A 72,089-nucleotide genomic window follows, 5' to 3' on the forward strand; every position below is an offset into this window, starting at 1 on the left:
GGCTGTAGCCTCAGTAGCAGCCCCTATCCGAAAGGAATGGGTCCCGAACTCGCCGGGGTTCAAGCCCGTGGCCGAAATCGACATCGCAAGCACCCTCTGGAACTGAAACCTCGTCAGTGGGGTGGCGTCAGCATGTCGCAACAAGGTCCCCCCCATGCTGCCACCCTCTGCGCTAAGTATTCCTCTACGCACACCACAGGGCACATGGAAGAACCTGGGATCCTCTGAATGATTACGCAGTCCCCGATTGCACCCTGATCGGATTTGGACCTAACAAACGAGACCGTCATCGTCTCCCCCCTGACCTGAATGTGCTCCCGGCACAGTTCCCCCATTGTATCCTGCTTGTTCTTCGCCACTAATTCGCTTACCCGCATAGCCCCATGGAATGCTAGTGCAAATGCGGCTCGGAACAACACTGCTTCGTACTGGGATGAACACGTTGCCGGGAGTACGGACCATAACAGGGTCAGCCTATCCAAACCTATCGGGTGCCTCTCATCTACTCTGCGACCCTCAAGGCGTTGCCACCCACGTAGCGCTTTCTGCACAACGAAAGACGCTGTCGGGTCCTGGATCCCATGAGCCTTTGCCATAAAGGAAATGGCGGCCCGATGCCTCTGGGCCGTAGCTACTGATTTGCCTGCCTGACGTAAAGAGAGCAGAAATTTCACTACAAACTCTTCCTGACCCCAAAGTTCCCCCCTAGCAGTACCCAAAAAGGCCCAATAGGAACGGAACGCCCCTTCATATGCCTTCCTCGTCCTGGGTGCTAAACTCTCTCCCACGAGGTTTTGTAGTTCGGGGCACCGAGAGACCAGAGAGCTTCGGGAAAGGGTGCCGCCACCGGGTCTGCTGTGGGCAGAAAACCCCAGAAGGCCTGCATACGGAAACGAGAAAGCGCATCAGCCGCTTGGTTCATGACCCCCGGCACATGTCTTGCCCTAAACAGCACATTCAGTTGCATGCATAACAACACAATTTCCTTGAGCAGTCTCAGAATCAATTTGCATCGAGCTGCCTGACTATTGATACACTCAACCACGGTCATGTTATCAGACCAGAACACCACAGAGTGATCACGGAACCCCTCGGGCCAAGTTTTCAGTGCCACCAAAATAGGGAAAAGTTCGAGAAAAGCAATGTTACTTGTCAACCCGCACTCGTGCCACCATGACGGCCATTTTTGAGCCGACCATTGTGCGCCAAATATGGCACCAAAACCTATACTCCCCGCCGAATCTGTCCACAGCCCCAGCTCCTCGGAGGACACCACCGGCCTGTTCCAGACAACTCGACCATTGAAATCCGCCAGGAATGCCAACCAAATGCGCATGTCCTGGCGAACCTCTGCCGAGAGCCTCGTGCGATGATGACCTTCCTTCAGGCCGACCATGGCTTGTGCAATCGAGCGGGAAAAGGGGCGCGCCATTGGCATTACTCTCAGGGCAAAATTCAACTGACCCACCACCTGTTGCAATTGATGCAGGTTTACTTTTGTTGCACGAATACATGTCTCAAGGGATAACCTGAATTTTAACACTTTGTCCTTGGGTAATCGAAAACAACCTTCTACCGAGTCGAGCTCGATCCCCAGAAACTCGAGCAAGGTCGAGGGACCCACAGTCTTACCTGGTGCCAATGGCACACCGAATTGATTCATTAAGACACGAAATTCATGTAAAGCCTGTCCACACTCAGGATCCCCGGCTGCCCCCAAAAACAGAAAGTCATCGAGATAGTGCATAACATGTTGAAAACCTGTCTTCCTTGTGAATACCCATTGCAGAAAACAACTGAACTTCTCGAAATAGGCACAGGAAATCGAGCACCCCATTGGCATACATCTATCCATGTAATAGCGACCCTGAAACTGAAAACCAAGGAGACGCTGATCGTCTGGGTGTACCGGGAGCAACCGGAACGCTGACTCGATATCCGATTTTGCCATCAGCGTCCCGGGCCCCAGGCGATTCAACATGGCAACGGCCTCATCGAAAGATGCGTACCGCACCGAACACACTTCCGGGTCTATCGCGTCATTCACGGAAAGACCACGTGGGGCTGACAAGTTATGTATCAGCCGAAACTCACCCGGGTCCTTCTTGGGGACCACCCCTAGAGGGGAACAAACAAAGTTAGCAACCGGTGGCAAATCGAATGGACCGGCGACGCGACCTCGAGTCACCTCTTTCCCAATCTTTACCTGTACCACCGCCGTGTGCTGCAAGACCGACAGTTGATTCTTACAATTTGCTACACCTTGAAAATCCCCCACTGGGATGCGGAAACCATATGAAAACCCGTTTCGTAACACCCCAGCGGAAGCATGATCCGGGTATTCGTTGAGCCAAGGAATCATTGCCATGGTATCAATCGGGGTAGGTAAAGGCGCCCCTCGGACTATATCAGACCTGTTTGGCGCCTCCCTTACCACCGTTATCACCCGTTTTGGCTCTGCACATGGACTCAGGATGGGATGGCTGCCCACACCCCCCACACTCATGTCTGAATTTGCATGACCCCCGGGGCCTCGTACATTTCCCTCTGTTAAAATTCCAACAGATCCCCCTTTTACCTGTGTTGCCACTCGGCTTCGAGTGGTACTCGTTACCTGCACCTGTCCGAAAGGGTGTCCCAGAGTTTTGGCGGGAAGATTCCCCCCCGTTACTCCCTAACAATGGTACCTTCAACATTCCTGTACTCTCCATTTTTTGCCATGACACGGAGTCGTAACAATCCCAAGTCAAAAATGGGTCGTGTTCCTTAGCTTTTCTAAAAAGATTGTCATAGCAGAACCACTGATTGCCCCCATATGCTACGGAATACTCCATGATACGTGATTGATAAATTGGCAACTCGGTCAACAACTCGGGCCTGCGCTCGCCCATGATGGAGGTAAAAATGCCCCACGCTCTGCCCCAAGTACCAATGTTTTCGTCAACCTTAAAGGCGGCCATTTTTGCGCGCCAAACACTCGGATGCATGAGCTCCTTTTGGCTCTTTACATGCTCCATCTCGTAATGATCGGTAAGCAAAGAAAAAATGTTCACATACTTATTCGCCCAAATCTTTTCCTTAACTTCCAGTGGAACATGCTGAACCACCTTTTCCCTTCGTGAAGGTACAGACCCCTCCCCCGCAATCGGCAATGGCCGCTTACCTGAACCAGACGCTGCATCTGCCACCGAACCTGGGCCTGATGCGTTAATAGAAGATGGTGCCTTCGCAGCCTCCCTAGATTCCCGCAGTTGCCTCATTACTGCGCGGGCGTCATCAGCCGTGGCGCCCTCGCTATCTTTTCCCAACCACGCTGCCAATTGTGCCGCTAACTCGGGAGGCATATCCTCCCCGTTCACGGGGGTGACCACCACGGGGATCGGATTCCCTCCTTTCGGCACCGGGGTTGGCTCCTCAAGTGGGGTATCGGGAACCGGGGTTTCCCCCCCGAGTGCCCCCCTTCTGGACCTCTTGCCTCTCCCACCGGGGACTGATCCCGGCAAAGGCCGTTTCGGTCCTCCCTCCCCGTCCTTAGCCGCCATCTGCTTCTTCAAATCGGCTACCTCCTTCATGAGCATGCGGAGCATCTGATCGGTACTGACCCGCTTCCCGACTTTCTTGGGCATTCTCAGACGGAATACCTGTAAGACAAAAAGAAAGATTACAACGCTCAAAATTGGCTCTTCGTTCCGTCTCGAGCTCACGTGCAGCGGGGAGGTGCAGCTTCAGAGCACAGGAACAAGAGGATGCTTTCTTGGCTTTTGCTCCTTTTATCCGTCTTCAGGGCGGGCGTAAACCCGCCCCCGCCTGCCTCCGAGGGCGTGGCCGGCCGCGTCAGTGTCTAGGACAACCCACTCTAGGGCGGGAAAAAGGCGCGCCCCGGCTACGCCGCTTCGGGCATACCAGCCGAGACTCGCCTCCCGCCCAAGATGGCTTCCCGGGGGGGTCGTGGTACTCCACCATACGTTCGGGGGGACCGAATGGTCGCCCCTTTCCAGAATCACTGCACATCTCAGAGTTCATCACCTGATTTGGGACGAGTGTACACATCTGCCATAACACAAAAGAGCAGGAAACACTCAATCACAGCCACAACACAGATATTAGCAGGCTATGCATGAAAAGACTGCAGCTGTCACAGGGAGGGAACTGTAAGTGTACAGTCGAGCAATCCAAGTGGATAAAAAGGCACACATAACAGCTTCTCTACAGAGTAGAACATGGGTTATATCAGTTTCACAGAGAATATATGCAACAAGCTGAGTGTATTCACATGGGAGTGCCTGTGAAGCTTGGAATTGGGTACTCATTATCATAGAAACCCAAGCCGCCACATCTGTGACTGCAGTGGTTGCGTTGCTTTAAGTAAGATTGCGCAGCAATAGTAGTAAGTGCTTGCAAGATTGAAAGGGTTGCTGTGTTTCAAGCATTCCATCCACCTCTCTTTTTTGTATTCCTCAATGTGGTGCCCTTATTGGCGAATGGTTTGCCCAGATATGGGTCCTGTGCTTTCTCTGGAAGAGTGTGGGACAAAGACTGATTTGCATACGGCTGGACCTAATCAGAGATGCTAGGATGGACAAAAAATAAATGATGGCCTGGGATGCAGCCCCGAGCAATTACCAGGGGCTAAGATTAATCAAGCATTCCATCCATCTCCTTTTAAATTCCTCAGTGCGATGCCCTAAGAGGCCAAGCATGTTCTCAGACATGGGTCCCATGCTCACTGTGCCACAGGAACCAAATGACACTTGATTAATAAGACCCAAATAGTCCGAAACCGGTCGTGGGTTGCTTGTGTACTTGTTTGGACATTACCTGATTTTGCCGTTCAGGCTGGACAGTTCCTATTGGAGCAGAAACAAGGCTGATTTGCAGATGGCTTAGTCTAAACTGGCATGGGGCAAAAAAAATATTTACTGAGATGCGGCCCGAGTAATTACCGGTGGCAAAGATTAAATCAAGCATTCAATCCATCACTTTTTAAAATTCTTCTGTGTTATGTTAAGGAGGCTCAGATGTGCTGTAGAAGCATAATCTTAACTGACAGGGAAAGCAAGGCATAATACATTTTAAGAGTGCAACTGGGGGCCATTGCAATCACCGCACAAGAGCTAGTCGATAATCCAAGTGCCACTTAAAGAGTGTATAAAATAAGCTAATGGCAAGCAGTAGTAGATGGAGGGAGAATGGGGTGTTCACAGAAGTGGCTGGTATAGGTGGAGAGGGCTTCAGTGCGCATGACAGTTTGGCCGGTCTCAGATGGCCGGCTAAACTGTCATGCTCACTGATAGCAGTGCCCACCACTCCCTTCAGTGCCTTTCATCCCCTAGCCTCACCCCCAAGACTCGGCCTGGAAACAAAATAAAACAATACTGAACCAGGGTTTATAGACATTTCTTTTTCTTTTCTTAACGCTGCAGGCAGGAGGGCGACTCGCCTCTGCCAAAGGGGAGTAGCCGCCACTGGATGTTCAGTGATGCTTATTAAAGTGACTTTTTACAATAATACATGGTGAGGTAGGATTTATACAGCATATTCTTCAGCAACTGTTTTCTTTGTGCAACTTAATCCCAGAAATGACTATTGAACATCAGCGCAGTTGTGATTGGAGAAAAGCAAGGTCTTAATTATTTTTTCGCATCTTGTCATAGTATGTAGTCATGACAAGCCTAGGAAACTATGGCACATCAACATTAACTGGCACTATTTTCTGAGCCTTCCATCTCCAAGTTGATATTCTTTGCCTTGGGGGGTTAGAGTGACCTAGCATAAAAAAATCCTGAATAGTTTAGTACTAGGTGCAAATTGATGGTCTCTCAGGGGAAGATTTCTCTCTCTTTTCTTTATCTCCTATTCTGTCTTTCTCATTTTTTCTACCTACCCCTCTATAATTTTTCTTTCTGCTATTGACATACGGATTGTGAAAAAGAAATAGAATTATGTTTATGTTAATGTGCTAGTGCTCATTCATGGCTGGGGAAAAATAGACCACTCTGTTTGTAACCTTAAGAAAACATTTAATACTTTTCACAAATTTCCCTGCGGATACTCTGCAACTCCAAAAGGCAAATTCCCAAGACAAACCTTGTGTGCCCAATGTGTGTAATTTTACAAATTGCCTCGCTCGGAAAGGTGCATCAAAATTCTTCAACCTCCTAAGTACTGTGCCTAGAGAAAGAAGGCCATCAGGAATTCAGTATTTTTGTAAAATAATAAGGTACAAGTAGTCTGTGGCAAGGAGCAACAGCAAAGTAAACTGTTAGTATGAAATGAAATAAAACTACGCATTACTGTACCAGAAATATAATGGGGAAATACAGAATGCTGTGCCACAGACATGTGCAAGTTAAACAGCTAGGTGGCCTGTGCCTTGCCTAGAGCTGCCTGATTGTTATATGTCAACGGAAACCCATTATTCCTTTCAGACTGTGTAAATATTAATGGGGTCAGAAGTGTTACTCCGATTGGTTACTGTAGAATCAAACGAAGAACACTACTCCCAGGTTGCACTGATTATTTTAAATTTAGTAGGCAGATCCCTTGCAGCTCAGAGTACATGATGAGCAGCCCCCTCACCTAACTGCCTCAACAGAACCTACACATTTCAGGGTGGCTATTTACAAGGTGAGCTTAACCAAGGCTGCCACTTACCAACCCACCAAACCACCAACCTTCCAAGGGAACTGTGACATATGTATATTAATTGAGTCATGTGACTGTGTAAGGTATTAAAAAACTTGAGCTTGTACTAACTCTTTATTTGTTTATTCTAAAATTGGGTACTTGTCCTCACCTAACAATTGTTGTGTACTTGCACACCGTACTAAGCATGATTTTAAAATATATTTCATATATTTTCCCTAAATAATTTGCTAATTTGTTTTAAGCACACATTTGTAAGCCCTGGCTTTGGTAACCGCTACATTTCTGAAATTCTAGTTATAACAAAGAACTCATGTTTTCCAAAAATGGAATTGAAAGTACGGGAGGCTGCCACCCAATCATTTTGTGAATAGTAAAGATGAAAAATAAATTAAGTGAAAAACAGAACAAAGGATACACTGAAAATAATTTTGTGGAATGGCCAATGTCGTAAATTTTAAAGAAACACAGGGGTGCTCATTTACACCCCTTGCTAAATAGAGAGGTAAATCCCAATAGTAGAAACTGGCCATGTGGACATTTCCATCCCGATTTAGCATTATTGGATTAAAGAGAGGCATGATGTTTGGTTTAACAAATGATTTTGCACATGTATATCTATGAATTCAGCCCCAGCATTTAGCTGTTGTAATGTGGTATAGTTTGCTGTGATGTGGTTTTACCAGATGCCTTACTTATATTTCCCATGCCGCGGATATATTTTGAAGTACCAAATGAAGTAAATGTTTTTTTAGGTCTCGCTGAGTCAGCGCGCTTGCGCTGCTCGGAGAGACATTTGGTAGCGGCTTTTGGAAGTGCTCCCAAAGCAGCAACCATGTTGCTAGAACGCGCACAAGCACGCACGCTGCTGCGTGCACATCCTTTGCGTGTTTTAGTGCGTCACCGCGATCACTTTCGCTTTTCAAGCGATCGTGATCGCGATGACTTTTGTTTTTTTTTTTCGAGCGCGGCCGCTCACTTCTAAACTGTTGGCTTCTTGTAAATTAAACCTTTCTCATATCACCTCATTTGTGCGGTCCTTTCTTGAGGCATCTAAAAATATCTCCACAACTGCCCATAGCTGGCGAACTCTCCGGCCCACTCAGCTTTCAGGCTTCAACGAGAGAGAGTAGGGGTAAAACATATTGGGCTGTTTCTTCTCTGTGTGGGATTTAAAAGCTCCCTTGGTAAATTGCTTGTGTTTTTGCGATGACTTTCTTTTTTTTGTTTTTTTTACGAGGGTGGCCGGATTAATGGCATTGCAAATATTTTTTTTCATGGGTACTGCTCTTTATTATGGTGCCGCTTAATTTAATATTCACAGGAGCAGCACATGATCACGGCACCCGTATCGACTTTTTCCAGACATAGTGTGTTTCATGTAAATAAACGTGGCGTCCTGCCTTCTGGGAGGCTTGGCTTACAGGAGAGTTGAGGTCACCCCGACGCTCGTTACTGGTTTTATTTTGGATCGCCATCATCGTCATGCACGCCTTTCTATACAAGTGATTGTGCAAAGACAAATTTTAAAAGCGGAGTCCACCCGCACCCCCGTAAATCGGCACCTACTCTTGTTTCTTTCTATATGCAATTCAGATCTGTCCTGCTAAGCTCAGAAACAAGATATCAGAGCACGTGTTGGCTTGAGAATACAGGGACTGTGGATACCGCAACATTTACTGAAGCAGGTCTGGTGAGCACATAGGAAGGAGAGAGGAGTACTAGGTCACAGGACAGAGGATATGAGCCCTTGCACTTGCCTTTCGAAGAGGCTCACTGGTGTGAGCACACTGAAACGGCTCTTGGGAGCCCGGACAACCTTGTGTTTGAGATCCCAACTGTGAACAAATCTGAAACACAAGAGCTATCCTTCTGAAGAAGCTCTTCAAGAGCATGGAACTCCGGCCCTCGGATCTCAGAGTCACACAGCGCCATGAAGCCATACTTTTGTGGAAGCGCTTCAAGAGCACAGAGCTCTCGCCTTCCAGCCTCGGAGCCACACAGCACTGTGAAGCCATCCTTATGAAGAAGCGCTTCAAGAGCATGGAGCTCCCGCCCTCCGGCCTCATAGTCACACAGCACTGTGAAGTCATCCTGAGGAAGAAGCGCTTCAAGAACACGGAGCTCCAGGCATCGGAGTCACACAGCGATGTGAAGCCATCCTTCTGAAGTAATGCTTCAAGAGCACGGAGCTCCCACCTTCCAGCCTCTGAGCCACATATCTCCGTGAAGCTATCCTTATGAAGAAGCGCTTCAAGAGCATGCAGCTCCCACCCTCTGGCCTCGGAGTCACACTGCGCAGTGAAGCCATCCTGACGAAGAAGCTCTTCAAGAACACGGAGATGCCTCCCTCTGGCCTTGGAGTCACACAGCGCAGTGAAGCAATCCTTACGAAAAAGATCTTCAATAGCACAGAGCTCCAGGCCACGGAGTCACACAGCACCGTGAAGCCATCCTTCTGAAGTAGCGCTTTAAGAGCACAGAGCTCCCGTCCTCCGGCCTACCAGTCACACAGAGCCATGAAGCCATCCTTCTCTGGAAGCGCTTCAGGAGCATAGACAGGAGATCCATCTAGAAATATAAGAGTTATCTATGCCCCCCGGGGAATCCACTCTGGCTCTAGGAAGACTTGGGTGTAATTCTTTCTACTCACCAACCGGCAACTCTCAAATTCCACTTATAAGTCACTGGAACTACACTTGCGCCCAGATACCCTCGCAGGAAATAAGCCCCGTTCTATAAATCCTCGTTGATTGGTTGGCTTACCACGGCCCTCACCGCTACCCTGACGCTGCCGACCCTGGGCTGTATAGCGCCTTGCCGATGCTAAAGGACGGACATCGATGCACAAGTGGTGTTTGCTTCTCCAGTTCTCTTTTGTCCACCTTTTCCTATTTGCAGTTTCCCTTGTTACACATGTCGATTCGATTAGATAAGCTTTATTCGGTTCGTAAAAAACAACCATAAAAGCACATACAGAAATAAAAACATCAACGTACAAAAACAAAGGGAAATACATTACAGTACATTTGATAGTGAGAATCCGGCCAAATATATGTACAGTTAGAACATCATGCTTTTCCTTGCATCAATTGATTTAAGAATTGAGGTTGCAGAAAAAAAACATATATCTGGTTGTTGCATTGTGAAAATCAACCTCTTAGCAGCATCTGTAGTAAAAGTGCTATATTTTAAAAACAAGGGTTTTAAAAATGGTATACCGAAATTCATATATAAATCACAAATCAGGAGAAAGTGCAAGGTGCTTTGTTTGGTATGACCATCACATGGGCAAGGGAAAACTGGGTACTGTTTCACTTGTGGAAATGCTACTAAATGATGGGCCAGCCCGAATCTCAATCTGGTAAGTGCATATCTATGTGAAATTCTGGTTACCTGGCTCAAATAAGTTTGGGGACCCTCCAGGACTGAGTAACGGTTATAAAATTGGCAAGTTGTTAAATGCTCAGAGTTGTTAAGGCGCTTCCTTTTCCTATGAAGCAAGTACAGATTCCTCATTTCTGTTTACGACAATTCAGCTACAGCATTAGGGTCATCCAAAATATTTAAATTAAAACCTTCGTTAAAACTATGTATAATATATTTGAGAGCCAGGTTATCTTAGACCAATAGTCCAGGCGGAGGCAGTCTTTAAATATTATTCTGTTAAAAGCAGTCTCCTCCTTACACCACATTGATCTCCAAAGCAGTAGCGGCCTACATGCTATTAGATCCGACAGGTGGCTGATACCAACTTTCCTGTGGATTCATTCTGTTGACGCTGAGGACGGTAAACAGAGCAAATTTTTGAGGAACATATTTTCCACAATTTGTAAATTACTATTAAAGCAATGACCCCCAATCACCCGCTCCATATAGTGTAATTGAGGTACTTCTTGATAAATAAATATATGTCATCAAGGGCACTTTTGGCCTTCTTTGCCCTGACATTCAGCATCTCTTGTGACCTTGTACTGTCCCCAGCAAAGGTTATCCCTAAGTAACAGAATTTTTCCACCGTCTAGATTTTCTGTCCTTCTATAAAGAAGGGATTAATCTTTTTCCGGCTCTGACACAAACCATGGCATATGTTTTACTCTTGTTAACTTGCAACTTCCTCCCCGCTATAAAGTAAACATACGTATCTATAAGCCGCTGAAGGCCGATTGGGGTCCTGGATAAAAGCACAGCGTCATCCCCATAAAGCAGGTAATGCTTTGTAAACATCAATTGGGACCAGATCCGGGCCCGGGGCCTTCCCTCCCTTGCTGCTTTTGATGCCTTGTTCTACCTCTTCTAAGGTTATATTTAGTGGTACGATAGGCCAGATACAGGAGTTGTTAAGATTATTACTAGTAATATTACATGTTTTAAAAATACTAGAAAAGTGGGCAACCCATGACTTGCTATTTACATTAGACGACAGTTCAGGCACCGCTTCATCCTTTAAAAAGGGAGAGTTAACTGTAGCCCAAAATAATTGGCAATCTGAGGTGTCCGCGGCCTGGGTAAGTTTATTCCTGGCCTCCTGTTGCAACTCTATCTTCCTCAATTTAAGTATGACTTTATAGTCTAATCTCAATTTCTTTACAAGCATCAGATCCCTAGGCCTACAGGCCAATGCTTGCTTTAACTGGGTAAGTGAGTGCGCTCAGGCATGGTTAAACCAACCCTCATGCAGGGAAAATTCCTTGTTGGAGGCCATGGTCAGAATTGAATCAATGGTGTTATTTATTTTACAAAAATTCATTCAAATCTATGCAGGCTCGCTGTTGGTATCAAAGTTCTCGTTAATCTCTACATAGCTATCAGTAACAATGTGCTTCAACACTCTGTCCGGGTTCACCCCTTTCCATTTGATTCTTATACCGTTGGGTCTACACGGTGCGATATTACCCACAATTACTGGTATGTTTGCAGACATAATTTCCCAAATACCTACTCTCATTCTAATACAGTTGTGACGTACACACGTCATTTACATCCATCCAAAGTATCCTCTGGGGTTGTAAAGTGTGTTGACACCCTTAGTCCTAGTGCATGCCTTGTAAAACAGCTAAAGAAATACAGATCTCTAATCGGTTTAAGTTTTGGAAAGTTAGGAAAGAAAAAAAAGATCATGTAAAATATTTATTTATGTAAAGTCTCTTTGATGTTTGTGCGTCAGATGTGTCACCTGTGTGGCTGCAGCCCTCGTGTGTTTTGCAGTTGTCCCAACAACGCCCGCCCTGCCTCCCTCCCTCCAGTTGTCCGTGCCTTCTGTACCCCCCACGCCCCTCGTTGTCGAGCATTCTTTAGCGCCCCGCCCTCCCTCCCCTTGTCTGTGCCTTCTTACCTCCCTTCTCCGCCCCCTCCCATTGTTTGTGATGCTTACCATTTGCAATATGCAATAGGTCTCGCTTTTAATTTGAGTTTGAGCTATTGGCATTTTAAATGACAATGCATTTTATTTATGTTTTGTTGTTTAAAACATAAGTAAAACGCAGTGCCATTTACACAGCCAATAGCTTAAACTCGCGTAAATGCGAGACCTATTGCATTGCAAATGCTTGTATATATACATGCGTCAAAAACCTTTCCTTACTTTAGCAATTACATTTCCCTCGCTGATGCACCAGGCATGAGCCTCCCCAAGTTGATGTTTTAAAATGTGTTCAGTTTACACCCTGAGAAATGAAAGTTCTTCGTGTTAGAATTAGTTTATCATACCAGGCTGACCGGCATCTGACCCTCTTCCAGGCTGATTATCCGGTTTAGCACTTCCACGGTTATCTCGTGGGGCTGCAGCTTTAGTTCCAGGGCCTTTGGGTTTTGGTGACGCATACAGAATGCAATTCATAGTGTATTAGAAGCCTCAGTGACATTTGAGGGAAACTTCAATCTTAGAAAATTGAACAACTTGCACAGATTAATAAACACATATATCCTGCTTGTGGCTACATTTCATAAAGACAAAAAATGGACACAAACAAGCTCATTAGGAGGCGCGAACGCATACGGACATCAGTGACGGCTCGGCGCTCTTTAGGATACCACAATATAAGAATAAATAAGCGTTTACCAAACAATAAAGTGCAGCGTCTTATTGGCTACCAGCTTCATTATATACTTCAGGGCTCATTTGATTATCGTGGAGAATGTGTTGCTTTAAACAGGGACGCCACTTTTTTCCTGATAGCCTATTTTTCCACAAAACAGTCCTTCGTAGATTCAGAGACTAATACTTATTACACATTGCCATGGAAGCAATCATGTGAAAAGGAATGGATACACAAATAGAATACACACATTTGGTTAAAATACCCCTCACACACCAAAAGGGCCCTTGGTGTCATGCTTCATCATCGGGGTCTTCCCGCCCGGCTGCCGGACGGGGCAGTGCTGAGACAAGCGACTACGCTGGAGCACCTTTTTAAATTGTGGGTGCTATGTGAGTGAATGGAGTGAGTGTCAGTGGGGTCAGGGGTGATAGACAAGTGATGTTAAAAAATACCTGGCCTAGTGATACAAAAACTATTTAATAAACACTGGCTGGTATTGTTAAAAAAGGTGGTGTCGGAAAGGGTAAGCGGGTTAATGGGCTTACTTTCCAGTGTGGGTCGACATGTTTTGGGGCGACATGCCCCTTCGTCAGGACCGGGGTAAGAGATCCCCCTGACACTCACTAGTGTGTCGCCACTATGGGTCTATTTACAAAAAAAGTGAAAAAAAGGGATCAATGTGTATGTATATATATTTTATATGTTAATACACATCCCTTGCTATGTAGTAAGATACTCATGTAGTATACCTGAAAAGACAAGAGCATGGTATTACTAATGCGCGGATCCCAAGGCGCTATTTCTTAAGTACCTGTAAGAAAGAAGGACAAACATACATGTAGCGGTGGTCCTGCCTTGGGCCCGCACGCGGTGAGGTAGCGAGGCGGCACTGCAGGGAGGCAGAGCAGCATCCCACGGCCCGTGCACGTGCAGCCAGTCAATTGAAGTGCACTTCTGACAGCACCCCTAGACCACACAGCATCCGCAGATCGGCGCAGAAGCATTGGGGCACAGCACAGTGGGCTGAACAGCGGAGGGGGGGCTGAGCCTGACAGGACAGTAAGGCTGCCAGTAACCCCACGCTAGCCAGAAGAAGGTTGAGCTGGGAATAATCAAGTTTGGTGCAAAAAAAAGCAACAGCACCCCTCACATGTTGTTAGCGCTCAGTAGCCTTTTCTCTGGCTCGGGCTGTGGAGGCAGAGACTGTGTCGCGGGGTGGGCACCCGCTTGGTGCAGTTCCGCTGCCGTGTGGGCTCCAGCTGAGTGTCTTTCCGGCGTGCCTCTTGGTGGTGTGGGCTGTCCGGTGCAGCGGGGTGGCCTCTCGCTACCCGCCTTCCTGCTCGATGTTGGCTTGGGCTTAGGCTTGGGCCGCGAGGGGGGCAAGACTGTGTCGCAGGGTAAGCACCCGCCCGCTGCTGTCTCTGCTGTCGGGTGGACTCCGGCTAGCCGTGGGAGGCAAAAACATTCATCAGCCCACTGTGCTGTGCCCCAATGCTTCTGGGCTGATCTGCTGGTTCTGTGTGGTCCGGGGGTGCTGCCAGAAGTGCACTTTAATTGACTGGCTGCACATGCGCGGGCCATGGGATGCTGCTCTGCCTCCCGGCAGCACCCCCTCGCTCCCTCGCCTCGTGCTCGCCCCACCCGCTTACCTCACTCGCTCTCTGCGGCTGCTTCTAAGACCATGCGGGTGCAGTGCAGGGTGAGGTTTTGTTCTCCTATGTGCTGCTGCCTTTGTTAGTGCTCGGTAGCCTTTCCTCTGGCTCAGGCCACGAGGGCTGAGACCGTGTCGCGGGGTGGGCACCCGCTTGGTGCTGTTTCCGCTGCCCTGTGGGCTCCAGCTGAGTGTCTTCCCGGCGCACCTCTCGGTTGTGCGGGCTGTCCAGTGCAGCGGGATGGCCTCCCGCTTGCCACCTTCCTGACCAATGTTGGCTCTGGATTAGGCTTGGGCCGTTGGGGGCCAAGATGGTGTCGCGGGGTGAGCACCCGCCCGCTACTGTCTCTGCTGTTGGGTGGACTCCGACTGAGCCGCGGGAGGCAAAAACGGTGTTGCGGGGTTGGCACAGACTCGGTGTCAAGGAAAAGGTGTCACGGGGTGGGCACCTGCTCACTGCTGCTTCCACTGCTGGTTGGACTCCGGCTGGGCACGGTTTCAGAGACGTGTCATGGGGTGGGCACCCGCTCGATGCTGCTTCCGCTACCGGGTGCTTCTGCTGCCAGGTGGACTCTGATTACCAGCGCCGGTACCTCCATCCTCTGTAGCTTCGGCTTCCCAACAAGATTGCGCTCAGTCGCAGTTGCTGCTCCCCTGCTCCTTGAAGATAGGAGCTTGCCTGGGGGAGCAGCTCTTATATATCCCCAGCTCAACTTCCCCCTCCTGTAGGCCCCCTGTCCATTAGGGGGTTTGTATCTCGCCCGGGCCCCCATTGGCCAGGGGGGTTGGTGCCACGTTGGCAGCTGCTGGGGGGGATGAGGGGCATCCTTTCGCCCTTTGTCCTGCTTTTCGCACCCAAAGGGCCGGTCCCCACTGGTTTCTCCTGGGGCGCGGCATTGGTTATGGCGCCAGCTCTCGAGTGACCTTCGGGAGCAGCCTCTGCAAGGTGACCCTGCCAATATCAGCAGCGGGGCTTGCAAGCCTAATGCCACTTATGCTCAGATAGTAATAGTGTCTGGGTTGTTCTTTCCATAAGCATGTGGGCCTAAGCCTATGACACCACATCAGCAATGATGTGGACCATACCCAGCCTTTGCAGCACCCCCACCATGAATGAGCCTCTCTAGTACTGTGAGGAGTGAAAGTGATGCACTCTACCTTGGCCTGGGAGAAAAATAAACTTCATCTGGCTGTGCCTTGCCGATCAGCTGCAGAGAAACTAACAACACTTAGCCATGGAGCACTGCAGGAGAAATTGGTGACTCAAGTGACTGCAGCTCGGCTGGTACAAAGCCACTGCAACAGCTGAAGCACCCACTCAGGGTATATAGGAGCTGGTGGAGCTACCACAGACTGACTCTGCCTAGGCAAATGTTTTGGGGCTTGTGCAGTACACCCGAAGGACATGCAGCTCTTGGGTGCAGACAGCCCATAGAAGGCAGTAGAACACAGTTGTGCCTGGTGGGTTTTCCGACAGCCATACACACTTGGAACCATTACATTGAAGAAAGCAACATCCGCAACTTGCCACTATAAGGTCCTTCACCCCGTGCCTTGTCATAAGTTAATGAGGAAACACAGGCCACTTAAGAACCGGTGTACATCACCTAGGAGGACCGAAAGAGAGACTACAAAGAGAAAATCGGCCAGCAGCCTTTATGCAGACCTGCAGGATCAGGCACTGATCGAAGCCAAGGCTTGAGGTGCAACAAGCTTCCAGGCACAGAGCTCACCGACAGGCAGTGGAGGGGTCAACGACTGGCAGTGGGGGGGGGGGGGCATAGCCAGGCCTAGAGACCGAGAACACAGCCAGACAAATAACTGTCACCGAGGCTGGCTCTCCAATGACACAAAGCCCGTAGCCTAGGTGGGCACAGTTCTGTGGAAGAGACCACACTCAAAGCTGTCAAGATGAGAGGCCCGACTGGTGGCCAATGGAGAACCCAGTGGAGTAAGAGAGGAGAGAAAGGCACAGCCCAGCTACATCGCAGCCTGGTCAGTAACAACTCTGCCTGCACTGTGAGGGGGCACTCAGACACTGATTGGAAGAATAGCATGGATGCCATGCCATCAAATTACCACAGCACCAGATGGTCTCCGCCTGTCATGCCACAAGTATGCCCAAAGCCCATTGTCTCTAAGGTGGGAAGGGGTGGGAAAGCCACCGGAGAAAGGGGGGATGGAGCTGTTACCCTGTCTCTGAACATCAAAAGAGTGGAGGGATCACTGGAAGACATCTGGACCATGAGGTACAGCCCATCAAGTGCCACCCACTAAAGAAAATGAGTCTTAAGAACCCCAGAGCCAACACAGTGGTTGTCCAAGCCTGCCAGGTGGACATGACCTCAGGTAGGAGGAGACTCAAGGAAAGCAAGCCCGGACTGGATGGTGGATGAAAGGACCTGACACCACAATGGTGGTCCTGGCACCAGGGCCAAATAGTCTCACGCTAAAAATTCCCATGGGTGCCCACCCATACAAGCAATGCTTGACTGTAAATCCTCAAGGTGCAAGCACTGCACTAATAAAACAAAGTGAGGAAGAACCACTGCTCCCTATTGTCCATGAAGTAGAAGCTCCAAGAAGGTCCCAGAAGAGGAAACATTTGACATGTGGCCAGATGCCACTTAGCACTAGCAAAGAAAAGGAAAATGGTATCAGCAACTTAGCTGATCATCACTAGGTCTGGGCAGAACTGGATGTAACAAAAAACTCAGTGAGATTCTACAGAATTCTGCCCATGGGTGGGGAAATGCTCTTTCAGCAGTTCATTCTGTTTTTTTTCACAATGGTAGCACCTTCCGCACTGAAAATCAGTGCGAATGACACCACACAATGTACAAGTGCGTGGCCATTTTGTTTTATCTGTCCTGCTTCTCCTCTTGGCATGCTCATACTTTTTCTAATCCTGCGTCATCTGATCACCCACTTCTTAATCCCACCTGTTCTTTATTTATTTTTTATCACTGTCAGCCCCAGAGTCCCAAGTAATGTAATTGTTCTATCACTAAGCATGGGCGAATTGTGCGAATCTGGCGTTCGCGAATTTGTGTATTTGTGAACTCGCAATCCGCAAAATGCGCAAATTCTCGCGAATTTGCGGATTTTCTTTTTTTTGTGTTCGCAAGGGTTTCTGCCAGTTTGTGAAGGTTTTGTACCAGTTCGCAATTGCGAACTTACTTTTCGGCTCTCAACGGTCGCGACTATGTTGTGTCTACGTCTGGTTCATCATCACAGGTTCACAGCACCCTCTGTTTCACCACTGCCACCCTGTTTCACCCATGCCACCCTCTGGTACATCAATGCCACCCTCTGGTTCATCACTGTAGATTATGGGGGGGGAAGCAAGCACACCTGCCCTGCTTCAACTGACATGAATTAATTTGGGGTTGATTTGTTAATGTGTCACTGTTTTAAAATTCCAGTCTGGCACCTGCTTCCTTATCTGTAATTTGCTTTCTGTTGCAGTGCAATTTTTTTTTCAGGACCTTTGTGGCCTACTTGTAGCTATTCTATGAGCCTGCTGTGAGGGTCAGAGCAGGGTCATAGAATTGTTGCAACTAGCAACTGAACTCTGGAGGGGCCCCAGTCAGGAAGCACTACAGGGAATGGTTACTAATGATGAGTTTGAACTTTTGTCCCTGCTGAGTGCTTTCAGTTTTGCAAAATTCTTCTGCAGAGCAGCAACTGTAATGCCCCAAACAAACATAGGCAACTGAACTCTGGAGGGGCCCCTCAGGAAGTACTACAGGGAATGGTTACTAATGATGAGTTTGAACTTTTGCACCTGCTGAGTGCTTTCAGTTTTGCAAAACTCGTTTTTCTGCAGAACAGCAGCTGTAATTCCCCAAACAAACATAGGCAACTGAACTCTGGAGGGGCCCCCCAGGAAGGACTACAGGGAATGGTTACTAATGATGAGTGAACTTTTGCACCTGCTGAGTGCTTTCAGTTTTGCAAAACTCGTTTTTCTGCAGAACAGCAACTGTAATGCCCCAAACAAATTTACTTGTGAAAGTTGATTTCTAATCCAAAAGTGATCCAAAGAAAGTCAAAAGGCCTCAAATCCAAAAAAGTGCAGGCAAATGTCAACCTGAGGAGTTATTCTGATAAAAACATCATTTTCAGAAGGTCTATGCTGCTTGCTAGTGGATTTCTTGTGCAGAATAGCAAATTTTGTAATTTCGCGAGTGCGAGATTGTTGCTGCCCGCCGCACCTACATGTTCGCAATTGCGAACTCTCGCGATGCATCGCCAAATTCCCGCGGGATCCCGCAGCAAGATCCAAAATGGCGCAGCAAACACTGAATGACGGTAAGTGAACACCGCACGCCGCAATATTGTATCACCAAGAAAAAAAATCCGCTGCATGCGAATTTGCGGATTTTCGGTAAATTCGCGAGAGTTCGCGGATTGCGAATTTACCGAAAATCCGCAAAATCCGCGAGCGGAACGGATTTTCCGCCCATGCTTATCTATCACCTAGGTTTTAAAAGTAGGGAGGACCCCCACAGTTCTAAAAGTTGTATTTGTTAAGAAAAAAAATTATACTGTACACAAATGCCAAAATGGACTGTGCATCTGCATTCTGGGTGCATACCCAAACCGGTCTAGTAAGCAGGAGTGCAATGGAGCTTTCATGGAGAAGAAGGCATGTCGATTGCAAAAAATTGAATGTTGATTTCGTAGAATCAAAGAGAAGGTAAGCTTCATAGTGGAGAAAGACCAAGAAGGCAGAGCAAGAGCATATGCTGGTGCACCCATGTGTGATGAACTCAGAAGTGAGAACAATTGTGCAACCAATCCCAGACAAGTAGCTGCATGTACATGACTGATCAATCTCACAACTGCCAATATCATAACATTACCCAAGTGTGTCCATCATGTGACATGTCTCTAGTTACAGCCCCTCATCCAGACCACAACCTCTTAACTAGAGGAGTTTGATTTTTGAGCCAGCAAAATACTCTGCATTTCCCAAAACAACACACCTCTCTTGAGTCCACAGGGCTGAGTTGACCTTTTTGATTCATGGTACTTGCTTTCAAGTAGATAAGCATTGTTCATAATTTCCTTCTTCTGACTGTTGATTCAGCCCCATCCTGAATCCTGACTCTGAGTCCTGCCCCAAATTATATTGAGAGAGATAGACCTGTGGTGCTTAGAGCAAAATCATTTGAGCTTTTTGTGTAATGTTGTTAACTAAACTGGCTTGTCTGGTCTCTGAAGAACCTGTAAAAAGAAGTACAGCAAGGAGTGGGGCATGTGAGTAATTCTAGCAAAGTGTGAAAGGGGCAATCATTCAGGCAGAATCACCCATCGGGCCAAAAACATTGCGAATCTAGTTTACAAGTTTGTTGAACAACTCCCTCACTGCCATCACACAAATCATCATTGCTCACTGAAGATATTATTCATTGGTGCAATAGTTATCTGCTCCAAGCATTGTGGTGCACATTTGTCTACTGTATTTCTTCGTTTCCCATGGAAGCAACAAACAAATGAAGTCTTGTAAATTAATGGTCTAAAACTAAATAGAATACAGACAGGAGACATTGTCTTCATGTTCTTTGAGTGAATCGGGAGGTTTTATCTGTGCACACTGTTCCAACTCCGCTCCAATCCATACATGTGAATAAATGGTGGGGCTGCACAAGTCAGGCACGAAATATTTGAATGTTCCTCTATATCCATTTTTATTTTTTGTAAAGCAGTTCAAGAATAATAGAGTTCTATTGTGGCCTAATCATTCAGGGGAGTAGAGTTAATCCTCACACTCAGGGGGCTCACTCAGAAGTTCATGACCTAACACACTTGAGCCTAAACAATTGCCCTTTTCCTCCACCTGTGCTGTTTCAGGAGCATCGTAATCTTGTAGTATAAAGCATTGGTTCATTTTAATCATGGTCAATCTCTCCAAGTTTTGAGGCAAAAGAATGGTCCTTCTGACAGTAGCAACTGCTCAGCTGCACTGAAATCATGCTCAGAAGATACACTGGCCACTGGTTAAGCCAGATACTTTATTGCCAACCTGCTGAGCACTGGCTGTAGGCGCATCTTCTTCTACCAATAGACCAATAAGTTTCAATCCTGGTAGACCTCTTTTGGGTCATCCAGATAGTCTTGGGAAATCCTCTGAATAGTTGTTGGTGCTGCCATTGGCTCGACCTCTGATGCCTTTGCCTCTGCAGTTGAGTTATCTGTAGGCCTGGGCGGTAACTTCCATTCCGTTTGCGGAATTTGGGTAATTTTGCGTTCAGCGTAGAATGCGAAATTGCCCAAAATTCTGCGTTCCGCGACTTTGCGAAATGCGTGTTCGCAAGATATTTTCCCCTTGAGCATGCAAATAGCGATTGGGAACAGTAAAAAAGCATTGCGAACAAGCGGAATTTCTGCGTGTTCGCTGAGATTTTTTACCGTTTCGCGGAGATTTGTGTAACGTGATTACGCAAATTCTGCCCACCCCTAGTTATCTGTGCCACTTAAAACCAAGTCATTGCAGAGATTGGGATAGATTCTTCTCTTGCTGGTGCTGCTGGTGTTGCTTCTTGTGGTTGCTTTGAGACAACAGCACTGCCATCCCTGGAGGTTGAAGGCTGTACACCATAACTTCTGCCCATGCCTTTAACTTCCAGTTGTTCTTCTTCCATGTCTCTCGCGTGGTCAATAATCCAAGTCTTGTATTGAGAAACATGCTTACTGAAAAAGTAATGAAAGTGCCTAGTATTTTTATGTACCATGGATCAGGAAGAAGCAGCTTGATTTCTCTTTGCACCAATGTATTATTAGCCAAGCAAAGGATTAGGCCCTGAACCAACTTGTTTGCTTCTTTGTTCACACCTGAAAACCTTCGCAACACCTTTTTCAGCTGGTTCTGTAGCAAATGCACACAAGATGATGGACGGAATGTTGCACAATGGCAAAACAATCACCCCCAGTCACAGATCTGGGTTTAATCCATAGTTATTTTGCTCACCAAGCCACCCCAGTTCAGACATGGCCATATGCAAATCAGTCTTGACCCTGTGCCTCATGGGAAGAGTCCAGCCCGAACTGCCAAGCCATGTCTTCCCTGGACCAGAATCAAGCATCCTAGGACTGGTTTCTGTTTATCAGCCATCATCAGCCAGGATAACTTGACTCCAGTGGCGTAGTGAGCACGGGACCCACGTCTGGGCATACCCTTTCCACATAGGGTGAACAACAAAACACACAAGATGATGGACGGAATGTTGCACAATGGCAAAACATTCACCCCCAGTCACAGATCTGGGTTTAATCAATTGTTATTTTGCTCACCAAGCCACCCCAGTTCAGACATGGCCATATGCAAATCAGTGTTGACCCTGACCCTCATGGGAACAGTCCAGCCCAAACTGCCAAGACATGTCTTCCCTGGACCGGAATCAAGCATCCTAGGACCGGTTTCTGGCTATCAGCCGTCATCAGCCAGGATAGCTTGACTCCAGTGGTGTAGTGAGCACGGGACCCACGTCTGGGCATTCCCTTCCCTTGTGTGTTTTGCTGTTCGCTCTATATGGGCTGCTGATAGCCAGCCTTTTTAGTTTTTGTTTTACATATCTGCCTCCTCTTTCTGTTTTACATGGTTGCTAATTAAGTCACAAGCACTTCCTCAAGATAACTATCTACATTATTTTGTGTATAGTATTATTTTAATACATTATTATGAATTAGAATCTTAAAGTGTAAAGCATGATTTTAAAGGAAAATGCATTTATACGTTTTTTATGAACTCTTAATGTTAAGGTTTTAACTAACTTCACAATACAAATTGACTTGACTTGCTGTGCTGTCTCAGAATGGCTTTAGGAGGAACCACAGCACCAAATTAGCGCTGATTGCAGCAGCAAACTCAATTTGATGTCAAGTAGATGAGGGAGGCATGGATATTCTAGTTATTCTAGACTTATCTACAGCCTTCAACTTCATATATCTACTTTGGCTAGTACAAAGACTGCATCAGGTTGGACTAAGGGATGCTGCATTAAATCTTCCAGAATCCTTTTTGGTGAACAGGACCTAAATGGTAATCTGCGGGGACTTCAGGGCTGAACCGTTACAGCTTCCCTGTGGTGTTCCACAAGGGTCCTTCCTCAGGCCCACCTTATTTATTCTTTATGTGGCTCCTTTGGCTAAATTGGTCCATTCTTTAGGATTTCAAGTATTGTCCTATGTGGACAATACCCAACTTATTGTCTCTATATCCAGTGACTCGGCTGGAGTTGCAGAGAAGTTTAAGTCTTGTATGGTTAACCGCATCGCTGCGGCGGTTATTTTTCCGCTGTGCGGCTTTTTTCAAAAAGCCGCGTTAGATGACGAGCTCAGCTCGTCATCCACACACGACCACCGTGGCTGATGACAAGCTGAGCTCGTCATCAGCAGCGAAGGGGTTAAAGTAAGCACCTGGATGCATGTGAACTGGCTTACAATGAACACTGAGAAGATGGAGATTAAGATCTTCTGGCGGAGAATTCGGTTATGGCTGACTGTTGGCGGCCTGAGACATGCAGTTTGCTACCTGTTCTGGGGGCCTTTGCATAAAATCTGGGTGGTCATCATTAATACTCTTACTTTTGGCTTTTAGGTAAACAAAACAGTTAGCTCCTGTTTCTGGATTATTCAGTGCCTGAAGGAGATTTTTTCCTTTTTCCTGAGTGGCTAAGTGTGTAAGCGGTCATTGCACTCATAACATCTCAACTTGACTGCTGTAATGCCCTGGTCATCAGAATGCAGCCACTCAGTTGGTGTTGGGCATTCCAAGACATCTCTCAGTAAGGGAGGGATTGCGGTGAGAACCACCTTCACATGGTTTCTTCCAAACAGACAGTTGAGATTGGCAGGTCAGAGGAAAGTGATTGTTCCCAGGTTCAGGAAGGTGAGAGGTGGTGGTGTGTGCCTTTTCTTTGACAGTGACCAGGCTGCTCAGATTGTGAGCCTCAATTTCTACTTCATTAGTTGTAGGCACGTGAAAACATGGCGTTTCTTGCACACATAATCAATTCTGCTTTTCTTCCCCATTTGTTCTTGCTGGTTATAGCACTTTGATCCCTTGCTGGTTTTATGCATTTGACAAATACAAAATATAAATACAAAACACCCAATGCCTAATACTAACTGGAATGCCCATGGACTTACTAGTCCAAATGGTGCAAAAAAAGGAGTAGTAAACATTTCACAAACATGGAGAACAAGTACTTAATTGTGCAATCTTTTTCCCTTGTAAAAGCTAAAAAATAAAAGTGAATGCAAGTTCAAGTTCAAGTTCAAGAGAAGCTTTTTTCGGCTGTGTTTCAATACAGACATAAAAGCACATAAAGAAAAATAATAAAAAGAACAGAATTTCATTCTTTATTATTTACAACATTATCCAAACATAATTTTCCATCATGGGCTAATATCATAATTATATATCCATGCTAATACATTTCCTAATTTGAAGAACCTTTTTTAAAAGCGTTGTTATTCTCCATGCTACATGCTCGTTTTCCAGCAGCTGGAGTAAAAACATGGCCTGGCGACACTGACTAAGCCCTAAATTCTTTAAAAATTGAATAATCTATACTTTCCTTGGCTCTATATAGAGCTTACAAAACAAGACTAGAACGATGGTCGACTGGTCTGAGGTATTATCGCAAGGACACACAATCAACTTGCGCGACCAGTCATTCTTTTTCGGCCAAGACATTAATCTATGGACATTTCCCAGCCTGAACCTAGTCAGGAAAAATCTATTGAAAGTGCAAGGTGCAAATGATAAGTAAGGCTCCATCCCCAGGGTTGTACATATCAACTGGTGCTGTCTCACAGTGACCTTGTTTGAGATTTCCCCAGTCATTCTAGCTGATTCCAATATTTGGAGACAAGCTGTTTTTAGGGTCCTTCTGGGAATATCCAACATAGAAATAGGATTTAAAAAATACTTTGGATGACCAAGATCATTCAGAAAATCATGGATAAATTTGATCCAGGGTATCCGCAAAGCTCCCTCCAACCTCAGGATATCTTTTAAAATGTCTCCATTTAATTTTGTCTGGTCTTTGCGCCAAACTCTATGCCACAAAAGTATTGGCTCTACTTTTGCTACATCTGCTATATAGTGTAAGCCCAGTTCTTCATGACAATTAAAAGAGGAGGTGCCCTGGGGTACAGATAAGATATGCATTAAGAAGGCATTTTCAACTGTTTGCATTGGAGAAGCGTTTTGTAAAACCCCACACCCCAGCCCCATATATTTCCATTGTGATAGATTTTTATTTGTAGATTTGAAGGTGTTCTGAGGGTGGTTTCCTCCCTATTTTTTTTGCAAATGTTATAAGTGCTGAGGTAGATCTAGAAAGTGCCACATTTTTAGCAGAAAGAGAGGGAGCCCAGGAATCATATTGGTTAAAAAGTACACCTAGATAGGATTTTTTTTTGCTGTTAGTCATTTCTTCCCATCTATAAACATTTCTCAAGTCTTCTGGGTGCCCTGCCTTCATCTCATGACATATGTTTTCGCAATGTTAGTTTTAAGGCCTAGATCATTCATTAATACAGTAAAGCTGTCCAAAGCTCTCTGGAGGCCATTTTGGGTATGTGCCAATAACACGGCATCGTCCGCGTAGAGGAGTGCAGGGATAAACCGATCCCCTACTTGGGGATAATCGTTGCCCTGGGAAAGTAATGCTTTTTCTAATCCATTTATATAAAGATAAAAAAAGGGCCAGAACATAGCCTTATCTGACCCCTCTCTTAATTGGGAAAGCTTGCGTGCATTCTCCCTTCAAGCCATACCGTACGCTTGCCGAGGCTACAGTGTACAAGCGCCTTAATAAAATAATGATTTGAGGGTCAACCCCTGTTGTAAATGAATCTAGGACCCTATTTTAATTTACCCGATTCACGCCCTTATATAGGTATAAATTACCCGATCCTTATATAGGCATAAGAATCATTACCATATTTAGACTGAGCCTATGCAGCCCAAATACGGCATGGCTACTTTCAATAAGTTCCGAGAATCAACAACGATTTCTTAGAAAAACCCGCCTTTAGCAGCTAGGGACTTCCCCTCGCCTGAATACTAATTTATCTAGGAAATCATGGAGTTTTCATAGAACTGGGTCTTTGAGTGACGTTATTAAGTCCAATCATACGTCAAACTTGGCACCTTCAAAGTATGAATATGCCTACATTTGCCCAGACAAACACACAGTGGTTTGGAGCAGATCGACAAACTACTTGCCCGACGCCTGCAGCAGCAAGTGCCGAAGGAAGCCGACCCTTCAGCTGACGCAATGAGAGACGCTGTCTTTTCTCCAGCTGAGAAATCCAGCTCCAGTGTTTCCAGGCTACCCTTGCAGGTTGCTGGGAAATCGAGTCCTGAGAGAGTGATACAAGACCTCCTTCATTCTAAACCAAGGTACGGAGCTGATTAGACACTTAGAGAATTCTTGGATAGATCCTTGGCAGAGAAATACTAAACTTAAACTACTCCTCACTTACTTCTTCCTTTGTACTAGACTTTGGTTAGGTACACCGGGGTAGGCATATTTTAGAAGCACCAGTTGAGTACTTATAGTCATTATTTTATCACTGTATGTATTTTAAATGTTTTAAGGCAACTTATGGCTTAGAAACTATATCATGCTTTCACAGTACTACTTTATAACACTTTTCGCATTATATGCCCTGTACTTTATAACCAGTATTACGATTGTAGCAGTACATTTCTTATGCTTGAGAAAGAAGACTGTTCAATAAATGCTTTTTATTGAAAACGCCTGTCTCTCTATTTTCTCAGCACCTCTGGTGAAACGAAGCATGCACGATTGACTGAGTAAAATAGTTATCTATTGTTTCCGCGACTGTTGAGATTGATTTCTTATTCTTGGGAAACAAAGTTGTCATGTTTATGCAGTTGTCAGAAACTAATACCTTCTTGTTTATTCGAGAATGTTTCTAGTGACCTCTGAGCTAGCTGGCACTCACAATTAAATTTAATACATACGATAGAGACGATAGAGTAGGGGACCTCAGCTTGTAACCGCTCAGCTCTCCTCAGGGCTTGGTCGCTCCACCCTCTGCTGCCGCTCCTGCCTGCCTTGCCTTGCCGCCTCCTGCCTGCAGTTTCCCTCGAGCACCGCCCGCAGCTCCTGGGATCCCCGCTGCCCGCAGACCCTTGGATTTCCCGCCGCTGCCTCCCTGTGGCCCCGCCCCCCTGCGACTCCATTCGCCGCCCCGCTCCCGCCACCCAGCTGCTCCTCCCTCCCGGCTCCTTACTTATGATGCCCCCTGAGCGACCGCGCAGCGGATGCGCGCAGCGGGAGCACCGATTGAGCGCCGAAGGTGCGCCAAAGGTAAGCCCGTCCGCGCCTGGACCGCGCCCAGTGCCAGGTCCCCTGGCCCCCGCCGAAGCAAGACGACCCAACTGACCTACGACGCCGCAACACTCAACGCACTCAACACTGGCCGGAACCCTGTCTGCTACCAAGCCACCCCGAGACGCACCCACGGACCCTTCACCTGCCAAGCCTGCCGTTTCTCCTGCTACCGGACCTGCACGGCCACCGCCAAGCCCTGCACCAGCAGCAACCACCTGAAGTGCATCCTGCTCAATGCCCGCTCCATCCACAGGCACGCCGTGGAACTCTGGGACCTACTCGACATGACAGCACCGGACGTCGCCTTCCTCACCGAAACCTGGATGAACACCTCTTCAGCGCCCGACATCGCCGTAGCCAGCCCGGACGGATACAAGATCAACCGGAAGGACCGCGTCAACCAGCCGGAAGGAGGCATCGCCATCGTACACAAGAACACCATACGCATCTCAACTAACTCCGACAAAACCTTCACCGCCGCCGAACACCTGCACTTCCATACACTGACCCCAAGACCACCCTCCATGGCACCCTCATCTACAGACCACCGGGACGACGCACACAATTCAGCGAAGACATCGCAGACTTCATCAGCCCGCACGTCCTTCCCTCCGCCAACTACATCCTCCTAGGAGACCTCAACTTTCACCTGAGAACAACAATGACAGAAACACCACCACCCTGCTGGACAACCTCGCCAACCTCGGACTCAAGCAACTAGTGAACACCCCCACCCACTACGCCGGCCACACGCTTGACCCAGTCTCCTCATCCAGCAAGCACATCTCTTTCAGCCACGCCACCGGACTCCACTGGACCGACCACAGCTCTGTCCACTTCAGCTTCAAAAAAACAACGACCCACCACCACTCGCAACAGGTCCCCCGCCGATGCTGGAGCAAGATCACCGCCGAGCAGCTCACAGCCTCCCTCAGCCAGAACACTCCCACCAGCGCAACGGACCCCAACGAAGCAGCCAGCAACCTCACCAAGTGGCTAACCGCCTGCGCCAATGACCTCGCACCACTAAAGAACCCTCCCAGCAGACACGGCAGCAAGAAAACCTCCTGGTTCACCGACGAACTCAAGGAATCCAAGAAGAACTGCCACACCCTCGAGAAAGCCTGGCGGCTCGACCACACCACAGACAACAGGACCGCCCTCAAGCACGCCATCCGCAAACACCATCAGCTGATCCGCGCCACCAAGAAGGCGGCACTCAAAGAACGACTGGACAACAACACCCACGACAGCAAGGAACTCTTCAGCATCATCAAAGAGTTCTCCAACCCCAGCGCCGGAAACAACGACATCACTCCCTCGCAAGACCTCTGCAACTCACTCGCCTCGTTCTTCCACCGCAAGATCGCCGACATACACATCAGCTTCGACGCACAGACCACGCACCCTACCACCGAACTAACGCCCGCCACCACCACCCTCTGCAACTGGACCCCGATCAGCACCGAAAACACCACCCGCACGATGAACTCCATCCACTCCGGATCACCAACTGACCCGTGCCCACACCATGTCTTCAACAAAGCCGACGCCACCATCGCACCCCATCTTCAAGACACCATCAACTCCTCCTTCCACACAGCCACCTTCCTGGAGAGCTGGAAGCACGCTGAGCTGACCGCCCTCCTGAAGAAACCAACGGCGGACCCCACCGACTTCAAGAACTACCGTCCCATCTTGCTCCTTCCCTACCCGACCAAAGTCATCGAGAAGACTGTCAACAAACAGCTGGCCGCCTTCCTCGAGACGAACGGATCCCTCGACCCCTCGCAGTCCGGGTTTCGGGCCAACCACAGCACCGAGACCGCCCTGATCGCAGCCACCGACGACATCAGAACCCTAATCGACAACGGGGAAACAGCGGCCCTCATCCTCCTGGACCTCTCTGCGGCATTCGACACCGTCTGCCACCGAACTCCAGTGAAGCGCCTCAGCAACATCGGAATTCGAGAAAAAGCTCTGGAATGGATCATCTCGTTCTTCACCGGAAGAACCCAGAGAGTCCGCCTCCCTCCGTTCAGATCCGAGGCCACCGAAGTCATCTGCGGCGTACCACAAAGATCCTCACTCAGCCCAACCCTCTTCAACGTCTACATGAGCCCCCTTGCAGCCATCGCACGCCAGCACAACCTCAACATCATCTCCTACGCCGACGACACCCAGCTCATCCTCTCCCTCACCAGCGGCCCCACCACCGCCAGAGCAAACCTACACGAATGGATGAAAAGCGTCGCCGACTGGATGAGGAACAGCCGCCTTAAACTGAACTCGGACAAGACGGAAGTCCTCATCCTGGGATCATCACCCTCCGCCTGGGACGACTCCTGGTGGCCCCCGGCCCTGGGCACCGCTCCCAAACCGACGGACCACGCACGCAACCTGGGCTTCATCCTAGACTCCTCCTTGTCAATAACCAGACAAGTCAACGCCGTCTCATCCTCGTGCTACAACACCCTGCGCATGCTCGGCAAGATCTTCAGATGGATCCCCATGGAAACCAGAAAGATCGTCACCCAGGCACTCGTCACCAGCCGACTACGGGAACACCCTCTACGCCGGAACCACACCGAAACTTCAAAAAAGACTCCAACACATCCAGAACGCCTCCGCCCGACTCATCCTCGACATCCCCCGACACAGCCACATCACCGGACACCTGAGAGACCTGCACTGGCTCCCCGTCAGCAAGAGAATCACGTTCAGACTCCTCACCCACGCACACAAGGCTCTCCACTACCTGGGCCCCAAGTACCTCAACGAACGCATGACCTTCTACACGCCCACCCGCTAGCTATGATCGACCGGCCACGCACTCGCCACCGTACCACGCATCCGCAGAGCCACAGCCGGAGGAAGATCCTTCTCCTACCTGGCAGCCAAGACGTGGAACTTCCTCCCCACCCACCTTCGGCGAACCCAAGACCATCTCGCCTTCAGGAAGCAGCTCAAGACCTGGATGTTCGAGCAGTAACTGTCCCCTCCCCCAGCACCTTGAGACCCTCCCGGGTGAGTAGTGCGCTATACAAATGACATGATTGATTGATTGATTGATAGTCGACCTCAGTCCTACGTCTAATCTATAGTATATGTTATTCCAATGCGCAGAGCCTAATGGGAATATAGGAACTACACTACATGGCGCCAAACGTTTGGTAAGGCGATATTTTAACGCTAGATACTAGAGTAAGTCAGTCGTGCTTTTCACACAGACCCCTCTTTCCCGTAAAATACTCCAATAGACGTCTGGAGTAGGTAAAAGGTTAATATCCGCCAAAACTGAGTAGGACAAAAATCCTATGTATTAGTTTTTGGTTTGTTCAACGTTGAAGGATACAGTGTTCCAAAATATTGTGCACCTAATCTTTGTTGCCTTGAACCTATTCTGCAAACTCTTTCAGCCAGTAAAATAATTATGTCTGACGAAGAATTAGCAGCAGCAGCAGCACAAGCAGTTTTAGACGACAGAAATAGGTTACAAAATGACCAAGATGTTATAAACATCCCGGTAAATGTAAGAAAACTATAACTTACAAACTCATAAATAATGGAGTATCATCGAGAGGTGGTAAAGTAATCTTTGTTATAGAGGCACATGAATATCGGCAAACAGAGGAATTCTTTTCATGGATTCACTTTCCTCCAGCAGATGGAGGAACACACGAGTTCCACTACTACAAAGTAGAGGAAGCTCCAGAGGAATATGCTCCTTACGAGGACATTGAAATTCCATTAACTTACCAAGAGCATCAGCTCTAGTTTAAAGGCGTCCTACAATATCAAAATCACATTACCAGGCTCGGTCCACTAGGTAGACTAGGAGCTACATGGCCGGAACTAGCCAGCTATACACCACATCCTGACATAGAAAATATGATAGGTCGAGAACTGTTCGCTCAGCTGAAACAGTTAATTAAAATACATAGAGAATTGGTTCAATATGTCATGCAGACCTTAACAGTCCAACCTACTCTAAGGATTCCACAGCACATCCCTCACCAGGGGAACACAAACAAAATCACACCACAGACTATACAATCAGTCATTGGTAAATTGCCCGCAAAGAGGGAACAAATTCCGTTCTGGTTAGCTCAGGAAATTACTCAAATAGAGGCAGTATTCCCTGATAGTACACCTCATGAGAAACACAGAATTCTGACAATCTGTTTACCAATGGGGATAGCACAACATGTGGAAGACTGTGACACTTGGGGTACAGTCTTTGCTTCAATCTACACAAAAACACATGGTGTACTGTCCATGGCGGTAATACCAGACATTCTAAGGCAGATTCAAAATGAATGCGGTCCAGATCCGGCCTTAAATCTAGATATGAAATTACTGAAAGATTTCAAACAGGTATCGGCTATACTTTTAGCCAACATTAAAGGTGAAGCAGCTTCAGTGGCAATCCGCCAAAAGTTAAAAGAAACAGATATAACAGACCAACCATATGAGCTTGCTAGAATTATTGAAAATTCTTATGAAGAACTAGGAAGAGATTGTTTGGGTGGGAAACCAGTAAAACCCGAATTAACTGAAAATCCTGAAAAAGTGTTTATTAAAAATAACCTGCTACTCCTAAAAAGAAGTGGGAAAATACAAAACAGACACTTCCTAAAGAGAAAAGTTCTCAGTCCAGAGGAAGATCTCCCCAGCGGGTAGCCAGTTCTTCCCAACGGGAGCCCTCTGAAAAAGGTATAACCTTAGAAATAGGGATACTTTAAGAAAACCTGATATATATCAAGATACTGATACACATTGCTCTTGTACCTTTCAGACTTCCTCGCAGATATCCGAGAGGAGAGGACGATCAGAACAGAAAGTGGAACACGTGAAGTCTAAAGAAGAACAGCACGTTCCAAAAAATAAGAAAACTCAATTCACCAAAAAGAAGGTAGCAAGCGTAAAGATCAGACATGCCGAGGATCTTGAGGACACAACTCAAGAACGGGGAGTGGGCTCAGAAAATGCTAGACAGCGCAGCAGAAGTCACCATAGTTCGCAAGATCCTGATGGATCATCTGGAGACAGTGGACTTGAATGAATGCATTCAAGTTGAAACTGCAGATACCAGGGTTAGTATACCCCACAAGTTATATGAAGTAACACTCCGGATGGAGGGGGACATAACTAGAAAAATAAGAGCACTCTTTTGGGAGAAGCTCTCTAAAGGCTATGACATTCTTTTAGCTGAACAAGACTGGCCGCCTGAATTTGTCAGGGAGTGCCCACATGGAGAAGAGATAATTATGCCAGCCTTCTCAAATCACATTCCAATTCATAAAAAATACACATATGCCAGAAAATGGGCAGTAGCTCAGGTTCCAGCATTATATAAAAATCATGTAGGATGGGATGAGAACTCTCCTCACCATAAAATACAGTTTCAAAATCAACCATACTGCACAAAGTCAGTATCCAGTTAAGCAAGAAGCTAAAAAACAAGTCAGGGAGATTTTAAATCAACTTGAATACCAAGGGGTGATTGAAACATGCACCTCGTCAATGAACAATCCTTTGTTTCCTGTCTCCAAACCAGACAATTCATATCGTCTAGTATTGGATTACAGACAATTAAACTCTTTTTGCAAAACTTTTGCAGTACAAAATGCACATAGTGCAGCAGTGATGAATAACATCGTGCAAACCACATAAGATAATTCAAATGGGTTTTTCTGTCAAAATATTGCACCTGAAAGCAGGCATTTGACCGCTTTCTCAATTATGGGGACACAGCGACAATTTTGCCGTCTCCCACAGGGATTCAAGAATAGTCCAAGGTTATTTTCAGCCAGGGTAACAGAGTTACTACAAATGTATTATGATGAGGCATTATCTTATGTCGATGACATCTGTCTTACAGACGATGATTTGGACGTGCACTTGAAAAGAGTGAAAACCATAATACTTGGGTTCGCATCTGAAAGGTATAAATTACATTTTCAAGAAATCACGAATTGCCCACCTCAACGTCCTATTTCTAGGCTATGAGTTATCAAGTGAAGGCAAAAGCCTGGTAGCCAACTTTCTAGAGAAATGTGCGTTGCTCCAACCTCCAAAGACGCTGAAAAACCTACAGTCAATTCTAGGTTTCCTGAATTTTGGAAGAACTTACGTTCTGAATTACGCAGAAAGGGTTAAACCTCTTTACGAATTAATCAAACATGATTTCAAACAAACTAATTGGACTCAAACACACACAGAAATTTTGCGTTCAGTGCAAACAGACATGTTAGTAAAAACAGAGTTAGAAACACGTGACAATGTGCGCAACCTTGTGATCCGAATCATCATAGGGAGATGCGGATTCACATACCTGACCTTTAATGAAGGTGAAAAGGCACCAATAGCTTACAAATCACACTTGTACACACAAGCTGAAATAAAATTCACTTCAACAGAAAAAATTCTAACAGCGGTTCAAATTGCAGTAGCAAAAGACAGAGCTCTTGCACAGGGAAAATGAATAATGATCGTTACACCTGTACCTGCCTTAGAGGCAGTGACAAAAGCAAGCATTCTAAATACAAAGCTTTACATCCGAGATGGATTCAATGGGTTAACTCTCTTGCTGCAACAGACGTTGAATACATCTTTGACCCCTATTTGAAGACACAAGAATTTTTACAACACGAACACGAATGTCCTCTGCCGACTGAGATTCTGCCTCTAGAACATTACGGCTGTATAATATATACAGACGGATCAGCACAGCCAACAATTGGGGGTAAACAAGCCCATACTGCTGCGTGCGCGATTGTTAAAGGTCACTGTCGCGAAGGTAAATTCAGACTTATGGTCACAAAAACTCAAACACTCGGAGACTGTACAGCTCAGCGAGCTGAACTACAGGCTTTCAAGATGGCGCTTGAAAATACCGATTGTGAATTCCCCACACTAATAGTGTGCGATTCGTATTTCTGCGTTGAATCTTACAACGAAAATTTGCAGAGATGGGTTAAAAACAGGGTTAAAAAATTCGAAAAAGGTGACACAATCAAACACAAAATGTTTTGGGAACAAATAGTTCTTTTAAAGAAAGAACTGCAAATGACTCACGTGATTCATACACTGAGTCATCAGCGTGATGGCATTCACGTTGCAGGGAATTCATTGGCGGATGAAGCCGCAAAGGCAGCTGTGCAAACGGCTTCCGCAGCTACAATCGCTCGCTCAAAAAGAGTAATGGACGGTGAAACGTTATTAGCAGTAAAAGGCTCAATGGAAGGCAATCATGCAGCTATACTTCTAAACTATCCACTCTCATATACATACATAATTGATGCAAACTCCGTTCCTTTTGCTCGAATCCCTGGAGTGGGGGACAGAGTAATTCAAAACAGGAAAGCGGAGACCTTACTTGGTACAAGAAGCACATATGGGAGAGGGTCTGAGACATCACGGGATCTTAGAATCTCTAATAGAATTAGAAGAGTTGTACTGGTGGCCAGGAATGAGCGTCCAAGTTTACGAATTTGGAATAAACTGTGATACCTGTTACAGTTATCCTAGCTTTGATAACCACCAGATACCTGACTACAGTGTAGCCAGTCCAGTTCAGATGCCTTTGTTAGACAGCATTAGACTATCTACACGCAGACGTCATCATGGACAGATGCAGTCCCACAACTACTAGGACAAGATTCATTTGGATGAGGCCCCAATGCTCGTCTGATGCCAGAACTGTTATAAAGGATTTGTGAGTCTTTATTGGCACATAAGCAATCGGCATGCTACATTCTGACCAGGGCCCTACGTTTAGCTCTCGAGCTTACAAAGAGGCATGGCTAGCTTGGGCGTTGCATTGCGGTATTCTAGTCCCTTCCATCCTGAGGGTAATGCGGTAGTGGAAAGAAAAAAAAAACGTGACATAAAGCAATCCATAACAGCCAAGGTATTAGGTTCGGGTGATGGGTGGGTCAAACATCTAATAAGTGTCCAACGTAGTCTTAACTATCTGCCAAGAAATTCTCTGGGTGGAATCACTCCATATGAATTACTATTTGGTACTAGAATGATAATCAGAGACCTCGATTGTCAAACTTCAGTGGTGGAACAAAAACCCTTCGATGTCAAAGATCGTTTGGCTGTTTTACAGTACTTAAATGAAACAAGAAGAAGTCTGAGAAACACGATACAGAAGTCAACAACCACTGAAGAAAAACCACCTGTCCCAGCAAGGCCTGTCTGGATTCCAAAGGTTGGGGATCTAGTCAGGAAACCAGTACCTGTCTTGACAATCCAAGGAACAAGATCAGTAGTACTACCGCCCCTTGCTGGTAAAAGGGAGAATAGAGTTGTGTCCATCCACCTGGTCAAACCACAAGAGGTGGCCAATAAGAAGTAGTAGGCCAGTGGACTCTCAAGATGTAGCAGAAGACCAAATCTTGCCTCTACCCAAGAGGTTCAAACTGAAAGACTGATCACCTTTGATAAATCTGCAGTAAGAAAAGAAGGACTATGTAACAATGCCATGGAACTTGTGCCTCTTGAGACCCAAATAACAGTTTGTCATGAAACACCTATCTACAATGATGTAGCATCTGACTATAATAGGTACAACAAGGACCCCCGGATACGGAATGATGATTCCTTAGGACAGGGAATAAAACAGTGTGTATATCATAACAACAAAATCACAAGCAAGAGGAAGGGTGACAATATCAAAGAATCACTAGTACAATTCAATATAAAAACTCAAATTCATTTAATAAATGTTCATAGTAAAAACAACGTATATCACTGTCAACATTACATAGCAATCAATAAAATACACAGAAAATGACAAATTGCACAAAAATAACATAAAAATAATCATATATTAAAAAAGACCAAAAAGTGGCAATCAATATGTTTCCGACGCGCGTTTCGGCGTTTCAAGGACACCTTCTTCAGGATCCACAGATTCTGTCTAAAGGTGTATAATAGAAAGAAATATAAACATAATCAATTCCAAGGGGTAACAATTTGATATTATCAAAAACAATAAGATCATACTTCTGTCACAGCTAATTCAAAACATTTAAGACTTTTAAAATCACAAGTTAATCAACAATACTCAACAAGTTCCTAGATAGCACTCCTTCCCTCTTTACTATGGCAATCTACATAAGTGCCAAACAGACAGAAATATATTCTGTTTGGCACTTATGTAGATTGCCATAGTAAAGAGGGAAGGAGTGCTATCTAGGAACTTGTTGAGTATTGTTGAGATATGATTATTTTAATGTTATTTTTGTGCAATTTGTCATTTTCTGTGTATTTTATTGATTGCTATGGAATGTTGACAGTGATATACGTTGTTTTTACTATGAACATTTATTAAATGAATTTGAGTTTTTATATTGAATTGTACTAGTGATTCCTTGATTTTGTCACCCTTCTTCTTGCTTGTGATTTTGTTGTTATGATATTCACACTGTAGCATCTGACTATACCAATATGACAAAGGAAGAAGCATCTCCAAAGATTTTTACCAATCCTGATGCAATTCCAACAATTGACAGAACTGTCTCTGGCTATTTTATCAATTTTGATACATTTTCTGAGGATCCCAGTGAACCTGAAGAAACGCCAGCAAATAAAACTTTCAAAGAAAAAATAACTAAACTCTTTCATCAACTTGAAAAAACATATCTGGTTTCACCATGGATTGAATTTTGGATTGTGTTAGGTGTACTTTTCCTCCTGCTCTGGCTCATTTTGGTTTTAGGTTGGGAAAAATGATAGATGGAAAATACAGTACAATCAGCCACTCTGCATCACCTTTGGCGATGCAGAGTGGGCAACGAAATTCGTTTTTTTTTCCCGATACTTACCTCTAATGGTCCTTATCCTGTATTTTACATCCCCCCAACCTGACCCTCCCCTGCCTGACGTCACCGCCCCAGTGTAATGCTCGGCACGGCCCGTGCCTGAGTACAATGGACACAGCAAGTCAGAAAATCAACTTGGTCCTAAAACCTCACAGTGAACATCACAGCCGTTCCTATACATGGTGGTATAGCATGGGATAGAGCTGATTATGACATCTATGGCCCGGTGGAGCTGCTGAAGATTCCACACCAGTTCAAGGTTTCTTTGAGTGACTTTATATCACCCAGCACATTTGAGACTATTAATAAAATAATGTCAGGTTTAGAAATGTCTGCATAATTTACAGAACATGACTACTTAGAAGGGTCATCAGAATATGAAGAAATATATTGTTTTAATCATTATGGTCACCATTATTTGCATAAATCTGCAAGCCCTAGGAATGTTTTTACATATAATCAATGGGAACATTGCCGAACGCTGCCAAAGGGCAGCTCAAAAACATTTTATGAAAAGTTTCCATACATCACAGTGTACAATATTACAAATCCAGAAACGTTTTATTTCAAAAATATGAATAAGACAGGAATTAAAACAATGTAGACCAATACTAAGCAAATTTATTCTGCAAACTTTTATGCTCAGCTGTCTACATTAGGTTTCGACTTTTGGAAAGACAACAGTGAAACAAAAACTGTCTGGGATGGATCACTGAAATAATATCTACTACCAAAATATCGAGTTCCCATAATATCGATGAAAAAATATCGAGGGACATAATATCGACTTTCTATCTTCACTAAGGTAAGTACAAAAATATCAAGTTTAAAATATCGAGTGTTAAAAATATAGACTGTCAAAATATCGATTTATTAATGTCTTTAAAATAAGTTAAAACTATTATAATATTAAATATATTTAATATAAACATTGTTAAAATTATTAAATAAATGTAACATTATTACATAATTAATGTAACTTTAACAAATAATAATAATAATACATATATATATATAAATACATGTTATTAATAAAAGATATAGAACATATTTACCGTAGCATAGCAAAAGGTTTAAATTTAATGTAACCACTCCAGTGGGTGCTACATTAAAGAGATCGTTGGATAGCGTAGGGGTAAAAATTACTATTCCCACTTCAGTGAGTACAAGAGTAGGGAAAGCGTTGGATAGCGTAGGGGTAAAATTTACTATTCCTACTCCAGTGGGTGCAACGGTAGGGAAAGCGTTGGATAGCGTAGGGGTAAAAATTACTATTCCCACTCCAGTGGGTGCAACAGTAGGGAACACGTTGGATAGCGTAGGGGTAAAAATTACTATTCCCACTCCAAAGAGTGCAACAGTAGGGAAAGCGCTGGATAGCGTAGGGGTAAAAATTACTATTCCCACTCCAGTGGGTGCTACAGTAGGGAAAGCTTTGGATAGCGTAGGGGTAAAAATTACTATTTCCACTCCAGTGGGTGCTACAGTATGGAAAGTGTTGGATAGCGTAGGGGTAAAAATTACTATTCCCACTCCAGTGGGTGCAACAGTAGGGAAAGCGTTGGATAGCGTAGGGGTAAAAATTACTATTCCCACTCCAGTGTGTGCTTCAGTAGGGAAAGCGTTGGATAGCGTAGGGGTAAAAATTACTAATCCCACTCCAGTGGGTGCAACAGTAGGGAAAGCGTTGGATAGCGTAGGGGTAAAAATTACTATTCCCACTCCAGTGGGTGCTACAGTAGGGAAAGCGTTGGATCGCGTAGGAGTAAAAATTACTATTCCCACTCCAGTGGGTGCTACAGTAGGGAAAGCGTTGGATAGCGTAGGGGTAAAAATTACTATTCCCACTCCAGTGGGTGCAACAGTAGGGAAAGCGTTGGATAGCGTAGGGATAAAAATTACTATTCCCACTCCAGTGGGTGCTACAGTAGGGAAAGCGTTGGATAGCGTAGGGGTAAAAATTACTATTCCCACACCAGTGGGTGCAACAGTAGGGAAAGCGTTGGATAGCGTAGGGGTAAAAATTACTATTCCCACTCCAGTGGGTGCTACAGTAGGGAAAGCGTTGGATAGCGTAGGGGTAAAAATTACTATTCCCACTCCAGTGGGTGCAACAGTAGGGAAAGCGTTGGATAGCGTAGGGGTGAAAATTACTATGCCCAATCAATTATTTTAAATTAATTACCAATTATATTTTAATTATTTACCAATTAATAATTAATTTAAAATATAAATAATTTACATCATTATTTAATTAAAATTAAATTACTTCCCACCCTATTCCCCTATAAACACACAACCCGCTACAGAAAATAAATTACTAAAAATTAATTATTTATCAATTATTTATTTTTAATTAATTACCAATTATATTTTAATTAATTACCAATTAATATTTAATTAACAATTAGAATAAATGTACATAATTAATAAATTATAATTAAATTACTTCCCACCCTATTCCCCTATAAACACACAACCCACTACAGAAAATAAATTACTAAATATTAATTATTTATAAATTATTTATTTTTAATTAATTATCAATTATATTTTAATTAATTACCAATTATTATTTAATTAACAATTAGATTAAATTTACATAATTAATTATTTATAATTAAATTACTTCCCACCCTATTCCCCTATAAACCCACAACCCGCTCCAGATAATTATTTACTTAAAATTATTTATTTATCAATTAATCTATTTTAATTAATTACCAATTAATAATTATTTAACAATTAGAAATACATTACACGATTAATTATTTATATTTAAATTACTTCCCACCCTATTCCCTATAAACCCACAACCCGCTACAGATTTATATTACACAAATATTATTAAATATTAATAACTTACCTTATTTTCGATATTTTTGTTGTCTATATTTTATCTAGTCTATATTATGTCTAGTCTATATTTTTGATTCGATATTTTGGCTATTCTAGTCGATATTACTCGATATTTTTGTTGTCTATATTTTGTCTAGTCTATATTTTGTCCAGTCTATATTTTTTACTCGATATTTTGTCCAATCGATATTTTGGAATCGATATTATGTCTGTTTACCGTCTGGGACACGAGGTTTAGAAGCCTTGTTCAGCGCCTGCATTATACCAGAACAAAAAATGTTTTTAAATGACTTGGCCTGGCTAAGATAAAAGATTTAAATAAACCGTCTATACCTAAACCCACATCTGAGAGTAATGATACCACAGAAAAGGAGGTAGACGTACCATATATATATATATATTTTAACACACAACAGAACTAATCCTGATTGGATAAAATGGTTAATCTGGCCCACAGACACTAATAACTGCCATGATAGATTCCTGAACAAAACACAGGGGTTAAAAATGAACAGGCCAGATGAAAAATATTCCCAGAGACAACATCCAGGGATAGTATGGAATAACCATATTTAGACATAGCTCATGCAGTCCAAATACGGCAGGGCTACTTCCACTAGTTCCGAAAATCCACAACGATTTCTTGGAAAACTCGGCTTCAGCAGCTAGGGACTTCCACTTGCTCGAATACTGATTTGTCCAAGAACTCATGGAGTTTTTAGAGAACTGAGACTCTTTAATGACGTTATTATGTCCATCTTTAAGTCAAACTCGGTACCTTCAAGGTATAAACATGCCCACACTTACCATAGCAAATACACAGTGGTTTGGAGCAATTCGACTATCTACTTGCCCGACGCATCCTGCCGCAGCAAGTGCTGAAGGAAGACGACCCTCCAGCAGACGCACGAGAAAGACGCTGTCTTTTCTACTGAAATCCAGCTCCAGTGTTTCCAAGCTACCCTTGCAGGTTGTTGGGAAATCGAGTCCTGAGACTGACCGTCTTCATTCTACACCAAGGTACGGAGCTGATTAGACCCTTAGAGAAATATTGGATAGATTCTTGGCAAAGAATACTACATTTATGCTACACCTCACTTACTCCTTCCCTCGTACTAAGCTTAGGTTAGGTACATTGAGGTAGGCATATTTTAGACGCACCAGTTTTAGCCTCTGTTATTTATGTATGTATTTATCTATGGTCTGGGAACCATACAATGCTCTTACAGTATTATTTTATTCTACTCTTTTTACTGTATGCATTATATTTTGCAACCAGTATTACGATTGTAGTAGTTCACTTCTTATGCTTGAGAAAGAAGACTGTTCAATAAATACCTTTTACTGAAAACGCCCTTCTCTCTACTTCTCTACTTCTCTGTTGAAACGAAGCATGCACGAATGACTGAGTAAAATATCTATCTGTTGTTTCCACGACTCTGAAGATCAGTTTTATCTTGGGGAAACAAAGTTGTCATGTTTATGCGGTTGTCAGAAAATAAATCCCTTCTTGTGAACTCGAGAAAGTTCCTAGTCACCTCTGAGCTAGCTGGGACTCACAATTAAGTCTGATATATTCAATAGAGACCTAGTAGACATAAGTCCTACGTCACATCTATAGGATATATTATTCCAATGCGCGGAGCCTATTGGGAATATAGGAACTAAACTACAGTATAAGGAGTTGCTTGCGGGGGGAGGTGCAGTTGTCTAGTTTCAGATGTGGGGCAATCCACCCTATTTTGTTTCACTGGGTTATTTCCATTCTATCTCACAGGATTCAACTTATTAGGGTTTCCAAACTGATTAGCCTGCTTAACCTGGTTATTCGGATTTATATCAACCTCCTCCCTTCGCCTGTCATGTTGGCTAGGGGCTACGGGAGCCTGATACCTCTGTTGTTGTGAAGATGGAATTTTATCCATCGTATCCCCGGCTCTCTTTTCGAAATTTGTTGTAGGCACACCGTCTATTACATGTCGGTTCAGGGGTGATAACGTATCCAATGCTCTCTCAAGATTACTACCTCTACTGCCTACCTCTTCAGACTCACCTACCTTTTGTATCGTAGTCTGGACCGGGGCTAATAAGTGTTTGACCGCCCTTCCAGACCGAGCAAACTTTCGTCAATGGAGGTTATCATAGTCATTAAAGGTCTCATTATGACTGAAACTGTACCCTCCAATTTTACCAAAATTCCACTTGACTCATGCTTTCACCCCTCCCCACCCCACTAAGTTGTCAGACAGTGGCACGGGGTGGTCCTACAAGTGAAGCACTGCACCTTTCTCCGTTGGCAGCCCTTGGCCTTTGCTTTTGTTCCTATAGGGGGCTGCTTTGTGTATAGTTATAGTACCGTGGGTGGTGGTGCTGGCCCTTTCCCTTGACTAATCTTAGTTTTTTTTGCCCCTCGTTTGAATATTTGATTTTATTTTTAGATTAGCATTTTCTTGCGGGTCAGTTGCTATGTTTCTTCAGATTAGGTTGGCAGGGATACACATGCCCTATCCCGTAGGGAGGTTCCTACAATTACTTTAGTTGGTTGCTCTAGGGGAGAGTTTTGCAGCCGGGGCAATCCTGCTGCGGGGTCTAGAGACAGCCTACGATCTGTTAGAGCAATTTCATGTATCAAGACTGTTTCTGCCTGCATTAGAAATGCGTCTAATGTCCCAACCACCCCCTGCCCTGTTAATGATTTCCGCTTACTCATACTGATTCCCCCTGTATATAAAAGCTATATTTAGTATATTTAGTATGTCAAATTTATAGATGGTAACGGTCCGTTCAATGAATACTAGTATTTGATTATAGCAGCAAGCTGAATTAACCAGTCTTAACAGGACAAAAAGCAGGGTCCAAAAGGAAAATATTCAATACTGTGGCTCTTCCTGTTTCTGACGTGGTCAGACGGGCCCGCCCTTGGCTCTCGGGAGCAGCGCCCTCCTTTATGCACCTCTGGTCGCTGGAAAATGTCAACAGCTCCTCCTGCCGCGTGATTCAGCAGCAGGGCAGTATGAGATGTGAGGTCCCTTTTTGTGGCTTGGCAAAAAACAAGCAAGTACCTATGGGGGCACTCTTAATTAGAAGCAGGCTGCAATCAGGCCACCCCTCAGTCCAACCCAATGTAAGTACTCACTTCAGCTGCCCAGCAGTGGCCGCTTGATTATGGGTCAGGCTCAGCAGCTTTCCAACACGCAGCAGCGGCGGTGCTCCCAGGTGCTCGGTTGATTGAAAAGCCTACAGTGTTCTGCGGTCGGCCGCAACCAAGGCAGCAACCCCAGCTCTTCAAATTCGAATTCTCAGTGCTGAGCAGCACAGCACCCGCCTCCAGTTGCCCCATCACTCCAGCTGCCCAACAACGACCACCGCAGCACAAATCGAGCTCGGCAAATCCTCAAGCATCAGCATTAGCAGCATTGATGGCAGTGGTCCCTGGAATCAGAGGCTGCCCCCGTCTCACCATAGCTTCACCGTGGCTTTTCAACTGCAGAAGCACTCACCACACTCACCGCAGAGCGGGTCCTCAGCAGGGCTTTAGCCGAACGAGGGCAGGCACAGGCAGGAAGTGAATGCAAAGAAATAGGCTGCTACTGCAACTCCAGGCCACCCACAAACACATTTAAAAATTGAATAAAAAACAAAAAAGGTACAAATATATACTAGTGTATGTCCTCTGTCAAACAACACTCTTTTTCAAAAGTGTTTTACCGTACTTGATAGTGATGTCACAAAAACAAGTTCCTTAAAATACAATGGTATATTCAGTAGAAATTGCAGACAAAGAGAATGATCCTTTTACCTCAAATTCCTAATGAAAAGTGGCCTGAAGATGGAAAAAAAGGACTTGGAGGAGCCTTCTGGACAGTAAATAGAAGTTGGAGTTTGTGTGGCAATTCCTTCCTGGTAAATATTTAAGTATAAGAAAAAAGGTGCGCTTTGCATTAAAAAAAAGTTGACACAGAACAGATTCTTCAACAGTTGGACCCCACCAAGACCTTCTTTAGTGAGTAAAGCAACACCATCCAATTAAGCTTCCCAATAGACTCCAACAATGCTCCGGGTATATCCTCTTTGAACTCTTGACACCAACCACAAATCACCTGGAGCATCATCAGAATGGACCAACTTTAAACTATTGACATGGCACCAGCCAGTTAGCTTTCAGATGGTCCTGACTTCTTTGCACCAGTGTTTGTGTCCTGTTTCACACAAGGTTAAATTAGTAATGCGAGCAAAGATGACCCAGTGCAGCCAGCTTTGTCAGTTAATGCGTCCACTGCTATCCTGGTGATTGGTTCTTGAGGCTAATTCCAGAAGCTGATAGACTACCTGGAATCCAGTTTATTTTCTATTGTTTAAACAGATGCCAATAAAGGGGGAGGGTGGGGGGGGGGCACAATGCCAAAGGCAACTTCTGCTTACAAAATAATAGTGTCTGTCACGCCACACTGAGGAGCAAATTTATAGGCCCCTATCGCCACCACAACATCACTTTTTTAGATGTAGTGGTGGCGATAGGGGCTTTTCTTTATTCACAAGGCGGTGTTAAGACACTTAACGTGGCTTAACGCCACCTTGTGAATCAGGCCTCCTTTCACGCTATATGCTCATCGGAAGATGGAAGGTGCACTCGTTGAAAGTAGGCACACGCACGTTTAATCCAGTAATATTTCTTTCTTTTATTCAGATAATCTTTAACAACCAAGGCGCACAGCCAATGCGTTTTGTTCCGAACAGGAATTTCATCAGGGCTCTAATTCATTTATAGGAGAAATAGCAAAAACATATATATTTTTTTTAATATACAGAATCCGCGTTGAGCCACGTCTCATCTCTTCAACCGAAATTGAGTCAATCAAGGTATATAGCCTAAAACTGCTCGGTGTACACTCTGGCAATAAGATATCAATATCATCAATGGCCAGGTGCAAAAAAACAAGAATATATTGTTTGATGCAAAAAGGTGTTGATATATAACTTTCTCCAAATGAAGATATGCACATACAATAATAGAACGGATGAGATCAGACGGGTAACAAATATCGCTCTAATCCATAGTGTCACGACAGAACTTCATGAACAACAACGACTCCCGGCCTGGCAGCTGGAAGAACCCGACCCTATATTTAGTGTGAAAGAGGTGCGTCATGTCTATTGCAGTGGACGTTCCACAGCAAAATGTATTGATTTTGATGCTGCTCCGTATTTAAAAGGGCAGTGTAAATATGGGGCAGCGCCAAAATTAAGACCAGGGAAAACTTGGTCTTAAACAAGCACAACGAGGAGACATTTTTCATTTCTCCTTGTTTTTGCTGTTTCTATGTATGCTGCGGTGTGCAGCACACATAGAAACAGCAAAATGCCATTGATTTTTTAGGAAAGTGACCAACCACTGGTGCTGCAACACCCTCCCATAGAAAATGATGGACGTAGTAACTTATACTAAAACCCTACAGGACATAGTGTTAAATTCAATTACATTATTTTAAATAAATAAATATCTAAATAAATTATTTTAAATGAATAAATATCTAAATAAATATGATGCAATATTAAAAAATCTAAACATATTTACTATTTAATTATAAACTAGTTTAACAAACTTTTTTTTACTGTATAAGTGGATGTAACATTAATTGTTATTAAATTATTAATTACATTACGTTTAATTAATTACATACATCACTTTCAAACATTATTAATACATAACAACGTATTTATTCAACCCCTTGGCCGCGTCCGTAATTCCGCTGCGACCCTGGGTGGGAGGGGGGTCGCGCGACGCCGCCATGCTTGTGCCAGAACCACTTCGTCACGAGCCACGGGCGCGCTGTGCTGATGACGGAGTGGTTCTGTCACGGCCCCGCCCGCTCAATAATTCAGTTGCGCAGGCACGGAATTACTGCAGCGTGGGCGGGGCGGCCGTGGCGTGACAGAACCACTCCGTCATCAGCACAGCGCGCCCATGGCTCGTGACGGAGTGGTTCCGTCACGAGCACGGAACAGGTTAATTTAGGTCGGTATTCATTTTTCAATTTAAACTTCAAATACATTTTTTAATTCCATTTATTGTATTTCAAATATTCAAAGATTAAGGACCTGATTTAGGGCCTGATTACAAGTACAGCGGTCTATAGGACCACCGTACTCATGGGGGCGGTCTGACCACCACCACACTGCGGCTCCATGTGCTGCATTCTGAGTATTGCGGGTCGTACCACAACAGGACCGCTGCCTTTGCCGGTATCAAGGATCCTGCAGTGCGGCAGTCTGAGGCAGGGATATACTGGTGGTGCCCTTTGGTATCGCGGTGGTGCCGTAACAGCACCTATGAGCATATTATGAGTTGCAAAACTACCACCTTTTCCATGGTGGTGAGCCCGCCATGAAAAGGGTGGTGGTGGGGCCAAAAGACCCCCTGCCACTTCTGGACCGAGGGGGTGCATGCAGAGGCACATATAGTGCCCCTCTGGATTTGCACCCCCAGTTCCTGATGGTGTAGCATGTGTGCCACGCCGTGCAGGAAGGTGCAGTCAGTGATCTGATAGCAGTGGTCTGCATGTTAGGCTTTTCTGTGAGACAAACAGATTGTTGCTATCGACCACCTATAGTGTGGCAGGGTATGCTCAGACGTGAGTCCCTTGCTCACTTTGCCACTGGATTCAAGCAAGCCAGGCTGAAGACGGCTGGAATGCCAGAAACCGGTCCTCGGAAGCTTGTTTCCGGTCCAGGGAAGACATGGCTTGGCAGTTCGGGTTGGACTGTTCCCATGAGGCACAGGGTCAAACTGATTTGCATATAGCCATGTCTGAACTGGGGTGGCAGAGTGGGCTAAAGAACGGTGATGGATTAAACCCAGATCTTTTGACTGGGTCTGAGTGTTTGATTAATTCAGATGCTCCGTCCATCACCACCCCCTTTTGTACCGCTTTTGGCCGCCATAAGTGTGGCAGGGTATGCTCAGACGTGAGTCCCTTGCTCACTTTGCCACTGGATTCAAGCAAGCCGGGCTGAAGACGGCTGGAATGCCAGAAACCGGTCCTCGGAAGCTTGTTTCCGGTCCAGGGAAGACATGGCTTGGCAGTTCGGGTTGGACTGTTCCCATGAGGCACGGGATCAAACTGATTTGCATATAGCCATGTCTGAACTGGGGTGGCAGAGTGGGCTAAAGAACAGTGATGGATTAAACCCAGATCTTTTGACTGGGTGTGAGTGTTTGATTAATTCAGATGCTCCGTCCATCACCACCCCCTTTTGTACCGCTTTTGGCCCCCATAAGTGTGGCAGGGTATGCTCAGACGTGAGTCCCTTGCTCACTTTGCCACTGGATTCAAGCAAGCCGGGCTGAAGACGGCTGGAATGCCAGAAACCGGTCCTCGGAAGCTTGTTTTCGGTCCAGGGAAGACATGGCTTGGCAGTTCGGGTTGGACTGTTCCCATGAGGCACAGGGTCAAACTGATTTGCATATAGCCATGTCTGAACTGGGGTGGCAGAGTGGGCTAAAGAACGGTGATGGATTAAACCCAGATCTTTTGACTGGGTCTGAGTGTTTGATTAATTCAGATGCTCCGTCCATCACCACCCCCTTTTGTACCGCTTGTGGCTGCCATAAGTGTGGCAGGGTATGCTCAGACGTGAGTCCCTTGCTCACTTTGCCACTGGATTCAAGCAAGCCGGGCTGAAGACAGCTGGAATGCCAGAAACCGGTCTTCGGAAGCTTGTTTCCGGTCCAGGGAAGACATGGCTTGGCAGTTCGGGTTGGACTGTTCCCATGAGGCACAGGGTCAAACTGATTTGCATATAGCCATGTCTGAACTGGGGTGGCAGAGTGGGCTAAAGAACGGTGATAGATTAAACCCAGATCTTTTCACTGGGTCTGAGTGTTTGATTAATTCAGATGCTCCGTCCATCACCACCCCCTTTTGTACCGCTTTTGGCCGCCATAAGTGTGGCAGGGTATGCTCAGACTTGAGTCCCTTGCTCACTTTGCCACTGGATTCAAGCAAGCCGGGCTGAAGACGGCTGGAATGCCAGAAACCGGTCCTCGGAAGCTTGTTTCCGGTCCAGGGAAGACATGGCTTGGCAGTTCGGGTTGGACTATTCCCATGAGGCATAGGGTCAAACTGATTTGCATATAGCCATGTCTGAACTGGGGTGGCAGAGTGGGCTAAAGAACGGTGATGGATTAAACCCAGATCTTTTGACTATGTATGAGTGTTTGATTAATTCAGATGCTCCGTCCATCACCACCCCCTTTTGGACCAACGCAGTACTGCCCACCAGACCAGGATTTAACTCCTAAACTTAAGGTGGCAGCAACACGACTTTGGTGGGCCTACAGCAAACGGAGCTGTGCACCGTCCACTGTAGGACCGCCAAAGTCATAATCAGGCCCATAGAGTTCAGTGGAGAGGGTAATCCATTGCAACTATGATGGAGAACCTTCTCCACCAATTCCACTGCCCTTCCCAAGTATGTCAGTGATGCAGCATATCACAGCTCTGTCTCTGATAAACTCTTTCGACTGTCCCACGCCATGGAGTACAGAGCATTGGAGGTTTAAAGTGGATGGTTCTATATATGCATTTTGCTGTTTGCTGTTTCTCTAAAACCTGTTGGTGAGGGACAGCAAAAGTAAAATGATCCTTACATCATAGGAGACAACTGCTATGGTAGTAAAGTCATTAGTTTTTTCATATTGAAAAAAAAAATCCTGAATTGGGGATTACCACTTGTGCCCTTGCTTACTCTGTAGTAATTACACCCTTTAATCACTACTCTGTAGTAATTACACCCTTTATTCACTGTAGAGTTTGCAAGGGCTCCAAATGGTGTACGGGGTGGTTTCTAAGCTTTAGAAACCTCTGCACCACTCAGTGCCCTTACATACTCTGCTGTGAATAAAACTTTGAAACACTGCAGAGTGTAAGGGGGCCGAGTGGTATGCAATGCCTTTTAAACTTTGAAACCCCTCCAGATCACTCGGTGTCTGTCCCTTCACATACTTTGTATTGATTAAAAGTTTAAATCACTGCAGAGTATGCAAGGGCGCTAAATGATATGGCAGTGCTTGTAAGCTTTAGAAACCATTGCATAATTTTTTATTCCGCAGGCGGAGTGACATTAATCTATTTTATCACTAATTCCACATTGCAAGAGTAACGCAGGAGTATCGAAATTCCTTTGATTTTGCCGGAAGACATTTTGGAGGTTTGTTCTGGTCAAAGGTTTTGACTGCGAAGTATGAAGTTACTATGGAGCTGCGAAAAACCTTTATTCTGCATTGTAGGATTTTATTTGGCTACAGCTTCCCACATTGTCCCATTGAAGATTTTTGACTTTCAGAATAACAGGCTAGAGCTAAAATCTTTGATTATAAACAATCACCAATCTTTCGCTGAATTCACCCAATCACTAGTCAGCTGCAAAGAGTAAGTCCTGGTCCTCAGTGAGTTTAGGCTGTGGTAAATGAGCACTCCCACTGACCTGGTCAGTGACCTGCTCCCCTCCAGTACAGCTCCACTGAGTAGTTTCTGCCCTGCAGACCCACTGACCCTTGCTGTGTAGTGAGTTTTGAGGCCCTCCTCCAACCACAGGCTGCCACCTGCACCTCATCCCTGGTGGTTCAGTGGTAGAGCGTTGCTGCTCTGCTGCTGTTCTGCCCACTCTGCCTCTGTTTCAGACTCCTTCTCTTTCTACTTCCACCTTTTTTCTACAGTTCTTTTTCTGCCACTTTTCTTTCTTTACTCACTGTCACTTTTCCCACTTTTACTTCACCCTTTTTCGTGCAGCTGTAGATCCCACAGATGCGTCCCCTTCCAGCACAGCGTTTCCCACTGCCCTCTTCCAGCCTGCCAGCTATCCAGCACTACCCCTCACACTACTTACTGGCAGTAGCGGCCAGTGGGGGGAGTAGCTGTCGGGAGGGGACGTGGGGAGAGGGAGGGACAGGGTGGGGGGTAGTAATCTACGGATTACGGAGGATTACAGGTAAGTAAAGATATATAAATAAATAAAACGAATTTCGTTGAGTGCGCTGCATCCCCAAATGCAATGCAGTGCATTCAACAAAATTTGTTTTATTTATTTATATGTTTACGTAGCTGTAATCCTTCATAATCTATAGATTACTACCCCCACCCTGCCCCTCACCCTCCCTATGTTACCGCCCGGCAGCTACTCCCACCACCGACCGCTACAGCTTACTGGCCCAGCGCCACAGACCCTGGTCATCGGCACTGCCACTGCTGTGACTCGAGCACCCTCCACTCACTCAACTTTGAATGCAACAAAGCCTGCAAGCTCTCATCACTGAATATTATCCACAGCCCATTCACCTACCACTGCTGCTGTTACACCTTCACCACCTCTGCACTCCAGCTCCTTCACCTGCCTGGCCAACCCCCACCAAACCCAACTGCCTCAATTGCATCCTACTCAAATTGATCCATGCATAGACACGCCATAGAGATCTGGGACCTCCTTGACGCCGCCTCGCCCTCATTCCTTACAGAAACCTGGACCAACCCCATCTCAGTGCCGGACATTGCCACTGCCATCCCTGGTGGCTGCAAGATCATCTGCAAGTACTGTGCCAACCGTCCAGGGTGAGGCATCGCTATAAGTCATAAAACACCCTTCTCCTGACCACCCATGTGGACTACCCAATGACCTTCATGGAGCACCTGCACTTTCTGATTCACACCAACCCGAACCCCACCTACCGTTGCACCCTCGTCTACAGACCACCCGGCTCCCAGGATCCCTTCAGCAATGTCATCATCGTCTTCATCACACCCCGGGCCTCGCATCCACCGACTACACCCAACTCAGTGACCTCAACTGCCGTCTGGAAAAGCCCAATGACCAGAATACTTCATCCCTTCTGGAGAACATCGCCAGCATAGGCCTCAAGCAGCTAATTACCTTGCCTAAACACACAGCAGGACACACACTCTACCCCGTCTTCACCACCAGCGACAGCATCTTTTTCAGCTGGACCAATCACCTCTGCATTAATTTTGCCTACACCAAACCCACCGCACACCATAATGTCCACCGCTTCCCCTGCAGAAGCTGCAACAAAGTCACTGAAGAATATCTCACAACCTTCCTCAGCTGAACCCCACCACCGGCTTCCACAGATACCAACACAGCAGCACGCAACCTCCATTACAGGATCACCAACTGCTCTGACATCCTGTCTCCTCTCAAGAAACCCCCCCCGGCAAACAACCCATCAAGAAAGCAGGCTGGTTCACTCCCACCCTCCAAATGTCCAGAAACACCTGTAGAAGACTTGAAAAGAGATGGAGGAAAACGAAACCCCAAAAGCCCATTCTGCCTTCAAAGCAGCCACTACACACACAACCCCCTCATCAAAACCACAAACAATATGGCCCTCCACAACAGAATCAATGCCAGCGCATGCAACAATCAAAGAACTCTTCGCCATCATTAAAGAGTTCGCCAAGCCCAACAGCGAGACCACAGATGCACCACCATCCTAAGACCTCTTGAACAAACTCAGCACCTTCTTCCACCACAATATCACGCAGATCTATGACAGCTTTGATGTCTAAGCCCATCCAACCGCCCCTGCTGCCACTTCAACTGTCGCCAACGCCACCCAGCAGAACCTTCTCAACTGGACCCCGTTCACCATGGATGACACCCTCAAGATCTTGAAGAGCTTTCACTACAGAGACCCCTCAAATCCCTGTCCGCTCCACATCTTTCACAGAACCGCCACCGCCATCACACCCGAGCTAAGCCACACCATCAACTGCTCCATCAAAACCACCACCTTCCCGGATGACTGTAAACATGCTGAGCTAACTCCCCTCCTGAAGAAGCCTATCATGGACCCCACAAACCTGAAGAATTTCAGGCCCATCTCACTGCTCTCCTTCCCAGCCAAGGTCGTTGAAAAAGCCATCAACGCCCAGCTTGCTGAGTTCATTGAAGCCAATCACGTCATGGACATCTCCCAATCCGGTTCCGGAGCAACCACAGCACTGAGACTGACTTCCTTGCCACCACCGATGACATCTGCCCCCTCCTCAACCAGGTCGAAACCATGACCCTCATCCTCCTGGACCTCTTGGTGTCCTTCAACACCATCTACAACCACACCCTAAGCACAAGACACCACGATGCCAGCATCCATGACAAAGCCCAGGACTGGAGCCACTCCTTTCTCGTCGGCTGAAGACAGCAGATAAGATTACCACGGTACCTCTTAGAACCTAAAGATATCAACTGCAGAGTGCCCTAGGGCTCCGCCCTGAGCCCCATACTCTGCAACGTCTACATCGCCCAACTTGCAAGATTATCAGAGTTCATGGACTCAGCATTATCTCTGATGCCGACAGCACCTACCTTATTTTCTCCCTCGCCAACGAACCCACAGTCGCCAAGAACAACTTCCACAAAGGGATGAAAGCTGTTGCAACCTGGATAAAAGACAGCTGCCTCAAGCTCAACTCAGACAAGATAGAAGTCCTTATCCTGAGATCCATCCCCTCTGCTTGGAATGACTCCTGGTGGACTTCTGCACTGGGAACACCCACCACACCCACAGGCCAGGCAAACAACCTCGGCACCATACTGGTCTCCATGCTCACTATAAACCACCAGATCAACGTTCCTCATTATATTTCAACACGCTCCGCCTGCTCCGAAACAACTTCAGCTGGATCCCTACCTAATCCAGGAAGACGGCCACCCATGCCCCCATAAGCAGCAGACTTGACTATTGCAATGCACTCAACTCCGGCATCACCCAGGATCTCCTCCAGATGCTCCAGAACATTCAAAATGCAGCAGCCAGACTGGTCCAAAACATCCCCATCACAGCCACATCACACAATACCTGCATGAAAACCACTGGCTCCCAGTCGACAAAAGAACAACTTTCAATATACTCACCCATGCATACAAGGCCCTCCACAATGTCGGACCAGCATACCTGAACCACCGCCTCTCATTCCACACACACAACAGACTTCTCCGCTCTGCACAACTGTCATCTGCCTTGATCCCACAGATGCGCAGGACTGGAGTCAGAGGAAACTCCTTCGCCTACCTCACCCCCATGACCTGCATCACCATGCCCCTGTACCTCAGACAAACCCGTTTGCTGTCCCAATTTAGGAGGGACCTAAAGACCTCTTCGAATTAACCCAGCACCCAGATGGTTCTGCCACCCCCCAGTGCCTTCGAGACCCTGGTGTTTGTGTAGCCACGCTTTACAAACACCTGATTGATTGATTGAGTGATTGATTGAACTGCTTGTATCAGAGTATGAACCCTCACAAATTGGCATAGAGCAGTGTTTAGCTCCCAGTCGACTACACCCTATAGGTTTACATTAATTTTTGAGTTCCTATTTCATAGTAAGGAATGGTTTCTGACTTAAAAATAAATCCTAATCCCTGCATGCAATTTTTTTCATTGTAAAGTAATTTTGTATCATTCAATTTCACTATTTATTTTTAAATTGCTTTGAGAGTTTAAAATCCTTTATTTATTTACTGTAATTTTGTTTTGGTGCTGTTGCACATGTGCCATATCCAGTTTCCTTTGAGGACACCTAGCTGCTAGTGCCAAGCTACCAAAAATGAGCCAGGGAAGGCCTACAGAAACATGTTTACTAATAGGAACTAGTGAATATCTGCTTTGAAAGAGCTCAACAATAATCTGGCTTTCACACACACACCAATAAAATGACCTGTTGCTACTAAAACTTGACATTACACGTACTGACTTTCACAATTTCACTACAGATTCATACACTGAAGGTCCTTTAGACTACATACTTACACTTACGACAGTGGCCCCATGTATGGAATTGAAGTATTAGCTGAGGAGGTGAGAACCCACCTCAATCATAGTCACAATCCTGGTCAGAATGAACCACAAATGCCACTAAATAAACCAGTGCTTAACCCTCTGGTAGTTTGGTGAAATCAGTTAGGCTTAACTTAGATGCAATCTATAAAGTTTGCAGTACTCAGACAGTAATAAACTGAAAATACAACACAAGAAAAATCGCAAACCAATTTAGAAAAATAGAGTAAATGTTAATGCCTAAAATGACAAAAATCCAATAAGTAGAACAGGCGATATGAATTTTTAAAGTTTGCATTAAAAATAGCATCAAAAGACACAAACGCCAACCATGGTTATCTGGTTGCAGTAGACAGGGTCAAAGTTAAAAGGTAAAGCTGACCATAAAGGATTGGCCATTAGATACAAGGACCAGGTTTGTCTCAGTAGAAAGTTTACCTTCAGACATAGAAACTTTTATGGATAAAAATGGTTGTTGATGAGTTGTCAGCAAGGTAGGCTTCAAGCTGCGTCTAAAGAGGGCTTGACAATAGCAGGCTGCTGAAGTTCAGGGTCTCGATGCAGTCATTGACGCAGGCAGGAAAGCTCTGAGCGGGTAAAGTTAAAAGTCCATGCCCACGAAGGCCTCAACATCAACCGGATACTACTCAGTGTCGGTCCCAATGAAGCTTTTTACTTTTGGACTTGGAAACTTTTTCTGGAAGTCTGATCTCCTTCTGCTATCAAACCAGCAAGTTGAGGTTGACCAGCGATTCAACATCAATGACTGCCGCTTCAGCAGCGTTCCCAGTCTCTGTCAATTCTCCTTGTAGAAATTTGGCAAAAAGTTTCTAAGTCCCTAGCTTGCAATAGTAGGGACAGGAAAATACAGTCTAACACCAAGGGTCCAAGACCTGGGGGTCACCACTTGGGGCTTAGGACTCACTCCATCAGAGGCCAGCAGCAGGGTCCAGGGCAGGTCTAATTAGAACTGTTCAACTGGGCAGTTACGAGAAGAGAGGTCTTTGGAAGTTGTTGTATTCAAGTAGCTTAAACAGAAGACTAGCCAATTTACCCTTTGAGTCGCTTCTGGGGTCCTGGATTCAAGACAGGCAGGTCTATTCTTTTTATAGAGAGCAGAGATGTCCTTTTTCTCATCTCCACAGGTCCTGTAGGGTTTTAAGGAGGGTATTGGGAGTGCCAAAATTTTAAGATGACTGAACATTATTGGGGCTATTCACAAAGGTAATTTACACTGGTGAGCAACTTACACATAGGGCCTGATTATAGTGAAGGGGCTATGTATCGCACCTCATAAATACCAATACCCCAGATACGTGATTTATTGATTTCAATAAATAGTGCCTATTAAGAGGAATAACATGACGATTCTGGTGTCTAACCCAACAAAATATGAATGGTACAGTAAATACCTTGCACATTTCACCTGTTACATTTCAGGCTGAGGTATTTAATGAATCCAAGAATTATTGAGCAAGTTAAATACCTCCCAACTCATAACTCTGACCCAAGCATAAGCAGGGATTTACACACAGATTGGAATACACCCACCTACTTGCAATCAAGCCCTTAGTAGTGAATGTGGGAGCCACCAGAGGGGGTGGCTGGAAAAAGGGGCATACTTACTAGTCAATGGAAGGGATTCAGTCAAGAGGATTATCAAAGGGGTTGGGGAGGGGTTTAAGCAGGAACATGTATCAACCCTAAAAAAAAGTAAGCTCATTATTATTTTTTTTAAACCGAAACAGCATTTCTAAAGTTATTAGAGTCAAGAAGGACAGAAAACAGTAGTATATTATCTATCTCAGAGCTAGAGTAAGTCCACCACTTACACATGGCCAACTACAGGTACTGCAACACACTACCCTAGAAAATAATGTTATGTTATGGTATATGAATTTATTACGCGCTCGGCTACTCGTGAGTGTCCTGGCGCACAGTTGAGGTAGGGACTTAAAATAGCATTCCAGAGGAAATGATCTCACATTAAAGTACATTATTCAAAAAAGTTAAACATATGCATAAATAAATGTTTTGTTAAAGAAAACCTTAGAATGAAACATATTTGTTCCATGAAATATTTTCCTGAATATTTTTGAATTTGTAAATGAATGTAACATTATTTGTTTACAATATAATGTCAATTATGTTTCATGAATTCTATATATCATTTTTAACAATTATTATTTTACATTAAAACAATGTCTTTTTAAGGGGAGAATATGTTATTTATCTTAAACTTTAGAAAAATTGATTAGCAATGTAAATGAAAATGCCTTTTATTTATGTTTTAGAAACTAGTACATGAATAAAAGGCATTGTCATTTACAATGCCAATAGCTCAAACTTGCGTTAATGTGAGACCTTTGCTCTACAGAACCGAAGGCATAAGTTCAGCGATGTGAAACAATAGAGCGCGGTGTCCGTGAAGCAAGCGAAGCACTTAGTAGTAAATAAAACATTTTTGATTAAAGTGCAGTACAGTCCAGTCTGAACTGCCAGTCCAGGTGCACACAAATCACAGACATCATGAACCAGGTGACACCAAGGCAGGTCACCGTCTTGCTCCACAGCACAAATGACATTCGTATTTCCTGCAAATGATCGATCCATTCTGTCGAATTCCCAATTGACCCTATGTCTGCGAAATCTCCGCTCATTAGTGCTGGAATCCTGTGCTTACAGTCCGTTTTCAAGAATACTTCATTGCAACAACTCACGTGAATTTGGTAAGATCGAAAACTCATAAGACAGACTTCATTGGCATGATCAAAATTGATAACATCTGCTGCATGTAACCAGGCATAGCCATCCAATCAGAGCTGTCTCTGAAAGTAAGAACCCCACATTGTGAGCAACCGCTGAGGAGCATCTATATAGTAAAGGTAACTTCATGCCAAGTTTAAACTCAAGTCTGCCTCATAATCACTCCCCCGTCAATTTACTCCACTTTTAAACATACAGCAGCATCCAAAGCCTATTGTATCAGGTGTGTTTCGCCATAATTCCAGCCGCAGCATTACTCATGTGCACGCACTGCCTATCCCCCCAACACCACACGCTAAGTGCAGCTGTTTTCCAGGAAGCAATCCCACATCACATCGCAACAACACCCAAGTCAGTGGCAAACCTGCGCCAGCACAGCACTATAACGAGGCGCCCACGACAGGTGAGCCAAAAACCCTGCACACGTGAGCAGTTTCATGCACCTTTCAGTGTATCGAAAAAGTAACCTTTCAAGCAGGACGAACGAGTTTAAGCCAATGTAATAATAAGATTTATGATGAATTGGAATAAGACGAGGTGTAGAGAGTGTAGATCTCTTCATGCAACTCAACCAGTCCAACTGGCAGCAACAGGGATAGCTCAGAACAGATACCGCCCCATACATCTTGTGTTTTCTCTGCTCAAGTGACTCCAACCGGAGCACAGCACATCTTACCATGTAGCTTTACTGAAATACGCATTTCTGACTAATGACATAATGACACCCCAGTTTTTGGTCTATGCCTGCCTGATAAACCGCAACCCTTCTGTTTGCGACTGAAAGTTGCTGCTGATGGCTCTAGTCAACCCTCTACCTCGGCTTTGCCCTTGTCAAGGGGAGCGCGCTTTCCCCAATCCCATTGCGCTACTTTCGCAAAGTCCTTGAATTAACAAAAAAGAAAACAAAAACAATTGCAGGTGATAGACTTGTACTCCATAACACCTTCGACGCTCATGACGAGCTCAGCTCGTCATGAGGCACACCTCTCGTACACTGATGCCGAGCTGAGCTCGTCATGATTAGTAGGATTTTCAGATTTTCAGCACAGGGGGGGGAAACCATAAGCGTCGATGGTGCCCGTTCACTGTACTTGCAGTGCGCACAGAGTTCGTTGGTTTGCCTGGCACTACCAATAGCTGCTAAGTGGTAAAAAGGCACACAATAAAGGACAGAATGCCGAACAAATCAAAAATTCACCCCCAGTCAAGAGATCTGGGTTAAATCTGTTGTACTGAGCGGGAAAAACCACATAACCATGCAAGCCAGCCAGGGTTTCCACTTGGCTCTTGTGATATCAGTAAGAACGGTCAAAGAATGACTGCACCTATTTGCTTTAGCTGGATCGCCTTTTGCACCTCGTTATACAAGTTAGGCATTTTAAGCACAATCCCTTCAATGATATCCGAAGAAACGGAATACCTCACATTCCCCCCTGAACAGTTTACAGAACCGTAATGCCAATAACTTTAATTTGTGTAAATGCGAAACCTGTTACATTGCAAATGCTTGTTCTAATAGGCTTTCATTTAGTCACTGTCTTCATTGTTTTCAATGGAGGGTGTTGCAGTAATAGTGGTTGGCCTTGTGGGGTGCTGAACTTGCAACTGTATTCTTTTGGTAGTAGTAACTTGTGAATTGGATTTGGCTCCAACCCTTCTTCAGAGGCTTCAAACGCCTACAGTTTTGAGCAAATTTTCGCTGGGATTTTGTGAATGGCAAAAAGTAGTACATTTAGGTGTAAATTACACATGTAAGTTACCTTTGAGAATGGCCCAGATTATGTGCTGTCACTTTCAAAAACAGTGATAGTTCAGAACGAAGAATAAGATTTCCTCCTTCTTGTAATGAGCTCTAGCAGGCAACTTTAGGCCATATAAGGCAGGTATCCTTTATGTCTCCTATTTTAAATCTGCAAAACTCTGATCATAGATTTCAGCGAATTAACGGTCCCGCTATTTCTATATTTTAACCATTTAAAGTCCAGCAATAAAAATCAGGCTAGTTTCTTGAAAATTAGTGAACGTATTTGCACCAAACCAAGGAAAGACACTTCCTTGAGTAAAAATTTTATTTTCATCCCAAGTTTGGTGTCACTCCATTTAGCTTCTTAGTATCATTGAACACAAAAAATGACGCGAATTAAAAGGGAAAATGTCACTTGGCACCTTCCTGCTTGACAAATGTGCGTGAAACTTGTCACTCTAAACCTAAATGAGATGAATGTTTGTACAAGAATGCCTCGTGGAGATTTGTGAGAAAGCACCACAGTTTTTAATAAAACAAAATATACTTTGTTAATCGAAGCTCTGATCGCAGCATAACTATGCACCAGCTACAAATAAGAAGGACCCCATGACTGTCAGGAAAGATGTTTCTAGTTTTCTTTTTGAGCAGCTTCACAGCTTTTGTATTTCTCTCGGAGGGTAATTTCCAGAATTGCACTCTGATTAGCGGCAGCTATGTAAAACATAACCCAAGTATATGTTTACCTATTTGTTACTTCTGGGATTATAGCACAGAATACTCTAAATGGTTCAGGTGGAGTTTATGCGATCACGACAAAATAATAGAAATGGAAAACAAGAAGTGAGACGCCCCTCGCGTGCTTACTTGAACTTTTCACTGTTTTTGTGATGAAACAGATGACAGGCCGCGCCGCCGTTTTTGCTCATCTCTCAGCGAAACCTTAGATCCAATCTCTCCATACCCGGCCGTCAGTGAAGCAGTGATACTGACACCTGTCACGCTAGCTCGTGAATGTCTTCATAGGACTGTCATCATGCTGCATGATGAAAGGGCGATCTTAATGTTGCTTTTTTGTGTCACATGTGAGAGTGGGCGAATGTTAGCGCAAAAAGGAGGCTTACATTCGCCTGGAATGGGGCTTCTTACACGCAATACGCCTCTGTCCATTGTTTTATTCTACCATGATACCGAGTACAACTTCAACAAAGAAATGTGTTGCCCAATAAATTAATTTGATACTTTTCTACTCTTAAAATATAGCGAAGCTGATTTTTACTTGAAAAGCTCAAATATTCCATCATATTTTTTAGAGCTATACTAGAAATTTATAAGGAACCTGAAGGACCCTGTGCTATAGAATAACATCTCCACTACGTCCTAACTTTGTAAGGATATTTCTTTATTTTTCTTTGAAAGATTAAGAAAGATGTATTGACCTCAACTCCATCATCCAGCGACCTACTCTTGGGTCAGTCTCCCTTCCTTGCACGGTCTGGGGCTGTCTAGCCAGGCTCTGCACTCTCACCCTCAGCGAGCCGACTGACAGTTTTCTCCCTATTCGGTGAGATTGCCATGTAGACCCGTGAGCTCCTGCTCAGCAACTCCAAGTCTTCGAGACCTTATTCTGCTGCACCCTCAGCCCTTCTCTCATCTCTGAGTTCAAACAAGTCATTGTGGTCCCACTCCTTAAAAAGAGCTACCATGGTGCTTCAATTCTTTCCAATGTCCATCCTGTGTTGCCTCTGATCCCTCAGTCAAGAATCCTCAGAAATAGCATTTGCTGTCAACTCATCAACATCCTAGGGGCCTGTGCATGGCACAAACCCATCTCCCTCATATGTATGATTCTAGATCATTGCAACTCCGCCCCCATGATCCAATGAAATATTTATGCATCTTTGAACAGAATCCTTATTAACAGACTGTATTGTATGGCCATCAAATTTCTAGATCTTCACTTGTTTTGCTTCTGTCTTATTGCTCACTAGCAGGCCATTTCCCTTCCCCTCCTCCAATCATTCTTTCATCCATTAAACAGTGGCATTCCCCAGTGCTACTCATTAATTTCAACTTCGTTTGACCTGTGGCTGCCCTCGAAGAACTTGGATAGTTACCATACGTGGACACCTAGGTGTGCCTGCCCTTCGTCTTCTGAGGTCGGACTGTAGCCCAATTGTTGTCAATCCAGTAGCCAAGTTATTGGGCCCCATCTGGATACTTTGTAGAAAGGTGCTGCCCCCTCCCGCAACACCACGTTGATCATCATGTCTCACCTCTGCTTTTATTTTGTGTGGGGCATATTAGCAAGAACCTCGTCAAAGTTATTGCAGTTTTAGCGACAGGAAACTGCTGCTAAAACGGCGATAATGGGATTTCTAATATGCGTTATAGAATTCCAATAAAAGCACAGGTTAGATGTCCTGCATATCTAACCTGGGCTTCTATTGGAATTCTATAACCCATATTAGCAAGCCCATTATTGCAGTTTTAGAGGCAGTTTCCTGCTGCTAAAATGGCCATAATTTTAACAAGGTTCTTGCTAAACTGCCCCTAAATTCGCAACACTAACGGTCCTCCCGGAACCAATTATTGTGCTCTGTATCTGCAAATTAGTATTATAATCTTTGATGGTATTAATCTCTGCACCAACGACCTATGAATTTATCATGCCGAAATCTACTGTTTTATCTATTTATTATGTACATTTACCTGCATTTGCAGTGTCTTGGCCCTGGAGGCCGAAATATAGGGGCATATTATCAAGAACGGCGTTACAATTATTGCCAGTTTAGCGGCAGAAAACTGCAGCTAAAACTGTGATAATGGGCTTGATAATATTCCCTGGAGAATTCCAATAGCAGCCCAGGTTGACACCAGAACCTGGGCTTCTATGGGAATTCACTAGGGCATATTATCAAGCCCATTATCGCCGTTTTAGAGGCAGTTTTCTGCCGCTAAACCGGCGATAATTTTTAACGCTGTTCTTGATCAGATGCCCCATAGTTTTTTGACTGACTGGCCCATCAAACGCCTCCTTGTCTGTTCTTATTTCTTCTTTTGGGTTCTCATTTTTAACCTACTTGGAAAGCACGCTGCTTCTTATTCAACTAAGCAGCTGTAAATCATCCTCTCTTGTCTCTTGGGAGTCGCACCTTGGATGACAAGTAATCTTATAGAACTCAGCTAAGATAAAAACATGGTTCTTATTGTAGTTAAGCAACCTTTGGCCTAGTCTTCCATATTCCATGCCCTATGTTATATGCGTTATTCCTATTCCTGCAGATGCAGTTAGAAACTTTGAGTTTAACATTGGCCCCACCATCCTTTTTTTCTCTATGCCACTACAGTCTCATCTAGCAATCATGCAAATATTCTTCTCTCCTTACTACCTCATTGGAAATGTCCTGTAGTCCATGCAAATACATGCTCCCACCTGAACTATGGCAGTGACACTTTGCTTGGACTACTCAAACAATTCACTACGTGATTGCAAGTCATTTAGAATTTTTCCTCTCAAGTTCTTAATCTTCCAATGTGTGCTTCAGTTAATTTCCATCTGGAACTTCTTTACAGGTGCTCAACCCAGAATAGAATTATCTTCATATCCCTGTGCATTCTGACACACTCTGAAACTATCTCCCTCTAGACCTTCAGCTGATCCCCACTATTGTGGTTTAGCCTAAAGCCTTAACAGTATTCTTCATTCTTTTTTTCTTAAACAATAGGAACTTGATGGCAGGCCAATTTGAGGGTCCAAGATATCACAGGGCAACTAGGTGATTAGTGCTATGTTATGTTATGTTATGTTAAAAGCATTTTTACCGCGCACGTTCATACAGCGGGTATCCCAGCAGCCCTCTAGACATCCCCCCACTGGTGGTTGCAGTCAGTTCTACATTCTATGTGCCTGCCAGGTGTTTCAGTCCCCTTGTAAAAGAAGGCCAGAATCCCTGCATAGAAAGAAACTTGCAGTTTAAACCGCCAGCCAGCTTCTCAATGCAGCACTGTTCCCATGTCTTGCATGAGTTGCTAGCTGCAAGGTACACAATACATTTTTAGGTCTCACGACCTATCAATGCGCGCAAGCGCATTGAGCGGAGCGAGAATTCATGTCGGCAAAACACAGGTCAAACCAAGGGCTTTCAGCCCCGCGGTTTTCTTGCAGTTCACGTGAATCACGTGAACAAACAAGCACGCGCATCAGGCACTCCTCCCACACCTCACGGACATCTGTTCATTTCTCCTCCCCCTCCCCAGCCAGCTTCCCCCAGGCCGTAGCAGCACTCCTCCCACACCAGCACCTCCCCTCTCTCTCCCCGCAAACACAGCCTTGCCGTAGCAGCACTCCTCCCACACCAGCACCTCCCCCCTCCCACACCAGCACCTCCCCTCTCTCTCCCCGCAAACACAGCCTTGCCCTAGCAGCACTCCTCCCACACCAGCACCTCCCCCCTCCCACACCAACACCTCCCACACTGGCACCTCCCCTCTCTCTCCCCGCAAACACAGCTTTGCCGTTTTTTTTTGATTGCCACACATGCATAAAATAGGATTTGATGCACGGGTGATTCATTTGCGTAGCAGGAAGCAGTATTCTGCACGGTCTCACACAGAGACACATATTCCATTTTATCAAGGGTATCACCGCTTCTACGAAGATCGGATAATGAAGGGGAAATCACTTGAAATTCGCACGCAGAACTCCGAAGCTACCTTCTGAAGAGGCATCTGAGCTGACTGGCTGGCGGTCGTGAATGAGCTTAATGCTGCTTGCTTTTTCGGACACTTGAGGGAAATGAGCTTGGTTAGAAAGCATGACAGTGAAAGCCACGGAGAAGCTAAAAAATATCTGCATCTGCCTCTCTGGAGTGTTTCTATTTCCGGCTGGTTTACTTCCATTTTCTTTGCTGTTGTTCTCTAGAGCTCTGTAGATACTCACACCCCATATGCCTGCTCCCCCTCCCCCCACGCCTCGCACCATACTCCCCCGCCGCTCGAGATTGTTTCTATTTCGCGCTGGTTTACTTCCATTTTCTTTGCTGTTCTTGTCTAGAGCTCTGTAGATACTCACACCCCATATGCCTGCTTCCCCTCCTCCCACGCCTCGCACCATACTCCCCCGCCGCTCGGCCCCATATGCTCGTTCCCTCCCACTGGTTTTATCTTGTTTTAATAGCAATATACCAATGACTGTCATTTGCGAATTACTGTTGCACCCTAAGCACCTATGAAGAAATATCTGACCTTTCATTGGCTAAAAGAATGTTTTTGTGAAGAGACACCCTACAACAACAGTAGGGCATGAACAGAGCACAACCGATATATCGCCATATGGTCAGCGTCTGTGGACGCCATGAAATGATTTTATAATGACATTCGGGCCAACATGAGAATCTATCTTACTTTATAATGATATTTCTGAGACCTGAAAGGGATACTGGGGTGATACAGAGGTTAAAGCGTCTAAACTCCGTTCCCAATATCCACTAAGCTGCAAAAAATAATTTTCTTTTACATAATTGTCTCGTTTGCTATTGTGGCGCAGATAGCCGTTTGACGTTGACAGTTACGTTCCCAAGTGGATTTAAGAAGTAATTTGTGGCCCCAGGCTTACATTTGTTTTCCCCACACAATATTTCTGCAGACACACCATTTTTTTTCCCCCTTGCCTACTGCGTTTACTGTTCTTCCGAGCTCTCTGGCACATTAAAATGAAATAGCCGAGAATTTCTTTTGATCTTTTTCTTTTGAATTCAATGGGCTTTCTTTTCAGTAATAATGTCTGCAGCCCGCGCTTATCTAGCAGCGTTTCCCGGGCTCCACTTGCGTTCTTGTATGTCCCAGAACACGAGGCGCGTGCGCACAGCTACCTAGAACAGGAAAAGGAAACCCTTTGCGGTTTCTGAGACACTGAATGACTCCTGCGCAGAAGAAACACGCCACTCACCCACGCAACAACACTCACCCACGCAACGCCACTCACTCAAAGCAACACCACTCACACACGCAACGCAACTCACTCACGCAACACCACTCACACACGCAACGCCACTCATCCACGCAACCCCACTCATCCACGCAACGCCACTCACACATCCAACGCCACTCACACATGCAACGCCACTCACACATGAAACGCCACTCACACATGCAACGCCACTCACATATGCAACGCCACTCACACATGCAACACCACTCTCACATGCAACGCCACTCACACATGCAACGCCACTCACACACGCAATGCCACTCACACACGCAACGCCACTCACACACACAACACCACTCACCCACGCAACGCCACTCACACACGCAACACCACTCACACACGCAACGCCACTCACCCACGCAACGCCACTCACCCACGCAACACCACTCACCCACGCAACGCCACTCACTCACGCAAATCCACTCACACCCACGCAGTCCCACTTTTACCCACACAGCACCACTTACAGGCACACAACGCCACTCACACCCACGCAAGCCCACTATCACACACGCAACGCCACACTCACCCATGCAATGCCACTCACACACACAACGCAACTCACACACGCAACGCCACTCACCCACGCAACGCCACTCACCCACACAACAACACTCACACATGCAACGCCACTCACCCACGCAACGCCACTCACTCAAAGCCACTCACACCCACGCACTGCCACTTTCACCCACACTGTGCAGTGCACAATAGGTCTCGCAGTAGGAAAGTTGGAGCTATTGGTTTTGTAAATGACAAAAGACATTGTTATTTGCAATTGTAATAGCTCCAACTTTCCTACTGCGAGACCTATTGGCAACGCCAGTGCTTGTTCTTTTTGGTAATAAGGTGCTCGGACTCTGTCCGTGTGCATCCAATGAACAGGGGCTCCAAGGTCAAGAGAAAAGATATCGATGGAACAGGAAAAAACATATATTTTCTTACAATTGTAATATTTGTCACTGAACCAGATTAAAACTTGTCATTGAGGGGCCTCCTGGGGACATTAGAAGGCTATTAGTACATCAGCTTAAAAAAAAATGGGATTTTGGATGGCTATCAGTACATCACCTTAATAAATAAAACTGCTTTTCGCTTTCAATTTGCTGACATGAAAGTGCCCACAGCCTCAATAAAGTGGCTCATCTTTCTTGTAAGGGTGAGTGTGAAATCTTCAGGTCTCTGGGTCTTCAATATTCTTCCTTTATTTTCTATAGTAACGTTAATTGTGGGCTAATTTCCTATTGATACGGTTGAGCCTCATCATTTAATGAAAATAGTTCTGTGTACTTTTCTGTACGTTTTTTCGTTCTTCCACTTAAAATCCTAAAGTGTTTTTGAACAGCGGAATGCTGTCTTACTATAGTGTATTTTGAGAGGGGTTCTGGGAATAAATCTAGATGACTCATAGCCTGTCTACACCAACAATATATAAGAACGGGTTTTATTAATTGGCATTTGTGGTTGGTATCTGCCTTGGATGCAAAAAACTGTTCTGCTCTATTTGGGCGTTCAAAAATGGTGAAACATCTTTTCATGTACAACCATTTTCTGAATTTTTAACGCCTTAGTGCGATGGAAGAGACATTCGCATCCTTTGCACTCTCTTGCTGGTGCGAAGTACGTGAATATCTTGTCCTTCCACCAAGCAGAGAAAACCCTTCTGATGCTTGCATGGGAAGGATTTTCCTTTTTGTAAAATAGTCCCAAGCTGCAATAGAGCTGCTTCCTTCGCAGCCTGAAATTTCGTTTTTGAAGTTGTGTGAGATTAGCGTCACACAGAAAGCAGGTAGCGTATTAGGCGTTTGCTTGTTTCACTTTGATCAGTGCTAGAGGCCATATCTAAGTCCCACGATCACATAGCAAATTGGGAGAGATACCTTTGGAAATGAGACAATATCCCGTTTCCAACTGTACCTCTTTCTCATTCATCAATGCTTTGCAATTGTCACAGGAGAGTTATATGTTTTTTGGAAAGACAGGCAGCCCCCTAGCCATGGTAAATGGCCCCCCAAATATTCAAACACAGTCCTGCTGTCCCACAGGAATGATGTTTTTCACAGGTTTTATCCCAGGCTATCCCTGCATATTCTAAAACATTCCCTCCAATACTTAGGGGCCGATTACAATGTTGAGCAGAAAGCCTCCTCCTGACAGTCGGAATCTCCCTGACCGTGTCGGAACGCTTCCGACCGACTCGGTCGGTTTACAATGCGCCCGACCACTTATGATGTTCGCAGTCGGATTGTACCGCACAGTCGTTCTGAATCGGTTCTGACTGGTTCTCGGAGAAATTGTGTTGGTTGGATCCACATCGTACAGCTCTATGGACAGCATTTACGACCAAGCGATTAAGATGTTGGTTTCCAACAGCCTTTCCGAGTCGGCCTGTGTGACACGGAAAAGCTGTCCGACACTGATTTTGGGGGCCCCTTGCAGGGCCCCCTTCTTAGAGCGGCCTCCGGTTGATGGCTGAAAGGATACCCATGGAGCCCCCCTGTAAAACCCTGCAATGTGTGGTAGGTACCATGGGGTGCCTGCAACAGTGTGCAGGGTTTTCCTCACACACCCGATTTCCCCATAGGAACCTTTATTGTTGGGCAGAACACGGGCTCCCATAGGAGTCAATGGGACTCCAACCGAACAGTGTTTGGTCGCATTTTAATCGGTCGTGCGAAACCCCTGACCACAAGTCAGTCAGTTTCGTTTACGAGACAAGTTGGGTAGAAAGTTTCCGCACAACATCGTAATCGGCCCCTTAATTTGTAAAAATATATTTGCTAGGGTCCAAAGCTAAACTTTTCTCCAATTTTGCTTCTAAATGTAAGCCTTTGTGCAAGAAAGAGCACTTTTTGCAAAATGCCATTTCAATCAAGATTGTATGGGGAAACAAAATTCAGAGTTGAACAGATACTACTCCTAAGCTCATTAACTTGGGCACATTTAAGAAATGCATAGGTTTCATTTTTCACTCACTGGATAACACCATATGAATTGAGGCATGGTTATTACACAATGAAAGTTCATCATAAGCTTCAGGTCAGTTGTTGGCTCTGGGTATACATGTTTTTAGACACCCTACAAACACCATATATCCATGCAACCAGAATCATTTGTTGGACCAAATGGTATATTACTTTTGTACATTGGCCACTGGAGAAACAAAATTGCAGATAAAACAGTTGCCACTTATTTCTACTTTTTCCAACTTATTTTTATTATTTGTTTTAGCTCAATTAGTTTCTTTGTCAAAATCATGAGTTGTTTACAATCACCCCTTGCTGAATTTGCAATTGTGTCTCCTTTTCGGAATGTATAGCTTTCTGGTCCACCATTTCGCCCACACAATGCATGTAGGATAAGCTACCACCTACAAAATGGCACAAACTGTAGTAAAATGATTTTTTGTCAGTTCTATCTGTTCCTGAAAGTGAAATGTTGATGACATTGTTAGAAAAAAAATCCTACATGTTAAATCTGATGTCCCTGGTTTGATATTCACAGGGACTTTTTGCCTTCATACCTTCGCACTACTCCTACTAAACAGAGCTGAAGTGCCTGTACTCTCTCCTTCAAACATGGAAAATTGGATGACACCTAGCTGGCACATTTATTTTACTTGCAATCCCTAGTAAATGGTGCTACCTGTACCCAGGGCCTGAAAATTAAGTGCTACACGTGGGCAGAAGCACTCATTGTACCACCCTCTAAAGTAACTCTATAAAACTTGTCTCATTCCTGCCAGTGAAGCTTGTGTGTGCAAGTTAAACCTAATTGTTCTTGATTTTATATATATGTTTGTTTTTGGATTTATTATTAAAGTTCATGTTAAGAGTGTTATATTGTTATGAATTATTAGGGTTATGTTTCATATATGTTATGTGTTTGAAGTGAAGTACGTCCCCTACTGTTGCATAGACTGGAGTGGGAATAGTAATTGTTATCCCTCCAAAATTCAACACTTTCCATAGAGTTGCGCAGACTGGAGTGGGAATAGTAAATTTTACCTCTCAGAAGAACAAAGCTGTGCCTACTGTTGCACAGACTGGAGTGGGATTAGTAAATGTAACTGTTCCGAAGTCCAACGCTTTCTCAATTGCTGCACTGAGTGGAGGGGAAATAGTAAATGTATCCTCTCTGAAGTCCACCACTTTCCCTACTGTTGAACAGATTGGAGTGGGAATAGTAAATCTTACCGCTCCTGACTTTAACACTTTCCCTACTGTTGCACAGACTGGATTGGTAATACTAAACGCAACTCCTACAAAGTCCTAAGCTTTCCCTACTTTTGCACAGACTGGGGTGGGAATAGTTAATTTTACCCCTCCGAAGTCCAATGCTTTCCCTACTGTTGCACAGACTGGAGTGGTAAAATAGTAAATTACCTTCAGGTCCCTCTAGTCCTCATTCCCTTCATACAACAAGTGAGATAATCTATCTCACCAACAGAAAAAAGAAAAGAAGGAATGCTGGTACACCCCTCCCCCCTCTACTGGGAGTATATAACCATAGTACACACAAAAAAAGGGGTGAGGGTACAGACTCATCTTCCCCGAACCGCCTGTCAATACTTAGTACTCCAGAAGGAGTAGGGAGTAATACAATGTCTATGTCTCATGTGCTCTGTGTGCTAATACTGCCCTCACTCACACAAGTGTGTGACATGCTTCATCATGGGCTGCCTACAATACACCCCGACGTAGCCATGCATGGGGTGGAGCAATAGGGTGGAGGAGAAAATACAACACAGAGAGAACCAATTTATTTCTCAGTGGCTGGGAACGACTGTAGTGAAAGTGCAGTATGATGTGAGTTAAAACTAGCTCGGAAGTGTCGCTGTGCCTAAGACTTTATTCCTGGACAATCTGGCCAAGGTTATAAACGTGAAGGATAGTGGTGATTGGGAGATGCAATGTGCTCCTAACATCCCTCCTTTTCTGCCAGGTGGTCGACATTTTTCGACTGTGTGTGTGTGCGCTCATGTAGGGTCCTGCCAGCCTTTCTCAGGACTCTACCTGCCCCAGTACTATAATACCCTCACCTCCAGTTGAGAAATGTGGATGTCTTAAAACCTGTTGTTCCGTATCAAGGAATTTCCTCTATGATAGTAGTGGAATTACTATAAGGGGAAAGGAGACAACAGTAAAATGGGAGAAAACAAGAAGAATATTCTTCCTTGCACTTTACAAGCTTAGTGTATAATAATCTGTATACACATGAGTTTACCCCCTCTAGTCACACTCTTTATCACTTGAAAAGAAATCACAGGGAGACAGACAATCATGTTATTAATCACCAGATGGCATGATTAGGTACAGTAACACAGTAAGAAGAGGGTATACAGGTGTAAAGCTCCCTCATATATGTAGGGTATCCAGGTGTAAAGCCCCCTTATATATGTAGGCCATAGTTGCCCCACAATAAGCCCAAATTACGTGCTAGGACTGTATTATAGGTGTTATCACCCTATCATAATGGTAGTAATCTAGGCCGATCATGAAGAATTAGAGGTCCCGGTGCGCTGCACAACACGCTTCACTATCCGTGAATACGGAGCAGGCACCGGTTCTAAGGTTAATCATGTCAGCCTGGTCCTCTACTCAGAGGTCATCCTGCTGGACAATGCCAATCATAGTGGTCTGCTAATGCCAGCAATGCAAAAGTAGGTGGACCAGCGTGGCAAGAAACTAATGTAGCATAACCCCCAACATTGCCCTCTCGCATTGCGAATACAGTATCAAGTATAATGACTTATTTGTGCCCCAAAGGCTACCCCCTCTCCTTACTACTTCAAGGGTGGTGCTCATCCATAGGTTGCTCGCCTTCGTCCACCATGTAGTGTAGTGGCGGTTCAATGGGAGCACTGTTTGTTATATATCCGGAGCCAAGATACTTCGGGTCATGTGGGGCACAAGGAACGTGTGGTGATGTGTGTGGGGGTGTATGGCAGGCCGTGATTGCCTATGTCCCATGGTACGTGACCGTTCTGGTAGGTTGGCATGGAAATCAGCCCTATTAGGAGATAGGAGCAGACTTTGCAAAGGGTGCGTGTTGACGTTTCCCAGAGCGAACCGCACGTCCGGTGGTTATGGAGACAGCCCTGATTCAAGCTAAAAAAAGGGGGATAGCTAAGTAATAATCGTGTATGTGAACAACGATAAAGAGGGCCTTTGCTAGGTCCCTGCAGATGCACTGTAGGAAGATTAAACTTAAACCCTTCCTACCTGCCAAAGACTTCCAAACTGCAGTACAAGCGCTAGTAATTCCGCGAATTGAATACGGCAGCACCGCCCTCTGCGGTCTCCCGTTAACCACTACTGCACCCCTAAGAGCTTCTCTAAACGCTGCAGCGAGACTCATCACTGGGTCAAAAAAACACTCACATATCTCCCCTGACCTGAAATCCCTGAACTGGCTGCCTTTTGAAGCCAGAATACATCTGAAAATCGCCTGCATGACACACAAGGCTATACACCTGAGCTCTCCCGGATACCTCACTCAGAAGCTGTCAATCTCTGGCGGCTCTAGAAACACTAGAGGAAAAAACAACCTTCTGCTAAAACCTCGAAGATTCCGGAAAGTAAAAACTTATAAACGCTCCTTTTCGGGAATGGCACCCAGGATCTGGAACTCACTCCCGCCTGAAACCAGGCTCATCTCCTCCATCACAATTTTTAAGAAAGAAGTAAAAGCTATTCTCATGGCCAAATGCACGTGACCTATGAGCTGTAAAGTCTCTTCACCGATCTGTATTATGTTGCTCGAACTCTACGATTATGTTTATTATTTGTATTCTTGCTTTACCTGACTTTCTATGCGCACATTTATCTGTACTATGTTGCTCGTACTCTACGATTATGTGTTTTATTTGTATTATTGGTTCACCTGACTATCTATGCGCACATTTATCTGTAATACTTGCACTATTGATGTACCCGTTCTACTTTGCTCCCCCACGTATAATCTCACTCTACCTGATGACCTGCCACTCACTCTCTTGCTGTTATTCCTTGCATTGTAAAGCGCTCTGATATCTGCAAAGATCTTGTTCGCGCTATATAAAACTTTCAAAATAAAATAAATAAATAAAATGAAACACATATTATCCAACACTACAATAGCGTTGTTCCTATTAGTATGTTATGCCCTGTACTAAATAGACCTGGCATTTTGAGTCACTATACCTATTTATAGGGTTCCACTAGCCGGACCGCCACCCACGACAGAGGTGTAAGGAGGTTACCAGGTGCATAGGTTGTTGATTAACTGGAGCCCCAGGTGTGCAGACTGTTAACACTGTGTAAACATGTAACAAGAACACATTATTAACGTGGGGGAATGGCCTTCTTCAGCATATTCCATTTGGTCCTATGATCATAGGACAAATGGTGCCTTCCAGCCCGGAGGCCTATGTGTGTACCAGCAAGTCAATGAACGGATGTAGTTATTAGTAACGACAAGTGAGGGGTGTGCCCTCAATGGTACATCTTACTGTGCTACATAAGGTCAATTGATGAGTGTTGGGGGACAACATATTATGTAAGAGAGTGATCTCCTAGATCAGGGGTCTCCAAACCGGTCCGGAGGGCCGGATCCGTGCCAGATTTTTAAAATAACTACATGTATCTCAATGGGGATATCCAAAAAATCTGGCATGGATCCGGCCCTCCAGGACCGGTTTGGAGACCCCTGTCCTAGATTATATGTATGTGGTTCTAAGTTCAGAAGGGTATGTATTATCTATCGAGGGAACAGGTGACGTGGTTAAGCTCATGAGCGAATCGTAAGGCTGCAGGTGTTCATGTGATTCATGGAAGTGCATCATTGCAGCCGAGGAGGCGGAGCAGGGGGGCTGTGGAAGAGCTGTGGAGCAGAGCAGGCAGCCACAGAGCTTGGTGCCCGTTTTGGCATTTTGAGTATGGAGCGTGGAGTCTGGGGGCTTGTGGAGCGAGCCACTGTGGACTAAAGACTCGTGAGGTTAATCTGGTGCCCTCTGGAGCCTTCCTCGAGAGTCTTATCTACATTGTGGATATGGTGCTTCCAGCAAGCTATTGAGTGAGACTGCCTGCCTCTCTCTTTCCTCTGATTATGCACAGCTGACAACCAAAGCCGGATTCCTCTTTTCAGCGTGTGGAAGTGCCCAGAGGTTGCCTGCCTTGCTATTTGTATCTCTTCCTTGGTGCACAGGTCAGCTATTTCATTTCATTTAATTTTTCTTAGTTTAATCAAACTCGGAACTCGAGGCTTCCTGCCTCTCAAAAGCTGAGAGATGCTGATTTAGATAATTGCCTCTTAAAGACACACTTCTATCTGAGGCTGTT

This window comes from Lissotriton vulgaris, chromosome 8, assembly GCF_964263255.1.
Source record: "Lissotriton vulgaris chromosome 8, aLisVul1.2, whole genome shotgun sequence".
Taxonomy (NCBI): domain Eukaryota; kingdom Metazoa; phylum Chordata; class Amphibia; order Caudata; family Salamandridae; genus Lissotriton; species Lissotriton vulgaris.